This window comes from Mobula hypostoma, chromosome 14, assembly GCF_963921235.1.
Source record: "Mobula hypostoma chromosome 14, sMobHyp1.1, whole genome shotgun sequence".
Lineage (NCBI taxonomy): Eukaryota > Metazoa > Chordata > Chondrichthyes > Myliobatiformes > Myliobatidae > Mobula > Mobula hypostoma.
Window position 1 is genome coordinate 78909204 of NC_086110.1, and position 72089 is coordinate 78981292.

The following is a 72089-nucleotide window of genomic DNA, read 5'->3' on the forward strand; positions in this document are numbered from 1 at the left end:
CCCACCATTTTGTTAGGCCCTTGATGTCCATTCCCAATGGGATCTTCACATCAAGCTCACAGGAACACATCCAATTTGTTGCCATGGTTCCTAATTAGGGGTGCAGAATGAGGCCCTGGAGTGTTCTCCCAAAGATACGGCATAAAACCTTCCCAGAGCTATGGAGGATGTTCCCAGGGGAAGGGGTAGTTTACAGTTGGACTCTTTCCTGTCAGTCACAGCCTGCAACTATGAACAGGTCCTCCCCAGCTTATGAATGCCTGATTTATGAAGTGCCAGGGCAGAATGGAAAGGTCATGTACAGGCCGAATAGAGGTGGCGTGGCTGAGAGCATATCGAAGCAGCAGGGCCCAGGTTGAAAAGGTCAGGGTGTCAGGGCCAGAGGCACAGCATGGGCCCGTGTTCAGCTTGCTCATCTCTGCGCTGAACTGAGGTTGTGGCTTGCAACCAAAGGGGCTCTTGGATCAGCTGTGAACTCATTCAACATCCATCATCAGGGATCCCCACCACCCAGGACATGCTCTCTTCTCACTGCTGCCATTAGGAAGAAGGTACAGGAGCCTCAGAACTCAGTCCACCAGGTTCAGCAACAGTTACAATCCCTCAACCATAAGGCTCTTGAAGCAAGGGGATAACTTCACTTGCCCCATTATTGAAAGGTTCCCACAACCAATGGACTCACTTTCAAGTACTCTTTACCTCATGTCCTCAATACGTATTGCTTATGTATTTATTATTATTATTTCTTTTTGTATTTACAGTTTGTTGTCTTCTTCATTTTGGTTGAATGCCCAAGTTGTGCAGTCTTTCATTGATCCTTTTATGGTTATTATTCTATAGATTTATTGAGTAGGCCTGCAAGAAAATGAATCTCATGGTTGTATATGGTAACAAATATGTACTTTATAATAAATTTATTTTGAACTTTTCATTTTGAATGTTATTTGCTTACTTTTTATTGTTTGCACAATTTGTTCTTTTTGTTTTTGAACATCGGGTCTTTGATGGTCTTCATCTTTAATGGGTTATATTGGATTTGTTTTGTGGCTGCCTGTAAGGAGACGGATCTCAAGGTTGAATACAGGATACGTACTTTGATAATAAATGTTATGTACTGCTGTTATAAACAAGCAAGCATTTGGGAGACCAACGGTAAGGTTATGCTACCTCTTGCAGGCCTCTAGGCATCTTCTGCTGTGGAGAAACTTAATTTGTGGCCAGAATTCCAACTTGCAAACTGTTCAAATTATGAACTGTTCTTGGGAACAGAACCCTATCCTAAGCTGGGAGGTCCTGTACCGTGGTCCACTGTGGCCTGCATCTCTTCAGCAAATTCCTGAATTTCAGCTTCAGTGTCAGTCTTGCAACAATATCTATCATTTCTTGGGTCTGGAGTGTTGAGATGGACTCAACATGTGAATATGAAGACCAGACAGTCAGCCTCAGTCCTGCTCCACCAAGTTTCATGACCCTTTGAGAGAGGAAGCTCTTTCTCAGATCCATCTGGAATTGATAACCCTTTGCCCTGTTCTAGGTGATCTCATTTGGAGTAAACATCTTCTCAGTGCCCTATCCATTTATGCCATTCAGAACCTCTAGTGAGTGCGGATCCAACCTACTCAATCTCTCTTCATACATCAACCTTGATTCCCATAAATTTCTTATGCACTGCCTCCAAAGGTCCACAACTGGAGTACATCACAGAATCATTTTACAATCCAGCTCAAGTTCTCAGATCTTCTTTCATCAGTCTCTTAAATTTGAATTTAAACAACCACCCTCAGAAGAAAATTGATAGATCAGCATTTTTAAGTATGGTCCTAAACTACAGAGGCTAGAGCTCAATACCTAAAACTACACAGGATGCAGACTCAGTTGACACTTTTAAATGCCAGCTCAAAACTTATTTATTTAACCTTGCTTTTAATTAACATAATTTTATTATTTTATTTTTCTGTTTGCCTGACATCATTTGTTTGAAAAGTGCTCTACAAATAAAATGCAAGCAAGTCATCCCTTAAACATAGAACATGGAAAACAGAAGAACTGGCCCTTTGATGCACTATGTCACGCTGAACTAACTAAACTAATGTTATCACATCTCTACTGCCTGTATGTGGTCAATTTCTCTCCTATCTCTCTCTCTGTCTCTGTCCATCCCATAGGATGATGATGGTTCCTTTCAGTCAGTTAGTGGGGTGGTACCCCACTCCTCAGAAAGGAACAGCGTGTGTGTGAGTGGATTTTAGGTGAGTAGGGGGTTGCACAGTTCCAGACCCACCATCTCGACATCCCTTCCCGGATTCAGTGGCATGGTGGGGTCCAAGACGGCTGGGGGAAGTTCTGTTGCAGTGAATAGACAGACCAAGCTTCGATGCAAGGGATGCCCTTTCCACGCTTCATGGCACGTGTTTGCTAGATGGCCGTTGACCCTACGAGAGGGTTCATCCGCCCTTCGACAGGTCTTGTTTTTCATCCTGCAGGGTGTCTAGCCACCCTCCTCACCAGGTGGGGGAGCCGGTTTAGTCGCCGACCACCTGACCACGTGACAGGTAGTACTAGGTTACATGGCACCAGTCGCACTCAGACGAGTGATCTGACTCCTATCGTCACATGCTTGTCTAAAAGCCTCTTAAATGCCCTCACCACCACATCTGGCAACCCATTCTAGACACCACTGTGTGAAAAATCTCTCCCCCCCCCCCGCCCAAACGTTTCCTTCTGAACATTCTCCCTCTCATCTTAAATACATGGTCTCTAGTACTGTATTAGATGTTTTGAACCTGAGATAAAGGGATGGGCGGTCCACTCTATCTATGCCTTTTATAATCTATCAGATCTCCCCTATGCTTCCACTAACCCAGAGAAAGCAACCAATTCTTATACCACATGCCCTCTAATCCAGGTAGCATTCTGATAAACGTCCCCTGTACCCTCTGACCCAGGCAGCATCCCGGTGAATCTATTCTGCACCTTGAAAGGCCCCACACCGTTCCGAGAACGGAGCTGTCAGAATTGAATGCACCCTCCCCCAAGGCGGGGGACAGCAGGGTGGGGGGAGGGTTCGGGGGACGTCGGAGATGGGGGTGGGGGGGGCTTCCATCTGTCATCAGCAACATCGGCCAATAACTGTTTTTCTGCCCTGGCCTCTGGTGTGGGGCCAGGTTCTCTGAAGCCCGGTTCCTGACGCATTAACATGCAACAGGCCAGTGCAAACCTCCTTAACCGACATTTGAGAGGATAAGCCCTTAGTAACGGTACCGACGACCCGCTCCGACCAACTTGTGGGATGCGAAGACTCATACTACCCGCCCCGCTCGACCGTCCGTCCGCCCGCCACCCAAGCGACGAATGGTCCGAGGCAATCCGCCTCCCCTGGACCCCTCGGGCTCGTACTGCTGTTCCGCTCCTGCAGCACCCGGACTCTCTGTGACGGCTCACTTCCTGTCTAGCGGAGCTGAGGGCAAATTGGGTGAAGATTGAAGCCCGGCTGGTGGACAAATTCAAACCCCTCTGTTCTTCCCGTCTCGACAGCTCTGATTGTTTTACGTTTGTTCATAGTGTTTCATGTCGGACCTGCGTGAGACGCTTCGTTCACAGGCACAGCCAGTTTAGGAAGTACAGTACTCTATCGGCTTCCAGCTCTCTCGCCGCTGAGGGGCAGAGTGGACAGACAGATATAACTCCTCAACCGCTAGTATTCTAAGGATATCGTTTATCTAAATCTGCAAGGACGGCGATAAAGCTGTGGGTTGTACCATGCTTTCCAGTTTATTAAATATCACACCTGAATTGGTGTCTTATTACTATGTCCGGTGTTGGGGCCGATGTACATCAGCCATTGTGAGGAGTGTAAAGATCCATAAATGTCTGCAGAGGAATTTGGGTTCAGCAGCATCCTCGTTCGCAGGGACAGAACAGGTCTTCACCAGGGCTGCTGACTTTGCAGACAGACTAGCTATTGTGGATGATCGTGGACGTTATACATACAGGGATCTATATAGATGCAGTCAGGCCCTTTCAAGGAAGATTCAGAGTGCCTTGAGTTGTTCTGATGGTGATATTAGGGAGCAGAGAATTTCAATCCTGTGTCCAAACGATGCATCTTTTGTGATTGCGCAGTGGGCTTCCTGGATGGCTGGTGGTGTTGCAGTGCCACTCAGCCATAAGCACCCAGCTTCTCAGCTGGAGTATGTTGTTCATGACTCTCAAAGCACTTTAATCATTGTGGAGGAGGATTATGTCAAATCGGTTACACCAGTTGCTCACAAACTGCAGGTGAAATGCCTTCCATTGTACAAGTCCCACCGACTGGCCCTTGACACCATGCAACCAGACCAATGTGCTGGCACTCGAGTGGCAGATGCTCCCTACATTGTGACGGACTGGAGAGCCAGAGGAGCCATGATCTTGTACACCAGTGGAACAACAGGACAGCCCAAAGGCGTCCTCACCACATATGGCATCTTGAAGAGTCAGGTGATTTAACACTTTTTTCCTTAATCCATGTACTAAGTTTGCTGCTGCCTTTCAGCATGTTATTATAAGCGATATTCAAATGTACAGCTCATGAGAGGGTGGAGAGTGTGAGCATGCAGCCTCCAGTCCCTGGCCCAGACTCATAGACATCAGTTTAGTGGATACCCCAATGAATGTTTATACTATCTCTCATTAGAGATGGTCATGCCTGGCACTGCCTTGGCATGAATTTTACATCCCTTGTTAGTCCATGCCTGCATTGTCAACCTTTCATTGCATGCAGACACCTTTGTTTGCTGGGGAGCTGTGAAGAATCATTAATGATCCAGATTGTGTCATCATTAGCGAGATCCTCACATTTAATACCTAGCACAACAGGGATGGGGATGGAAGATCTTCATTGCTGCCCTAAGTGCCAGTGGTGTAATGGGAAGTAAGTAAATAAGTAAACTCAACAAGTCAAAAGGTAATTTGGATGATAATGTGGTTAACTGGATCAGCAAATTTGTAGATGACAGACTGGAGAACTCATCTAGTGAGGCGTTATGGGTGGAGCTGAGCAATAAGAAAGATATGACCATGTTAATGGGGCTATATTGCAGACCACCCAACAGTCCGAGGGAGTTGAAGCAACTAATATGGAGAGATGAATCGTAAACACAAAATACTCTGCAGATGCTGGGTTCAAAGCAACACTCACAACACGCTGGAGGAACTCAGCAGGTCGGGCAGCATCCGTGGAAATGATCGGTCAACATTTCGGGCCGGAACCCTTCGTCAGGACTGCAGAGGGAAGGGGCAGAGACCCTATAAAGAAGGTGGGGGGAGGGTGGGAAGGAGAAGGCTGGTAGGTTCCAGGTGAAAAACCAGTAAGGGGAAAGATAAAGGGGTGGGGGAGGGGAAGCAGGGAGGGGTTAGGCAGGAAAGGTGAAGAAGGAATAGGGGAAAGCACAATGGGTAGTAGAAGGAGGGGGAACCTTGAGGGAGGTGATAGGCAGCTGGGGGAGTGGGTAGAGTGAAATAGGGATAGGGGAAGGGAGGGGGAGGGAATTACCGGAAGTTGGAGAATTCTATGTTCATACCAAGGGGCTGGAGACTACCTAGACGGTATATGAGGTGTTGCTCCTCCAACCTGAGTTTAGCCTCATCATGGCAGTAGAGGAGGCCATGTATGGACATATCCAAATGGGAATGTGAAGCAGAGTTGAACTGGGTGGCAACCAGGAGATCCTGTCTGTTGTGGCAGATGGAGTGGAGGTGCTCGACGAAGCGGTCCCCCAATCTGCGTCGGGTTTCACCGATGTAGAGGAGGCCGCACCGGGAGCACCGGATGCAATAGATGACCCCAACAGACTCACAAGTGAAGTGTTGCCTCACCTGGAAGGACTGTTTGGGGCCCTGAATGGTGGCAAGAGAGGAGATGTAGGGGCAGGTGTAGCACTTACGCTTGCAGGGATAAGTGCCAGGTGGGAGATCCATGGGGAGGGACGTGTGGACCAGGGAGTCGTGGAGGGAACGATCCCTGCGGAAAGCGGAGAGGGGAAGATGTGCTTAGTGGTGGGGTCCTGTTGAAGGTGGCGGAAGTTGCAGAGGATAATGTGCTGGATCCGGAGGCTGGTGGAGTGGTAGGTGAGGACAAGGGGAACTCTGTCCCTGATGTGGTGGCGGGAGGATGGGGTGAGGACTGGAGTGTGGGAAATGGAGGAGATGGGGGTGAGGGCATCATTGATGACGGCAAAAGGGAAACCATGATCCCTAAAGAAAATGGTATTCCCTATTCCTAGTTCCTCCCTCTCTGCCGCATCTGCTCCCAGGATGAGGCTTTCCATTCCAGGACATCTCAAATGTCCTCTTTCTTTAGGGATCGTGGTTTCCCTTCTACCGTCATCAATGATTGAATAGGTTAGGACTTTATTCCTTAGAACAGCGGTCCCCAACCACCGGGCTACAAAGCATGCGCTATAGGGCCGTGAGGAAACGATATGAGTCAGCTGCACCTTTCCTCATTCCCTGTCACACACTGTTGAACTTGAACATAGGGTTGCCAACTGTCCCGTATTTGCTGGGACATCCCGTATATTGGGCTAAAATGGTTTGTCACATATGGGATTGCCCTTGTCCCGTATTTCCCCCGCTAAGGTAAAGCGTTCCTATGAAATCTTTCTTGCCAAAATGGCGTAAAGCGCAGAAGCAATTACCATTAATTTATATGGGAAAAATTTTTGAGCGTTCCCAGACCCGAAAAATAACCTAACAAATCATAACAAATAACACATAAAACCGAAAATAAGTAACACTAACATATAGTAAAAGCAGGAATGATACGATAAATACACAGCCTGTATAAAGTAGAAATAATGTATGTACAGTATAGTCGGGAAGATAAAGGCAAAACCGATTTGTGGGGGAAAAAATCAGCACGTACGCGCATGCGCACACAGGTGCCCGCGCGAGGCTTCATGGTCATGGTAGTCTTTCCTGGGGTAAAGTGTCCCGGGATTTGACTGCTACTTTTGTCCCTCATTTGGGAGTGAGGAAGTTGGCAACCCTAACTGTAAAAGACATGTTGAGGTGAGTTTAACCCTACTTGAACACCACCCCCCCCGCCCCCAGTCGGCCGGTCCTCAAGAATATTGTCAATATTAAACTGGTCCGCGGTGCAAAAAAGGTTGGGGACCCCTGCCTTAGAACATAGAAGATTGAGGGGAGATTTGACAGAGGTGTACAGAATTGTGAGGGGTATTGATAGGGTAAATGCAAGCAGGCTTTTTCCACTGAGGTTAAGTGGAACTACAACTAGGGGTCATGGGTTAAGAGTGAAAGGTGAAACGTTTAAGAGGGACATGAGGGATAACTTCTTCACTCAGAGGTTGTGAGAGTATGGAATGAGCTGCTAGCTCAAGGGGTGCACGCAAGCTCGATTTCAAAGATTGAGAGAAGTTTGGACAAGGATGGGAGGGGTACGAAGGGCTGTGGTCCTGGTACAGGTTGATGGGAGTCGCCACTTTCAATTGCCGGTGGTCCGAAGCGCCTGTTTCTGTGCTGTACTTTTCTATGACTATGAGTCTATAACCACTGGAGTGGTCCATTTCCCTCTGAGCAGTGTGTGCCTCCAACCATGGAGGAGATTTTAACATCCACTGGCTTTCATTGTCCCAGGACCTTTGGACACTTTCCTGGAGGTTTCCTCTGGAGGGGTGGAGGTTGAGAGGAGATCTGATAGAGATCGATAAGATTATGAGAGGCACAGATAGAACAGACAGACTGCTTTTCCGAGGGTTGAAGTGTCTGTCTAATACCCGAGGGCATACATTTAAGGTGAAAGCAGATGTGAGGGACAATTTTTTTGTGCACGGAGCATGAAGGGTGCCTGGAATGTGCTGCCTGGGGTGGTGGTGGAGGCAGAAACATGAGAGACTTTGAAGAGACGTTTAGATGACACATGAATGTGAGGAAAATGGAAGGATGTGGACATTGTGTAGGCAGAGGGGATTAGATTAGTTGGGCATTTGATTACTAATTTAGTTGGTTCGGTACAATATGGTGGGCGAAAGGCCTGTTCCTGTGCTGTGCTGTGTTTGATGCTGACTTTAATCACAAAAAGGAACTCTTGCCTTTCGAATTCAGCGCTTTGTCCATGTTTGAACTGAGGCTATGATAAAGCCCAAATCAGAGTGGTCTCGCACTCCAAATTGTCAGTGCAAGCCGATATTTCAGACAATACTGCAGCTGCAGACAAGATCTAGTGAAACAGGCACTGAATGTTCAAGTTGATCCTTCAGATATTGGGTGGGTGAGCTGAGCTGAGCTTGTGTATTTGGTACGCTGGCATACATTCTGTACAGGAGTATGTTGGATATTAGTGTATTAATATTTTGGAAGGATTAATATAGAGTCATGAAGTACTTTGACCCATCCAGTCTGGTCTTCTGTCCTGCTACATCCACCTGCATCTGGTCCATCGTCTGCCATATCCCTCTCATCCATAACCCTCTGCAAACATCCCTTAAATGTTACAATTGAAATCTCGTCTACTGCTGGTATGTTAATTATAGTAGGTATTAGAGTCATAGAGCAACACAGCTCAGACCAAACCCAGTGAATCAGTGCCAAAGTATAGGCACAGGGGATCTCATTGAAACCTATTGAGTGTTGAAAGGATGTAGAGAGGATGTTACCAATAGTGGGTGAGTCTAGAACACAGACTCAGAATAAAAGGACATCCATTTAGAAAAGAGATGAGGAATTTCTTAAGGCAGAGGGTGGTGAATCTGTTGAATTCATTGCTGCAGATGGCTGTGCAGGCCAAATTATTGGGTATATTTAAAGAGGAGGTTCTTGCTTAGTCAGGGTGTCAAAGGTTACAGGAGAAGTCAGGCGATGCGGTTGAGAGGGATAATAAATCAGACATAATGGAATGGTAGTGCAGACTTGGGCTGATTGGCATAATTCTGCTTCTATGTCTTTTAATCTTATTAAAGTCACTGTGTGCGTGTTAGCATTAAAGTCGTTTAGTTTGCGTGTTAATGCTACGGGGTGTGATATTGGTAACCGATAACATTCACCATTCTGCAGATAACCTCGCTGGTGAAGCAGTGGGAATGGAGCAAAGACGATGTTATCCTGCATGTATTACCTCTACACCATCTGCATGGAATCCTCAATAAGCTACTGTGTCCACTCTGGGTCGGTGCTGCCTGTGTGATGCTGCCAGAATTCAATGCTCAGCAGGTAAGCAGGGAGCACTCCTCGAAGCTTAGAAGGATACGGGGAGATGTGGAAGAAGAATGTTGCAGAATTCATTAATAACTGAGAAAGGATTGGTTTGATTCTGCAGTCCACTTCCAAGCAGCGTGTCAAATGCAAGAAATTTGATTAAGTATCAGAGAAGGGACATGGCACTGTACTTGTTCAGAGGGTTTGTGTGACAGTGTCTGTCAGGTAGCGGAATTTGGAAACAGCAGGACCACACAGCCTTGCATTCCTGGTGATAGCTGATCATATTGTTTGTCATTCTTCTGGTAAGATGGCAGTGTGCTTGGACGCAGCAGCTTCTCCAGGTCCATCCAAAGATGTTATTGTCTTTTTTATGATCACAAGACACTGCTGGACATTAGGAATTTCAAGTACTGCAGGTTTACCACTTCAGTGAGTTGCTCGTTAGCGGAAGAGCTGGACTTGGTGTGGACTGTGTTGCTGCCTGAAGTCAGTGCGCGAAGACTATGTGCAGTCTAGTAGTGAGTGAATGTCTTGGATGTTTTCCTTGTGATCGCAAGGCACTGTTGGACATTGGTAATGTAGAATACTGCAATCCTGGTTCACTTGCTTATTGCTGAGACCGATGGCAGGGGAGGTGCATGGCCTCAGTGGTAATGTGCATTGGGCCTCTGTTGGAGCCGCCCAGGAGAGATACCACAGCTGGTATGGTCCTGGATTCATTTTACACCGTAGCCATGTAGGAATGCTGTTTTATCCATGAATGACAATTAAACTTGAACACAACGAAATCTGCAGATGCTGGACTTTCAAACAACACACATCAAAGTTGCTGGTGAACTCAGCAGGCCAGGCAGCATCTCTAGGAAGAGGTACAGTCGACGTTTCGGGCCGAGACCTTTCGTCAGAACTAACTGAAGGAAGAGTTAATGAGAGATTTGAAAGTGAGAGGGAGAGGGGGAGATCCAAAATGATAGGAGAAGACAGGAGGGGGAGGGATGGAGCCAAGAGCTGGACAGGTGATTGGCAAAGGGGATATGAAAGGATCATGGGACAGGAGGCCCAGGGAGAAAGAAAAGGGGGAAGAGGGATGTCCCATCCCTCCCCCTCCTGTCTTCTCCTATCATTTCAGATCTCCCCCTCCCACTTTCAAATCTCTTACTAGCTCTTCCTTCAGTTAGTCCTGAAGAAGGGTCTCGGCCCGAAACGTCGACTGTACCTCTTCTTAGAAATGCTGCCCGGCCAATTAAACTTGAATGTGAATTTACAGTACTGAGCAAAGGTCTTAGGCACAAGGATATATAGCTAGGGTGCCTAAGACTTTTGCTCAGTACTGTGGTAATTTTATGTATTGCACGCTACTACAGCAAAATAAAAGTCATGACATATGTGAGTGATGATAGATGTGATTCCGATACGGGTCTCTATTGTGGACTGAGAATATGAAGGTGAATCATGATTGAGGAAAGGAGAAAGAGCGGGAAGCACCAAAGACACTCTGTAATGATTAATAAACCAATTGTTTGGGATCAAATCACCTTGCCTGGTGACTCCACCCGTGCCACCCCCACTCCTACCCCTGGCACTCCTTGTCTCACGTATTCCACACCCCTCCTACGGCCCTCCACCCTCACCATTTCCAACATCCTTTGCTTCCGCCAGATTTACAGACTCACTTTCCACTCCGTGTTGACAAATACAGTACTGTGCAAAGGTATTAGGCACCCTAGCTGTATATGTGTGCCGAAGATGTTTGCACGGTGCTGTATATTAATGATTGGGATAAAAATGTACTTAGCACAATGAGTACATTTGCAGAAGACACCAAAGCTGATGGTGAAGTGGACCGAAGGAGGTTGGCTAAAGTTACAAAAGGATACTAATCAACTGGCAAAGTGGCTAAAGAGTGGCAGATGGAATTGAACACACAAGTGCAAAGTGCTGGATTTTGGGAAGTTAAGACAGGGCAGGACATACACAGTGGACGTCAGGACTCTGGGGAGCATCACAAGACAGAGATCCTGAGGAATACAAGGATACACGTAGCTCCCTGAAAGTGGCAGCTCAAGTACACAGGGTGTTGAAGATGGTGTACACCTTCATCAGTCGTGTCATTGAGTAAAGAGGTGGGCAGCATGTAGCAGTTGTACAAATCTTTGGAGAGGATGCATTTGGAGCATTGTGCACAGTTCTTGTCACCACTCTACAGGTGATGAGCCTGCATTGTGTGCTTTCTGGTTGCCACTTCACAGGAAAGAAGTAATGGTGCTGGAAAGATTCAAAAGAATGTTGACAGAACTGTAGGGCTTGAGTTATAAGGAGAATCAACTAGCAGAACTCTAATCACTACAGTTGAGCAACATCATTTGCACCACATTGCACTAAAATAGATTTTGTCTTGTGTTCTAATTGCGTTCTCTTTTTTAAAAATGATATATAATTTCCGGGTTTTTTTGTGAGTGCTGATAATATGAAGCTATGTGTCTGTGATGCTGCTGCAAGCTTTTCATTGCACGTGTGTAGACTCGTAGTGTACGCGTGACCTTGACTTTGAACTTTGAGACTAGTTAGGCGGAGACTACTTGGAACAAAAGATGCTGAGAGATGACCTTATTGAGGTTGAAAACATGGTGAGGGGCATAGATTCACAGCTTTTATTAAGGGGAGGGGAGTTTAAAACTCGAGGGCATGGGTTTAAGGTGAGAGGGGAAACATTTACGGGGAATCTGAGAGGCAACTTTTTCACACAGAGGGTAGTAGATATATGCAATGTGTTGTTGCCAGAGGGAGTAGTAAAGGTGTGTCTAGTTACAACATTTAAAAGGCGTTGTCAGGTACACGGTTTGAAAATGTGGGACAGGTACAGATAAATAGGACTAATGTAAGCAGACAGCTTGGTCGATGTAGATGAGTTGGGTCAAAGAGCCTGTTTCAATTCTGCAGAACTCTGTGAATCTGGGAATTTACTTACATCAGCTCACTTGCTTTGGTTACATAACCATCGACTTTCTTGACCAGCAAAAATCAGATTTCGAAGGATTCAGGTTTAATAGTATTGGTTAAGCTAGCTGTTTATGAGGGGGATTTCAACACTTCTGTAACTCTGCATGAATAAGCACAGTTAACCCTGATGAATTGCCTGTGTGTGATTGTGTTAAATCCACATGATCTGGATCCCAGACTGGAACAATTTGGAAAGAGAGCATACATGTGTCTCAGTATCTGAATCAGGTATATTATCACTGGCATGTGTCATGAAACTTGGTAACTTAGCAGCTGCACTTCGAAGCAATACATAATATAGAAGAAGAAGGCAAAAATAAAATAATAATAATAAATAAATCAAATACAGTATACTTATATTGAATAGATTAAAAATTGTGCAAAAAATGAAATGATATATATTAAATAAGTGAGGTAGTGTTCACGGGTGCAATGTCCATTTAGGAATCGGATAGCAGAGGGGAAGAAGCTGTTCCTGAATCGCTGAGTGTGTGCTGATAAAGGTTCTAGCCCCACCTTCCCTTAAACTGTCGCCCTCAAGGTACTGTTTAATTTGACACTCTGCAATCATTTCCAAACCTCTAACCTCCCTGGCTGAAAATATTTCCCCTCTTCTCTTCCGCAATCCTTCAACTGAAATCTAGACATCTAAGCCCCTGGTTTCTGATCAGTCTGAACCAGATAAATGCAACTGTGGTAAATGTGGTGTGTTCTCTCTTCCATCTGTCCCAGGGAAGGTTTTCTACAAAGTCAGTGCCTTTCCCCCCCCCCCACCCCCCAGTTTATCCCCGGTTTTACTGTGTCAAACGCTGCACCCCTATGTTTATTATTCCAGTTTTTACCCTGTCAGAGGCTACCCTCGCCATATCCCATATCCCCGATTTTACCCAGTCAGAAGCTGTCCCGTTTCCCCCCCCCCCCCGGTTTATCCCTGATTTTAGACCATAAAATAAAAGAGCAGAATGAGGACATTTGGCCAATCGAGTCTGTTCTGCCATTTCATCATGTTTTCCCTTAAGCCGCAATCTCCTGCTTTTTTCCTGTATCCCTTCATGCCCTGACCAATCAGGAATCTAACAACCTCTGCCTTAAATGTACATAAAGGCTTGGCCTCCACAGCTGCCTGTGGCAAAGAATTCCACAGATTTACCACAGTCTGGCTAAAGAATTTCCTCCTCATCTCTGTTCTAAAAGAACGCCCATCTATTCTGGGTGTCCAGAATAGATAGAGACAGAGACTGGAAATATCCTCTTCACATCCATGCTATCAAAACCTTTCATCATTCGATGGGTTTCAATGAGTTCACCCCTCATTCTTCTGAATTCCAGTGAATACAGGCCCATAGCCATCAGGCGCTCTTCATGTGACAAGCCATTCAATCTAAGAATCATTTTCAAGAACCTCCTTTGAACCTTCTTCAGTTTCAGCACATCCTTTCTAAGATAAGGCAACCAAACCTGCTCACAATACTCCAAGTGAAGTCTCACTAGTGCTTTATAAAGCTTCAACATTAAATCCTTGCTTTTATATTCTAGTCCTCTTGAAATGAATACCAACATTGCTTTTGCCTTCCTCAACATAGACTCAACCTGCAAATTAACCTTTAGGGAATCCTGCACAAAGACTCCCGAGTCCATTTTTTGTAATTTCTCTCCATTTAGAAAATAGTCAACACTTTTATTTCTTCTCACAAAGTGCATGACCATACACTTCCCGACACTGTATTCCATCTGCTTCAGTCCTTCTGTAGCCTCTCTACTTCCTCAAAACTACCTGCCCCTTCATATATCTTCATCTGCAGACTTTGTAACAAAGCTATCAATTCCATCATCCAAATCATTGACATATAAAGTAAAAAGAATTGGTCCAAACACAGACCCCTGTTAAACACCACTAAACACCAGCAGCCAGTCAGAAAAGGTTCCCTTTATTCCCACTCTCACTCTTGTCAATCAGCCACTTCTTTATCCATGCTAGAATCTTTTCTGTAGTACCATGGGCTCGAAGCTTGTTAAACAGTCTCGTTTGTGGCACTTCTCAAAGGCCTTCTGAAAATCCAAGTATGCAACATCAACCGATTCCCCTTTGTCTATCCTGTTTGTTACTTCTTCAAAGAATTCCAACACAGTTGTCAGGCAAGATTTTCCATTGAGAAAACCATGCTGACTACAGCTTATTTTATCATGTGTCTCCAAGTACCTTGAGACCTTGAAGAGTGGAGTGACACTTGCAATTTTCTAGCCTTCCGGAACCATTCCAGAATCTACTGATTCTTGAAAAATCATTACTAATGCTTCCACAATCTCTTCAGCCACCTCTTTTGGAACTCCAGGGTGTATACTATCTGGTCCAGATGTCTTCAGACCTTTCAGTTTCCCAAGTATCTTCTCTCTAGTTATGGTAACTTCACACCCTTCATGCCCCCTGACACCTGGAACTTCCACAATATTGCTAGTGTTTTCAATACTGATGCAAAAAACTTATTCAGTTCATCTGCTCTTTCATTGTCCCCCATTTCTACCTCTCCAGCACTGTTTTCCAGAGGACTGATATCTTCTCTCACCTCTCTTTTACACTTCATGTATCTGAAGAAACTTTTAGCATCCTCTTTAATATTGTTCCATCCTTACTTTCGTATTCCATCCTTAATTTCTTATTGCAACACACATCAAAGTTGCTGGTGAACGCGGCAGGCCAAGCAGCATCTATAGGAAGAGGCGCAGTCGACGTTTCAGGCCGAGACCCTTCGTCAGGACGGACTTAATTTCTTATTGTCCTTTTTAGTTGCCTTCTGTTGGTTTTTAAAGGCTTCCCAATCCTCTAACTTCCCACTAATTTTTGCTCAATTATATGTCCTCTCTTTTGGTTTTTATGTTGGTTTTGGCTTCTCTTGTTAGCCATGGTCATGTTATCTTTCCTTTAGAATACTCCTTCCTCTTTGGGATAGATATATATATATCCTGTGCCTTTTGAATTGCTTCTGGAAATTCTAGCCATTGCTGCTCTGCCATGATCCCTGCCAGTGTTCTTTTCCAATCAACTCTGGCCAACCCCTTTCTCATGCCTCTGTAATTCCCTTTACTCCACTGTAAAGCTGACACATCTGACTTTAGCTTCTTCTCAAATTTCAGGGTGAATTCGATCACATAATGATCACTTGCCCCTAAGGGTTCTTTTACCTTAAGCTCTCTAATCAATTCTGGTTCATTGCCCAACACCGAGTCCTGAACAGCTGATCCTGCAGTGGGCTCGGCCGCAGGCTGCTGTAAAAAGCCATCTAGAAATCCACCCTCCAGTAATCCAGCTCCAACCTAATTTTCCCAATCTACCTGCATATTGAAGATCCCCATGACTATTGTAACACTGCCCTTATGGTATGCATTTTCTATCTCCAGTTGTACTTTGTAGGCCACATCCTTACTACTGATTGAGAGTCTGTATACAGCTCCAATCAGGGTCTGTTTACCCTTGCAGTTCATTGGCTCTATCCACAATGATTCAACACTTTACAATCCTATGGCACCTCATTCTAATGATTTCATTTCACCTTTTACCAACAGAGCAATGCTGCCCCTTTGCCTTCCAGCCTATACTTTCGATACAATTAAGCTCCTAGCTATAATCTTTCAGTCATGTTTCTGTGATGCCAACGACATCATACACGCCAATCGGCAAGCGTGCGGCAAGTTCATCTACATTATACCGTATACAGCGTGCATTCAGGTACAACACCTTCAGACCTGTATTCACCCTTTTTGATTTTGTTGCACCATGCTCAACCTTTTGATTCCTAACTTTTTCTGAGGCCTTACCAATATCTGCCTCTGCAACCTCTCCACTAACTGTTCTGGCACTCTGGTTCCCATTCCCCTGCAACTCCAGTTTAAACCGCACTCTGCAGCGTTAACAAACCTTCCCACTTGGGTATTAGTCTCCCTACCAGGTGCAAACCATCCCTTCTGTACAGGTTCCTCCTTTCCTAGAAGAGAGCCCAATGATCCAAAAATGTTATACCCTTCCTCCTACACCAACTCCTTATCCATGTATTAAACTATAACCTGCCTCGTTCTGGCCTCCCTAACATGTGATATGGATAGCAAACCTGAGATCACAACTCTGGAGGTCCTGCCCTTTAACCTAGCACCTAACTCCCTGAGCTCCCGGTGCAGAACCTTATTCCTCATCTGACCCATGTCATTGGTACCTACATGGATCACATCTTCTGGCTGTTCACCCTCCCTCTATAGAATGGTGAGGACTCAATCCGAGAAATCCTGGCACGCAAAAGGAAACATACCATCTGGGAATCTCATTCTCGCCCAGAGAACCTCCTGTTCATTCCCCAAACTAATGAATCCCCTGTCACCATTCTGTGCCTCTTCTCCACCCTTCTGGCCTGAGTCACAAAGGCAGATTCAGTGCCAGAGATCCGACCATTGTGACTTTCCTGCGTTAGGTTATCCAAAGTGATGTACCTGTTTCACTCAGTCAAAAGTTGCCCCCCTCATTTATCCCCAGTTTTACCCAGTCAGAGGCTGACCCCCCTCATTTATCCCCAGTTTTACCAGGTCAGAGGCTGACACCCCCCCCCCCCCAGTTTATCCATGGTTTTACCCAGTCAGAGGCTACCCCACCCTGTTCTGTTTATCCCGCCGGTTTTACCCAGCCATAGCCCCCCCCCCCCACAGTATACCCGGTCAGAGGCCCCATAAGACCACAAGACATAGGAGCAGACCACACTGTACTCTTTTCCGAAGATGCTACCTGGCCTGCTGAATTCCTCCAGCATTTGTCGTGTGCTGCTTGGATTTCCAGCATCTGCAGATTTTCTCTGGTTTCACATAGGAGCAGAATTAGGCCATTCATCTTATCGAGTCTTCTCCCGATTCCATCATGGCTGACCTGGATCCCATGCAACCCCTTACACCTGCCTTTTCGTCATATCCTTTGATACCCTGACTGATCAGGAAATGATCAACTTCCACCCTAAATATACCCCTGGACTTGGCCTCCATCGCAGTCTGTGGCAGAGCACTCCACAGATTCACTACTTTATCACTAAAAAAAAATTACTCCTTACCTTTCAGAAGTTTCACCAGATGTTCCTCCATGCTTCTCACGTCCATCTCCATCAAATCAGGATTGTGCACGGCATCCTAGCTAATACATAACAGATATTCATTCTGGAGTGGCCGCTGCGTGCTGCGTTGCGCCGCCATCTTGTCTTGACAAATGAGGAGTGTTTAGCAGCTTTGGGCCCGTACTCACTGGAATTTAGAAGAATGTGTGGGGGATGTCATTGAAACCTATCGAATTTGTAAGGACTAGGTAAGGTGGATAAGGAGAAGATGTTTCCTCTGCTGGGGAATTCCAGAACTAGAAGGCACAGTCTCAAAATGGAGGGATGATCTTTTAGAACAGAGGTAAGGAGGATTTTTTTAGCCAGAGAGTAGTGAATCTGTGGAATGCTTTGCCATAGACTGTGGTGGAGGCCAAGTCGGTGGGTATATTCAAAGCAGAAGTTGATAGATTCCTGATTGGTCAGGGCATCAAGGAATATGATGAGAGGACAGGTGTATGGGGTTGAATGGGATTCGGGATCACCCATGATGAAACGGTAGAGCAGGCTCGATGGGCTGAATAGCCTAATTCTGCTCCTATGTCTTATGGGTTCATTGTCTATTCAGGCTCCTGTGTTACTTCCTTGACGGTAGCAATGAAAAGAGGATGTGTCCTGGGTGATGAGGGTCCTTAACGATGGACGCCACCGTTTTGAGGCATCTTCTTTTGGAAAGGTCCTCAGCTGGGGAGGCTAGAGCCCATAATGGAGCTGGGTGAGTGTGCTGCTTTGCAACTGTGAAAAGGCGGGGCAGTGGCAGCAGATGGAAGGTTCTTGAAATGAGCAAGCATGGTATGTTTTGCTATGGTGCGAGGCCCTGTCATTATAAATTGCATTCATTGTTGGGTTTGGGGGGGGGGGTTGTGGTTGAGGCCCAGCAGGTTGGATCACAATGCTGCTGAGGAAAACACAGCAGTGGGCTTTAGTTGTGTCTTGCTGCCGATATGGGTGCACCATATCGAGCCCATATTGAACTTGTCTTGTGATCCTGAGTGAGGTGGGAAGAAATAAAGGGGAGACGGGTATTCACCTGCAGAATCAGGCTGTGTGGTGAAGGAGAGACAGGTATTCACCTGCAGAATCAGGCTGTGTGGTGAGGGAGACCATTATTCACCTGCAGAATCAGGCTGTGTGGTGAAGGAGAGACCATTATTCACCTGCAGAATCAGGCTGTGTGGTGGAGAGGAGACCATTATTCACCTGCAGAATCAGGCTGTGTGGTGAAGGAGAGACCATTATTCACCTGCAGAATCAGGCTGTGTGGTGGAGAGGAGACCATTATTCACCTGCAGAATCAGGCTGTGTGGTGAAGGAGAGACCATTATTCACCTGCAGAATCAGGCTGTGTGGTGGAGAGGAGACGGGTATTCACCTGCAGAATCAGGCTGTGTGGTGAGGGAGACCATTATTCACCTGCAGAATCAGGCTGTGTAGTGGAGAGGAGACGGGTATTCACCTGGAGAATCAGGCTGTGTAGTGAGGGAGACCATTATTCACCTGCAGAATCAGGCTGTGTGGTGAAGGAGAGATGGGTATTCACCTGCAGAATCAGGCTGTGTGGTGAAGAGGAGACCATTATTCACCTGCAGAATCAGGCTGTGTGGTGGAGAGGAGACGGGTATTCACCTGCAGAATCAGGCTGTGTGGTGGAGAGGAGACGGGTATTCACCTGCAGAATCAGGCTGTGTGGTGAAGGAGAGACCATTATTCACCTGCAGAATCAGGCTGTGTGGTGGAGAGGAGACGGGTATTCACCTGCAGAATCAGGCTGTCTGGTGGGGGAGACCATTATTCACCTGCAGAATCAGGCTGTGTGGTGAAGGAGAGATGGGTATTCACCTGCAGAATCAGACTGTGTGGTGAAGAGGAGACCATTATTCACCTGCAGAATCAGGCTGTGTGGTGAAGGAGAGACCATTATTCACCTGCAGAATCAGGCTGTGTGGTGGAGAGGAGACGGGTATTCACCTGCAGAATCAGGCTGTGTGGTGAGGGAGACCATTATTCACCTGCAGAATCAGGCTGTGTGGTGAAGGAGAGATGGGTATTCACCTGCAGAATCAGGCTGTGTGGTGAAGAGGAGACCATTATTCACCTGCAGAATCAGGCTGTGTGGTGAAGGAGAGATGGGTATTCACCTGCAGAATCAGGCTGTGTGGTGGAGAGGAGACGGGTATTCACCTGCAGAATCAGGCTGTGTGGTGAAGGAGAGACCATTATTCACCTGCAGAATCAGGCTGTGTGGTGGAGAGGAGACGGGTATTCACCTGCAGAATCAGGCTGTGTGGTGGAGAGGAGACGGGTATTCACCTGCAGAATCAGGCTGTGTGGTGAAGGAGAGATGGGTATTCACCTGCAGAATCAGGCTGTGTGGTGAAGGAGAGATGGGTATTCACCTGCAGAATCAGGCTGTGTGGTGAGGGAGAGCCTGTCATTCTCCTGCAGTGAATTTGTGCTTTCTACCTGCTGTACTGGTTGCCGTGATCCTGACATCCTGTCACTGGCCATCCGGAAAATGGGTGAAGGGTAGTCAAGGTGTTAAGAATCAGGTTTATAATCGTGAAAGTTATTGTTTTGTGGCAGCACAACAGTGCAATACATAAAAATGTTGATAAATTACAATGAAATATATAATAAATAAACAGATAGCAAAATAATGCATTTGTGTTTATGGGTTCAAGGTGCTTCACAAGGGCACGTGAAAAGTAAAGCAACACAATCCTCAAATATTTCTAATAGGGAACAGAAAAGAGTGCAACATAAATAATACTCAAGGAAAACATATTGTCCATCTCTGGTGAGTCATGAGTTCGAGAGAGAAGTTCCCAAGAATAGGTCTTCATTTGCAAAGAAATGAGAAGTGGAAAACATGATCAGTTTCAAATTCCTGGATGTCAACATCTCAAAAGATCTATCCTGGGCCAAACATACCGATGCAATTATGAAAAAAGCATGCCAGAGGCTATATTCCAAGTATCTTGGCATTCAGGAGCAGTAGGGTCACAGCAGTGGGGAATAAGTCAACTGTACCTGTCACTCTTTTCAAAGTTCAAAGTGACCGCAAAGTTCTTCCTGTGACTACATGGCTTTCCTCTGTGTGCTCTAGTTGATGAGGCCTAATTTGGAGCTTGGGTCCAGTTTTCATCACCTACCTACCTACCAGAAATATGTTAATGGTTGAAAGAGTGCAGAGAAAATTTACAAAGATTTTGCTGGGTCTGGAGAATCTGAGTTATATAGAAAGGTTGATAGGTTAGGACTTTATAGGACTTTATTACAAGACAAGTTGAGAGGAGAGGGAGAGGGCGAGGATCTCATGGACTGACTGTGGCCTTACTGTTAAGAAGTCCAGTATCCAATGGCGGAGGGAGGTGTTGAGATCGAGTGAGGACAGTTTTTCTACCGGTTTCCAGGGTATGACAATGTTGAGTGCAAAACTGAACTCTACAAACAGCAGTCTGATACAGGAGACCCCATTTTCTAGGTCGGACAGGACGGAGTGGAGGGCAGAGGCTATCGTATCATCAGTGGATCAATTTGTGATAAGTGAACTGGAAAGGATCCTGTTGTAACCGGGAGAAAGACTTTATTCCTTGGAACATAGAAGATTGAGGGGAGATTTGCTAGTATAAAAAATTATTAGGGGTATACATAGGGTAAATGCAAGCAGGCTGATTCCACTGAGGTTGGGTGAGACTAGAACTAGAGGTCATGGGTTAAGGATCAAAGGTGAAATATTTAAGGAGAACATGAGGAAAAACTTCTTCCAAGTATGAGGGTCATGAGAATGTGGCATGAGCTGTCAGCACAAGTAATGCATGCAAGCTCGATTACAACATTAAAGAAACATTTCAGTAGGTACATGGATGGTTGGCGTATGGAAGGCAACGGTCGAGGTGCAATTTGATGGCACTAGGCAGGTTAATGGGTTGGCATGGACTAGATGGGCCGAAGGATCTGTGTCTGTGCTGTAACATTCTATGACTCTCAATCCTCAGATAAATGGAAATGGCAGAAGTGCTGGTCACAAATTATATTTCTAATCTTGTTCTTCAGGTTTGGGAGTACCTGCTGAAAACCAGTGGTACAGGAGCTCCACGCATCAACGTGTTCATGGCAGTACCCACCATCTATGCCAAACTCATTGAATACCACACCAAGAATTTCACTCAGAGCCATGTGAGGGATTTCATTCGCAGCATATGCCAGAGCAACATTAGGTGAGAAAATAATCCAATAAACCAAGTAACAGCAGAAGGATTTCCGTACGGTGTGAGCAGAGGGGTCTCCCTACGGTGGGAACGGAGGGAGTTCCCTATGGTGTGAGCATGAAGGCTGGTGGGGTTGACATGACTGCCAGGGGAGCTCTATGTTTGTTTTGTCCAGGGGAAAGGTGAGAGAAGATACGTGAATGCCAGGGAACTTCTATCATTCTTTACCCAGTTGGAGGGTGCGAGCAGATATGTGAGTACTTGGAGAGTTCTGCCTCTTGCCTCTTTCCCATATCCCTTCATGCCCTGACCATCGAGAATCTATCAATCTCTACCTTAAATATTTCACCTCCATGGCTGCCTGTGGCAATGAATTCCACAGATTCACAACTCACTGGCCAAAGAAATAACTCTTCATCTCCGTTCGAAAAGGACGCCCCTCTATGCCAAGGCTGTGTTCTCTGGTATTAGATTCTTCCACCATAGGAAAAATCCTCTCAACATCCACTCTATCAGGGCTTTTCACTGCTCGACAAGTTTTAATTAGGTCACCCTTATTCTTCTGAATTTTAGTGAATACAGGCATACAGCTATCAAATGCTCTTTATGTGATAAGCCATGTTTAGATTATGAAGACACGTAGTCCTCTTTTACTGTCATTTAGTAATGCATGCATTAAGAAATGATATATTCAATCCTGGAATCATTTTCATGAGTCTCCTTTGAACCCTCTCCAGTTTCGGTACATCTCTTCGAAGAAAGTGGGTCCAAAACTGCTCAGAATACTTCGTGAGGCCTCACAAGTGTTTTATAAAGTCTCAACATTACATCCTTGCTTTTATATTCTAATCCTGTTGAAATGAATGCTAACATTGTATTTGCCTTCCCCACCACAGACTCAACCTGCAAATTAACCATTAGGGAATCCTGCACAAGGACTTCCAAGTCCCTTTGCACCTCAGTTTTTTGTATTTTCTCTCCATTTAGAAAATAGTCAATCCTTTCATTTCTTCTACCAAAGTGCATGACCAGACACTTCTGAACACTGTATTCCATCTGCCACTTCTTTGCCCATTCTCCTAATCTCTCTAAGTCCTTCTGTAGCCTCTCTACTTCCTCAAAACTACCTGCCCATCTATCTATTTTCATGTCATCTGCAAACTTTGCAACAAAGCCATCAATTCCTTCATCCAAATCATTGATATATAATGTAAAAAGAAGCAGTTCCTACACAGACGCCTATGGAACACCACTAGTCACTGGTAGCCAACTAGAAAAGGCTCCCTTTGTTCTTCTACTTTGCCTCCTACCAATCAGCCACTGCTTTATCCATGCTAGAATCTTTCCAGTAATACCATGGGCTTGTTAATAGTCTCATGAGTGGCACCTTGTCAAATACCTTCTGAAAATCCAAGTTTAGTTCATCAACCGATTCTCCTGTCTATCCTGTTTGTGTTTTTCTTCAAAGAATTCCAAGACATTTGTCAGACAAGATTTTCCATTGAGAAAACTATGCTGAGTGTGGCCTATTTTATCATGTGCCTCCAAGTGCCCTGAGACCTCATCTTTAGTAATTGACTCCCGCACCTCCTCAACAACCGAGGTCAGATTATCTGACCTCAACTGAGGTCAGATTAACTGGCCTTTCTCCTGCCTCTATCTCTTCTTGAAGAGTGAAGTGACATTTACAATTTTTCAGTCTTCCCAAACCATTCCAGAATCTAGTGATTCTTAAGAGGTCATTATTAATGTAGACAATAGATAATAGGTGCAGGAGTAGTCATAGTCATACTTTATTGATCCTGGGGGAAATTGGTTTTTGTTACAGTTGCACCATAAATAATAAATAGTAATAAAACCATAAATAGTTTAATAGTAATATGTAAATTATGCCAGGAAATAAGTCCAGGACCAGCCTATTGGCTCAGTGTGTCTGACCCTCCTCCAAGGAGTTGTAAAGTTTGATGGCCACTGGCAGGAATGACCTCCGATGACGCTCTGTGTTGCATCTCGGTGGAATGAGTCTCTGGCTGAATGTACTCCTGTGCTCACCCAGTACATTATGTAGTGGATGGGAGACATTGTCCAAGATGGCATGCAACTTGGACAGCATCCTCTTTTCAGACACCGCCGTCAGAGAGTCCAGTTCCATCCCCACAACATCACTGGCCTTAAGAATGAGATTGTTGATTCTGTTGGTATTGCTACCCTCAGCCTGCTGCCCCAGCACACAACAGCAAACACGATGGCACTGGCCACCACAGCACTGGCCTCCAACCATCACAACCATCCTGCTTTGTGTCAGGTATGATTCCAACCAGCAGAGGGTTTTCCCCCGAATTCCCATTGACTCCATTTTAGCTGAGGCACTTTGATGCCATACTCAGTCAAATGCTGCCTTGATGTTGAGGGCTCTCACTCTCACCTCAGCTCTGGTATTTAGCTCTTTGGTCCATGTTTGGACCAAGGAAGTGATGAGGTTGGGAGCTGAGTGGCGTTGATGGAACCCAAACTGGGCATCCATAAGTAGGTTACTGCCGAGTAGGTGCTGCGTGATAGCACTGGTGATGACCCCTCCATTACTTTGCTGATGATTCAGAGTTGGCTGATAGGGCAGTAATTGGCTGGGTTGGACTTGTCCTGTTTCTTGTGTAAAGCACATACCTGGTCAATTTCCTACATTGCTGGGTAGATGCTGGTGTTATAGCTTGGCTAGTGGCATGGCAAGTTCTAGGGCACAAGTCTTCAGGACTATTGCCGGGATTTTGTGTGGGCCCATCACCTTCGCAGTATCCAGTGCTTTCAGCCGTTTCTTGGTATCAAGTGGAGTGAATGGGATTGGCTGCATAGGGGATGCTGGGGACTTCTGGAGGAGGCTGAGCTGGATCATCTACTTGGCACTTCTGTCTGAAGATTATTGCAAGTGCCTCAGCCTTATCTTTTGCACGGGTGTGCTGGGCCCCTCTATCGTTGAGGATGGGGATATTTGTGGAGCCTCCTCCAGTGAGTTGTTTGATTGCTCACCAGCACTCACAGCTGAATGTGGCAGGACTACAGAGCCTAGATCTGATCCGTTGGTTGTGGGACCCCTTAGCCCTGTCTATTACTTTCTGCTTATGGTGCTTGGCATGCAAGTAGTCCTGTACTGTGGCTTCACCAGGGTGACTCCTCATTGAGATATGCCTGGTGGTGTTCTCGGCATGCCCTCTTGCACTCTTCATTGAGCCAGGGCTGATCCCCTGGCCTAGTGGTAATGTTAGAGTGGGGGATGTGTCGGACCATGAGGTTACAGATTGTAATTGAGTACAATTCTGCCACTGCTGATGGCCCACAGTGCCTCATAGATGCCCAGTCTTGGGCTGCTAGATCTGTTCCAAGTCTGTCCCATTTACTCACTAGCATTAAGAAGAATGAGGGGTGACCTAATTGAAACCTATCGAATGGTGAAAAGCCTTGATAGAGTGGACGTAAAGAGGATGCTTCCTCTGGTGGGAGATTCTGTGACCCGAGGACACAGCCTCACAATAGAGGGACATCCCTTTAGAAAGGAGATGGGGAGTGATTTTTTTAGGCAGAGAGTGGCGAGTCTGTGGAATTCATTGCACAGACAGCTGTGGAGGTGAAGTCTTTATGTATATTTAAGGCAGAAGTTGATAGATTCCTGATTGGTCAGGGCATAAAGGGATATAAGACCATAAGACAAAGGAACAGAAGTCGGCCATTTGGGCCATCGAGTCTGCTCCGCCATTTTATCATGAGCTGATCCATTCTCCCATTTAGTCCCACTCCCCCGCCTTCTCACCATAACCTTTGATGCCCTGGCTACTCAGATACCTATTAATCTCTGCCTTAAATACACCCAATGATTTGGCCTCCACTGCTGCCCGTGGCAACAAATTCCATAGATTCACCACCCTCTGACTAAAAAAATTTCTTCGCATCTCTGTTCTGAATGGGCACGCTTCAATCCTTAAGTCACGCCCTCTCGTACTAGACTCCCCCATCATGGGAAACAACTTTGCCACATCCACTCTGTCCATGCCTTTCAACATTCGACATATGGGGGAAGGCAGGCCATTGGGGCTGAGAGGAAAAATGGGTCAGCCCTGGTGAAATGGCAGAGCAGACTCAAATGGCCTAATTCTGCTCCTGTATCTTATGGTCTTATTATACGGCAATCTTGCCCTCAGGTCCTCAGTTTTATTCTCCAATGACTCCATATTTGCTCTCAGGAGGCTGGGTGGAGGGGTCTCATTCCTCTGTTTCAGCCCAGCTTGGAGCTCCCCCTCCTTCCTCACTTCCATCCATGGTGACGAATCTTTGTCTGCTGAGAGGTGCCATACCCGTTTGCTTGAGAGTTCAGTCTACCTAGTTCTTTAGAAGATCATGAAATCTGTAGTTCATTAAGTCAGTTTAAAAGTTCACTGCTTAAAGGGAAATTGCATGCTACAGGTTGCAGTGACAGTAATTCAAAAGAAGTATATTTAGAAGTATTGTATGTAACCCACAGAATTTCACCGTTATTCAACAGTAACATCTTGATATATGTGAGTACCAGGGAAGTTCTATCTTTGTTTTGTCAGGAGAGGTGAGAGAGCAGATAATATGTGAGCGATGGGGGAGTTCTATCTTTGTACTGTCTGGGGAGGGGTGAGAACAGATATACAAGTGCTGGGGGAGTTCTATCTTTGTACTGTCTGGGGAGGGGTGAGAACAGATATACAAGTGCTGGGGGAATTCTATCTTTGTACTGTCTGGGGAGGGGTGAGGACAGAAATGTGAATGCTGGGGGAATTCTATCTTTGTATTGTCCAGGGGAGGGCTGAGAGCAGATATACCAATGCTGGGGGAGTTCTATCTCTGTACTGTCCGAGGGAGGTGAGAACAGATATACAAATGCAGGGGGAGTTCTATCTTGTATTGTCCAGGAGAGGGGTAAGAACAGATATACAAATGCTGGAGGAGTTCTATCTTCAGAATCAGAATCAGAATCTGTACAGCGAGAGCTCAGGGAAACCGGCATCAAATTTCCTGTATGTGTCCACATACTTGGCGATAATAAAGGATTCTGATTCTGAAAGTGGGGGAGTTCTATCTTTGTACTGTCTGGGGAGGGGTGAGAGCAGATATACAAATGCTGGGGGAGTTCTATCTTTGTATTGTCCAGGGAGGGGTGAGAGCAGATCTGCAGGAAATAGGGGAGATGTGGCTGAGATCTCCATCCACCATGGCAGACAGGAAGACACATCTCAGGAAGAAGGAGGATATTTCAGAGGCAATGGGTCAGAAGATGAAGTCCTATCTGTAAAATCTAACAGTGAAGCTTTTGGCTAACCATTGTACCTCACATTCTGGTGTGAAAAGCAATTTCTTATCCATACTTCTAGCTGTCTAGCCACATTGACTCACTGAGTTATGCTGTGTACTCATTGTTAACTGTGATTTTATTTTTTTTAGATTAATGGTGTCAGGATCTGCTGCTCTTCCGCAGCCAATCTTGGAGAAGTGGAAAGAAATCACTGGCCACACGTTGCTGGAGCGCTATGGGATGACAGAGATAGGAATGGCTCTGTCAAACCCTTTGCATGGGGCCCGTGTACCAGGTAAGATTTATTAAAAATCTGGAGTTCCTGGAAGCCTGTGTTGTGAGAGTTTTGAGAGCGTTTCCCAGTGATTGTCCTCACCAGAATCCGACCCAGGATCATGCCAGCTAATGGGAAAAGACAGACTAGTCAGTACATTGTGGGAAGGACTCGCATTACAATGAGTCTAATAACAATTCACTGGAGGGGATTCTGAGGGACGCAACCTATCAGTATCTAAGCAATAAGACTATCAGACATATGAGCAAAATTAGGCCACCATTCCATCATGGCTGATTTATTATCCCTCTCAACCCCATTTTTCAGCCTTCTCCCAGTAACCTTTAACACCCTTATTAATCAAGAACCTGTTAACCTCCAGTTTAAATATATCAAATGGCTTGGCCTTCACAGCCATCTGTGGCAATGAATTCCACAGATTCACCACCCCCTGGCTAAAGAAATTCCTCCTCAACTTTGTCCTAAATGGACATCTCTTGATTCTGTGCCATTCCTCAGAAAAGTAAGGACTGATTAGAGACAGTCAGCATGGCTTTGTGTGTGGGAAATCATGTCTCATAAATTTGTCTGAATTTTGTGAAGAGTTATTGAAGAAGGTTATTGATGACCAGATAATCAATGTTATCTGCATGGACCAGCAAGGCCTCATGTGGTAGGTTACATGAGTTACAGTCTACAAGGTTACATGATAGAGGATCCAGGTTGAGCTGGCCAATTCAGGGCTTGGTGGAAGGAGACACAGGATGATAGTGGAAGGTTGGATTGGGGATTCAGATTGGAGTGGTGTACCACAGGGATCGGTGCTGGGTCCACTGTTGTTTGTCACCGATTTGCATGAGAATGTAGCGAACATGGTGATAAGTTTGTAGATGACGCCAAGGTTGTTGGCAGAGAAGACAGTGAAGAAGGTTACAGACATAGATAATACAGCACAGTATGGAACCTTTGGTCTGTGATGTTATACTGACCTATATAAACCTACTCCATGATCAAACTAACCCTTCCCTTCCTTCCTCTGGCCTGTATTCACTAGAATTCAGAAGAATGAGCGTGACCTCATTGAAACCTATTGAATGGAGAAAGGCCTTGATAGAGTGGATGTGGACAGAATGTTTCTTGTGGTGGGAGAGTCTGGAACAAGAGGACACAGCCTTGGAATAGAGGGGCATCCTTTTAAAACAGAGATGAGGAGGAATTTCTTTATCCAGAGAGTGGTGAATCTGTGGAATTTGTTGCCACAGGCAACTGCAGAAGCCAAGTCTTTATGTATATTTATGGCAGAGGTTGATAGATTCTTGATTGGTTAGGACATGAAGGGATATGGGGATAAGATTGGGGACTGGGGCTGAGAGGAAAATTGGATTGGCTATGATGAAATGGCAGAGCAGACTCAATTGGTGAAATGGCCTAATTCTGCTCCTACATCTCATGGTTTTCCACACAGCTCTTAACATTCCATTTTTCTTCTATCCATGTGTCTATGTAAGAGTCTCATAAACATCCCTATTGTCTACCCCTCTCCCCCCGCCCCAGCATGTTCCAGGCATCTACCACTCTCTCTCTGAACTACCTCTGACATCTCCCCTAAACTTCCACACATCTTAAACTTGTGTCCTCTAGTACTGGCTGGTGGAAAAACAGACTGGCTGTCCACTCTTTCTATGCTTCTCATAGTCTTACACATCTTTGTGAAGTTGTCTCTCATCCTTGTCGCTTGAAAGAGAAAATCTTTGAAATGGGATCCAGATGAACTGGGAAAGTGGGCCAAGCAATGGCGTCTACTGTTGTGTATTTAATATCTCAGTAATATTGTAAATATATTGATTGATTAATTGTAACCCTCTAACGGTAGGCTGAAAATGAGTTAACTATTACTGTGATAGAAACTAACAGCAACATAACTCTACAATACATGGGAATAATGATGAAAAGACCATTTCCAATAAATAGACAGGTCTAGGATGGATATAATTTGGGTAAACACAAAAACATAAAGGTTTGAATGTTCCTTTAAGGGAAAATAAGACTATTGCTTGTATAAAAACTGACCAACCCATGCAAATTTACCATTCGCCAGAAAAAAATTATTTAGCTCAAACCAGTATAAACAGATTAAAATTGTACCGGCAAAATATTTCAAATAACAAACAAAATAGAGAAAAGGTCAGTCAGTCTAAATCGTGCACATAAACATTGGAGCTCATTTTTGCATAATCAATCCACTTTGCTTCACTTTATTTACTCATGGTACCGAAACAGTTCTGCGCTGAAAAACCAGTCCAAGCAATTCGTAAATAAATATCCACACAACGTCCAAGGAAAAAAGGCATCAACCTTTCTCCAATGTCATGTGCTAGCTGACTATAAGTTATCTGCACATTCTCCGTGAGACCGGAGTCTGCATGAGGATTTCCTAACATCAGTATCTGTCCTTCCAAGTGGGTTTTGTGAGTGTGTCACTATGTTCTTCTGCTATGTTTGTTCTCCATTTCCATTTTCCTTCTTTCTTCTCCTTCCATCCGGCTCACTCGAGAAACATGGCTACTCTGTCCTTTTCTTGTGCTCTCTTGAAAAAATGTTAACAAGACAAATCCTATTGGCTAATTCAACAACCCTAACATCTCTGTATTTAGCACGTCATTCTCCATAACTTCTGCCATGCACAATGGGATCTTGCGACTAAGCACATCTTTCCTTCGCCCCACTCTCCACATTCTGCAGGGTTTACTCTCTACGTGACTCCCTTGTCACTTGTCCCTGCCCAGTGATCCTGGCACTTTTCCCTGCATGAAAGACGAGTGCTACGCTTGCTCTTTCACCTTGTCCCTCACCACTATTCATGGGCCCAAACAATCATTCAGTTGAGGTGACACTTCATGTGCAAGTCTGTTGGGGCCCTCCCCCTTCGGTTACCATTCCCCAAAGTGGCTTCCCTCTTACCCCTTCTCACCCACCTATCACCTCCCCCTAGATGCCCCCTGCTCTTTCCCTTTCTCCTATAGTCTGCTCTCCTCTCCTATAACATTCCTTCTTCGCCAGCCCTTAATTTCTTATTTATATCTAATGTCTCATCTATCACCACCCAGCTTCTCACTTCATCACCCTCTCCTTATCTTCACCTGCCAAATTATTCTCCTTCCTCTCCCTCCATCTTCTTATTTTGGTTTCATCCCCCTTACATTTCAGTCCTTATGAAGGGGCTTGACTGAAATGTCGACTATATTCATTTCTGTACATGCTGCCTGACCTGCTGAGTTCCTGCAGCATTTTCTGTGTGTTGCTCCAGATTTCCAGCATCTGCAGAACCTCTTGTGTTTCTGATTTGCTGTCTCCTGGTAATTTCCCTTCCAGAGGTGGAGTTTGGCTTCAAAACTAGCCAAAGGTGCGCTGCTTGCTTCAGTAGCTGGCTTCCCCTTAATGGAAGAGTTCCTCTCCTGAAGAAGAAATGACAGGTTAATTGCTTACAGTCTTTGTAGTTCCTAACTGGTTCATCATTTTGTTCCTATTTGTTCATTCCTCATCTGTTGGGGCATAGCAGTGTAGTGAGGATGGCTCCAGCAGCAGAGTTTGTACTTTGTGTGGGCTGTGGGAAGTCTGGGAGACCTCCGGTCTCCTGGATAAACACATCTGCACCAGATGCACAGAACTGACATACAGTTGGAAGGTGTTGGATCGTTGTGCGTGGAGCTAGGGAACTGAGAACGTTAAAAGACCCTGATGGGAGTTGTATACTGACCCCAAACAGTAATAAGTATGTAGAAAATGCATACCAAAAGGGAAGTGTTACAATAGTTATGGGGCTTTTCAATATGCAGGTAGATTGGGAAAATCAGGTTGGTGCTGGATTCCAAAAGGGGGAATTTCTAGAATGCCTATGAGATGGCTTTTTAGAGTAGCTCGTGGTTGAGCCTCCTGGGGGATCAGCTATTCTGGATTAGGTGTTGTGCAATGAACCAGAATTGATTCGAGAGCTGAAGGTAAAAGAACCCTGAGGGGCAAGGGATCACAATATGATCGAATTCACCCTGAAAATTGAGAACGATAAGCTAAAGTCAGATGTATCAGTATTACAGAGGTGTAAAGGGAATTACAGAGGCATGAGAAAGGAGCTGGCCAGAATTGATTGGAAAAGAACACTGGCAGGGAGGAAGTCAAAGCTTAAACGGCTGGAATTTCTGGAAGCACTTTGTAAGGCACAGGATATATACATCCCAAAGAGGAAGAAGTATTCTAAAGGCAAAATGATACAACCGTGCCTAACAAGAGAAGTCAAAGCCCACACAAAGGCCAAAGTGAGGGCCTATAATAAAGCAAAAATTACTGGGAAGTTAGAGGATTGGGAAACTTTTAAGAACCAACAGAAGAGAACAAAAAAGTCATTAAGAAGGAAAAGATGGAATACAAAAGTAAGCTAGCCAATAATATAAAGACGATACCAAAAATTTCTTCAATACATAAAGTGTAAAAGAAAGGCAAGAGTGTATTTTGGACTACTGGAAAATTATGCTGAGAGGTAGTAATGGAGGGGCAAGGAAATGGCGGATGAACTGAATAAGTAGTTTGTGTCAGCCTTCACTGTGGAAGACACTAGGAGTATGGTGGAAATTCCAGGACTCAGGGGTCATGATGTGTGTGAAATTATCATTACTAAAGAGAAGGGTCTTGGGAACCTTAAAGGTCTGAGGGTAGATAAGTCGCCTGGAGCAGATGGGGTACACCCCAGGGTTCTAAAAGAAGTAGCTGAAGACTTTGTTGAGGCATTAGTAATGATCTTTCAAGCATCACTAGATTCTGGAATGGTTCAGGGAAACTGGAAAATGTCACTCTACTCTTCAAAAAGGGAGAGTGGCAGAAGAAAGGAAACTATAGACCATTAGTCTGACCTCAGTGGTTGGGAAGATGTTGGAGTCGATTATTAGTGATGAGGTCTCAGGGTACTTGGAGGCACATGATAAAGTAGACCGTAGTCAGCTTGGTTTCCTCAAGGGAAAACTGTGCCTGACAAATAGCGAAGGAGAATTGGTGAAGGGAGTCTTTTCTGGTTGGCTTCGGGTGACTAGTGTTCCATAGGAGTCTGTGTTGGGACCACTTCTTTTTTATGTCAAATGTCAATGACTTGGATGACAGAGTTGATGGCTTTGTTGCAAAGTTTGTGGACAATACATGGATAGGTAGAGGGCCAGGTAGTTTTGAGGAAATCGAGAAGCTACAAAAGGACTTAGACAGTTAAGGAGAATGGGCGAAGAAGTCGTAGATGAAATACATGTCAGGAAGTGTATGGCCATGCACTTTCGTAGAAGAAATGAAAGGATTGACTGTCTTCTAAATGGAGAGAAAATACAAAAACTGAGGCGCAAAGGGACTTGAGAGTCCTTGTGCAGGATTTCCTAACCTGTTATTCTGCAGGTTGAGTCAGTGGTGAGGAAGGCAAATGTGATTCATTTAGAGAGAACTAGAATATAAAAGCAAGGATGTAATGTTGTAGCTTTATAAGATACTGGTGAGGCCTCACTTGGAGTGTTGTGAGCAGCTTTGGGCCCCTTACCTTAGAAAGATATGCTGACACTGGTGACGGGTTCAAAGGAGGTTGACGAAAATGATTGCAGGATGGAATGGCTTGTCATATGAATGGCGTTTGATGTCTCTGGGCCTGTATTCACTGGAATTCAGAAGAATGAGGTGTGACCTCACTGAAACCTATCGAATATTGAAACACCCTGATGGAGTAGATGTGGAGTGGATGTTTCCTGTCTTGGGAGAGTAAAGGACTGGAGGACACAGCTTCAGAATGGAAGGATGTCCTTTTAAAGCAGAGATGAGGAGTAATTTCTTTAGCTAGAGGTAAGTGACTCTGTGGAATTCATTGCCAAGGCAGCTGTGGAGGCCAAGTCAATGAGTATGCTGTGCCCTTCAATTATGGCTGATCCTTTTTTCCCCTCCTCAGCCTTCTTTTCATAACTTTTGTGGCTAGGCCAATGAAGAACCTATCAAGCTCTGCCTTAAGTACACCCAACAACCTGACTGCCACAGCTGCCTGTGGCAACAAATTCCACAAATTCACTACCCTCTGGCTAAAGAAATTTCTCTGCATCTCTGTCTTAAATGGACAGAGCCTATCCTGAGGCTGTGCCTTTTTGTTTTAGTCTCCCCCACCATGGGAAACATCCTTTCCACATCTATTCTGTGTAGGCCTTTAAACATTCAAAATATTTCAATGAGATTCCCCCCTGCCATCCTTCTAAATTCCAGAGAGTACAGGCCCAGATCTATCAAACATTCCTCATATGATAACCCTTTCATCCCTGCAATCATCCTTATAAACCTCCTCTGAAGCCTCTCCAATGCCAGCACATCTTTTGTTAGATATGGAAAAGAAGTGGTCCCAACACTGACTCCTGTGGAACACAACCAGAAAAGGATCCTTTTATTCCCACTCGCTGCCTCCTACAAATCAGCCAATGCTCTAATCATACTAGTAACTTTCCTGTAATACCATGAGTTCTTAACTTGGTAAGCAGCCTCATGTGTGGCACCTTGTCAAAGGCCTTCTGAAAATCCGAATATACAGCATCCACTGCATCCCCCTTATCTCTCCTGCTTGTAATCTCCTCATGTTTAAGGTAGAGGTTGTTAGATCCTTGATTGGTCAGGGCATGAAGGGATATGAGAAGGCAGCAGATTGGGGCTAGGAGGGAAAGTGCATTTAAACTGGAGAGGTCATCGTGAATCACCCATATAGGTGGGTTTGGTCACACGCACAATGGACCACGTGAGGACAGCATATTTCCTTCCCAGAAAGACATCAGAAGATTCTTTACAACACAGTAGCCTGATGATTAGTTTTATTATAACTGGCTTTGGCAGACTTTCTAGTTTAATGTAAATTCCCTGGCTGGCAGTTTTGGAGGAAAGGTTTGAGTTTGCGTCTCTTTTGATGGGTGGTTCAGATGTCTGGTGTCCAGGTGAGCCACTGGACAACCGTTACCTTGCCGGTGAACAAAACGTGCACAGGGAGCTTTCTGTTGACCATATTTCCAGAGGGCTGTTTGACGATGATTGTAACTTATCTCATCTCAAGGCAGGGCTCTCTGTATCACAGAATGTTTGTTTAATTTTACCCAGGGGCTGTTGGGAACCCACTGCCAGGAGTGGAGGTGCGAATTGCAATAGAAAACTCCACAAGGAACCACTCCTCTTACACTGTCATTGCTGAGGGTGACAATACAGGCACTAAGGTAAGGAAGGTAGCGGTATGGTCGTATGGAGAGAGAACAGGTATGTGAATAATGGGGCTGCGTACCGGCACTGCGGAAAAGGGCACTGCTAGGTAAAGAGCCAGTGTGCATGGTTTATAAGGAGTCGTCTGCATGAAGGAAGGGACAGTGTACAGGGTGTGTGTTCTGCAAAGAAGTCTGCTCCCAAAGGATAGGTTGAGTGAGCTAGGGATTTTCTCTTTGGAGGTTAAGGAGGATAAGAGGTGAGTTGATAGAGGTGTACAAGATAATAAGAGGCATGGATTGAGTGGACAGGAAGAGACTTCTCCTCAGGACAAAAATGGCCAATACAAGGGGGCATAATTTTAAGGTGATTGGGGATGGGGGGTTGTCAGAGAGAGGTGGTTTTACACACAGAGTGGTGGGTGCGTGGAATATACTAGCGGGGGGTGGTGATAGAGGCAAATACATTTGGGCCATTTCAGAGACTTTTAGATATTTCACATGGGTGATAAAACAATGCATGTCTATGTATGAGGGGAGGGTTAGATTGATCTAGGAGTAGGTTAAAAGAGCAACACAACATCGTGGGCCGAAGGGCCTGTACTATACTGGTCTATCTTCAGGTTTTGAGTTTGTAAGAAGAGGCAAGTTATTGTACAGGATCAGAAACATAGAAAATCTACAGCACAATACAGGCCCTTCAGCACACAAAGCTGTGCCGAACATGTCCTTACCTTAGAACTCCCTAGGCTTACCCATAGCCCTCTATCTTTCTAAGCTCCATGTACCTATCCAGGAGACTCTTAAAAGATCCTGTTATTTCCACTACCGCCGGCAGCCATTCCACACACTCACCACTCTCTGTGTAAAAAACTTACCCCTGACATCTACTCTGTACCTACTGCCAAGCACCTTAAAACTATGCCCTCTCGATCTAGCCATTTCAGCCCTGGGGAAAAGTCTCTGACTATCCACACAATCAATGCTTCTCATTATCTTGTACACCTCTATCAGCTCACCTCTCAATGTCCATCACTCCAAGGAGAAAAGGCCAAGTTCATTCAACCTATGCTCATAAGGCATGCTCCCCAATCCAGGCAACATCCTTGTGAATCACCTCCACACCTTTTCTATTCCACGTCCTTCCTATAGTGAGGCGACCAGAATTGAGCACAGTGCTCCAAGTGGGGTCTGACCAGGGTCCTATATAGATGCAATATTACCCCTCGGCTCTTAAACTCAATCCCACGATTGATGAAGGCTAATGCATCGTATGCCTTCTTAACCACAGAGTCAACCTGAGTAGCAGCTTTGAGTGTCCTATGGACTCAGACCCATAGATCCCTCTGATCCTCCACACTGCCAAGAGTCTTACCATTAATACTATATTCTGTCATCATATTTGACCTACCAAAATGAACCACTTCACACTTATCTGGGTTGAACTCCATCTACCACTTCTCAGCCCAGTTTTGCATCCTATCGATGTCCCGCTGTAACCTCTGACAGCCCTCCACACTATACACAACACCTCCAACCTTTGTGTCATCAGCAAATTTACTAACCCATCCCTCATCCAGGTCGTTTATAAAAATCAGAAAGAGTAGGGGTCCCTGAACAGATCCCTGAGGCACTCCACTGGTCACTGACCTCTATGCAGAATATGACCTGTCTACAACCACTCTTTGCCTTCTGTGGGCAAGCCAGTTCTGGATCCACAGAGCAATGTTCCCTTGGATCCCATGCCTCCTTACTTTCTCAATAAGCCTTGCATGGGGTACCTTTTCAAATGCCTTGCTGAAATCCATATACACTACATCTTCTCGGCCTGAAACCTCGACTGTACCTCTTCCTAGAGATGCTGCCTGGCCTGCTGCGTTCACCAGCAACTTTGATGTGTATTGCTTGAATTTCCAGCATCTGCAGAATTCCTGTTGTCTACACTACATCTACTGCTCTTCCTTCATCAATGTGTTTGGTCACATCCACAGAAAATTCAATCAGGCTCATAAGGCACGACCTGCCCTTGACAAAGCCATGCTGACTATTCCGAATCATATAATACCTCGCTAAATGTTCATAAATCCTGCCTCTGAGGATCTTCATCAAGTTACCAACCACTGAGATAAGACTCACTGGTCTTTAATTTCCTGGGCTCTCTCTACTCCCTTTCTTGAATAAAGGAACAACATCCGCAACCCTCCAATACTCCGGAACCTCTCCCGTCCTCATTGATGATGCAACGATCATTGCCAGAGGCTCAGCAATCTCCTCCCTCGCCTCCCACAGTAGCCTGAGGTACATCTCATCTGGTCCCAGCGACTTATCCAACTTGATGCTTTCCAAAATCTCCAGCACATCCTCTTTCTTAATATCTACATGCTCAAGCATGTAACAGAGATGCAGAGAAATTACTTTAGTCAGAGGGTGATAAATCTGTAGAATTTGTTACCATGAGCGGCTGTGGAGGCCAAGTTTTTGGGAGTATTTAAGGCTGAGATAGATAGGTTCTTGATTAGCCAGGATATCAAAGGCTATGGGGAGAAGACAGAGGAGTGGGATGACTAGAAGAATTGGATCAGCCCATGTTTGAATGGTGGAGCAGACTTGATGGGCCGAATGGCCTACTTCTGCTCCTCTATCTTATGGTCTTATTTCAATGTGTTCATGTCTCATTTTATTGGGAATTTTGTGCATTTCAATGTGATCATGTCTCATTCTGTTGGGAATTTTGTGCCTTTCAGTGTGATCATCTCTCATTCTGTTTAACTACAGATAGTACAGACCTAGTCTGTTTAATCTCTTGCCATATGATAAAGCCATTATCCTGGGAATCAGTCCATCACCCTGGTGAACAAGGACCTCTGTTGCACAGTCTGGGATTCTGTTCTGGAGTGGGTTTAAGTCACGTGGTGTAGACAAGATTGATTGAACTGTATACCTTCACCTTCTTGCACTCCCAAACTCAGCATTCAACTCTGGCAGTTTTGAGTTGACACAGTTTTGTTTTCACAGGTGGAACCTGGATTCGAAGGCAGGGATGGAGAGCTGCAGGTTAAGGGAACATCACTATTCCGAGAATATTGGAACAAGACAAAAGAAACCGCAGAATCATTTACATCAGACGGCTGGTTCAAGACAGGTTTTGTAGAGACTTATCTTTACAACTCAGTCATTCCATTGAATAATCCCCTGAGGATTCAGAACGTGTAACTAAACAGAACACTGGATAGATTGCACTCAGAGTATGTGTGTAGTTCTGGTCGCCAGGAAGGATGTGGTTGTGCTGTGGAGAATGCTGAGCAGGCTCATCACAACATCACTGGGTTGGAGGAATTTGAATCAGAATCAGGTTTAATATCACTGCATTGTGCCATGAGCGTTGTTTTGCAGCAGGATTACATTCTTTTACATGCAATATGTATGTAAAGAATCAATTAAATATGTAGTGTAAGAAGTGAGCAAAACGAACAGTGAGGTAGTGCTCATGGGTTCATTGTCCATTCAGAAATCTGATGGTGGAGGGGAAGTAGCTGTTGCTGAATCACTCAGTGTGTGTCTTCAGGCTCCTGTATCTGCTCCCTAAATCAGAACGTGGACCATAGAGCAGTACAGCGTTGAACAGGCTATTTGGCTCATGATGTTGTGCCAGTCTCGATGCCAATTTAAACTAAATGTCCTCCTGTGTATCACCTGTATCCCCCATTCTCTTCATATTTATGTGTCTGTCTAAAGCCTCAAATTTAGATTCCAGTTCTGTGGAAACAGATACTTGCAGACACTTACAGGAGTTAGCACAGAAAAACAACCACCACCAAGACGACGCCAGTGAACCATGGCAACCTTCTGTGGAATACATACAGTGCTTTTAAATATACTGTACCTCTTTTGAATTACTCTCACTGCAATACACTGCAATTACTCTCACTACATGTAATTTCCCATACTTTTATATCAACTTAATGATCTACAGATTTCACGATCGTCTTAAGAACTTGTCCGACTTAACTCTCAACCAGGCAGGTACGGCACCTTTAAGCAGACAAAGGTTCATTACTGTGGCCAAAGTGAGGCAGGATCGAAAGAAGATTCAGAAAGTTGTAAAATTAGTCATGGTGCTAGCCTCCATAAGTATCCAAGACATCTTCAAGAAGTGGTGCCTGAGAAAGGCACCATCCATTATTAAGGAGCCCCATCACCCAGGACATGCCCTCTTATTGTTACCGTCAGGAAGGAGATACAGAAGCCTTAAGGTGCACACTCAGCGATTCAGGAACAGCTTCCTCCCCTCTGTCATTCAATTTCTAAATGGGCATTGAACTCATGAACACCATATCACTTTTTTATTATTATTTCTGCTTTTGCAGTATTATTTTTAATTTAACTATTTAATAATCATATATACTTACTGTAATTCATTTTTTCTATATTTATCATGTATTACATTGTACTGCTGCTGCGAAGTTAACAAATTTCAAGATGCATGCAGGTGATATTAAATCTGGTTCTGATTCTGAAAAGGTGGGGGCTCCAAGCCAGGCTGAAATGCAGATGGATGAGATCCCCTCTACCCAGCATCTAATTAACAAATGTGCAGTCACTGGAGAAAAAATGTGCAGCCATGGCAAGATTGCTATATCGAAGGGAAATGAGAAATTGTTATGTTCTGAGTTTTACTGAGATGTGGCTTATTTAGAGTATGCCAGATCTGGCAATCAGACCTGAAGGCTTCTCAATACACAGGGTGGATAGAACTGCTGATTCAGAAAAGGCAAAAGGTGGAAATGTGTGTTTCATGATAAAGTCTTTCTGGTGCTCCAATGTAGAATTGCAGTAGAGGGAATTTGGTGAATATCTACGAGATGGCTTTTTAGAGCAGATTGTGCTTGAGCCTATGACGGGAAAGGCTAGCAAAGCACACAATGCTGGAGGAACATCTATGGAAAAGAGTACTGTTTGCGTTTTGGGCCGAGACCCTATCTTAGATTGGATGTTGCGTAATAACACAGATCTTATTAGGGAGCTTAACATAAAAGAACCCTGAGGAGGCAGTGATCATAATATGATTGAATTTGTACTGCAATTTGAGAGGGAGAAGCATAAGTCACTTGTAACAGTATCACAATGGAATAAAGGGAATTACAGAGACATGAGAGAGAAGCTGTCCAGGTAGATTGGAGGAGCATATTGGCAGGGATGACAGCAGAGCAGAGGTGGCTGAAGTTTCTGGGAACAATTTACAAGGCTCAGGATAGATATGTCCCACAGAAGAAGTTGTTCTCAAATGGCAAGGGTAGGCAACTGTGACTGACAAGGGAAGTTAAGGACTGCATAAAAGGTAGCAAAAGTGAGTGGAAAGTTGGATGATTGGGAAGCTTTTAAAATTCAACAAAAGGCAACTAGAAAAGCTATAAGAAGGGAAAAGATGAAATATGTGGGCAAACTAGCCAATAATATAAAGCAGAATACCAAAAGTTTTTCAGATATATAAAGAGTAAAAGTGAAATAAGAGTTGAGATTGGACCACTGAAAAATGATGCTGGTGAGGTAGTAATGCGGGACAAAGGAATGGTGGATGAATTTAATGAGTACTTGGCATCAGTCTTCACTGTGGAAAACACTAGCAGTGTGCCAAAGGTCAGTGAATGTCATGGAGTAGGACAGAGTACCACTGCTATTACAAAGGATAAAGTGCCAGGCAAACTGAAAGGTGGATGTCACCTGGACCAGATGGACTACATCCCAGAGTCCTGAGAGAGGTTGCTGAAGAGATAATGGATGAATTGGTTATGGTCTTCAAGAATCCCTTGACTCTGGCATGGTCCCAGAGGACTGGAAAAGTTACTCCACTCTTTAAGAAGGGAGGAAGGCATAAGAGATAAAATTATAGGCCAGTTAGCATAACCTCAGTGGTTGAGGAAGTGTTGGAGTCGATTATTATTAACAATGAGGTTTCAGGGTACTTGGAGACTAATGATAAAATAAGTCAAAGTCAGCATGGCTTCTATGAAGGGAAATTGCACCTGACAAAACTGTTAGAGTTCTTTGAGGAAGTAATAAGCAGGGTGGACAAAGGGGAGGCAATGGATGTCATTTACTTGGATTTTCAAAAGGCATTTGATAAGGTGCCACGCATGAGGCTGCTTAACAAGGTAAAATCCTATGGTGTTACAGGAAGGATACTGGCATGGATAGCGGAATGGCTGACAGGCAGGAGGCAGTGAGTAGGAATAAAGGGGACTTTTTCTGGTTTGCTGCCAGTGACTAACGGTCCTCATGGGTCAGTATTGGGACTGCTACTTTTCACATTGTTTGTTAATAATTTAGATAATGGAATTGATGGCTTTGTGGCAAAGTTTGTGGATGTTTGTAAGCAAAGACATGAGGAGCTTTTCTAAGACACAAGCCAGGCTGCACTTTGATCATTGTCATCAGTTTAGGTCCCTATATCTCAGAAAGGATGAGTTGTCATTGGAGAGTCCAGAAGATGCTCACGAGGATGATTCCAGGAATGAAGGGGTTAATATACGAGAACCGTTTGGCAGCCTTGGGCCTGTACTCACTGGAATTTAGAAAAAATGCAGGGGGATCTCATTGAAACCTACCGAATGTTGACAGGTTTAGATAGGGTGGATGTGGAGAGGATGTTTCCTATGGTGGGGGTGTCCAGAACTAGAGGGCACAGACTCAAGATTGAGGGACAACTTTTTAGAACAGAGGTAAAGAGGAATTTTTTTTAGCCAGAGAATAGTGAACCTGTGGAATGTTCTGCCACAGACTGTGATGGAGGTCAGGTCCATTGGTATATTCAAAGTGGAAGTTGATCATTTCCTGATTTGTTAGGGCATTAAAGAGTATGGTGAGAAGGCAGGTGTTTGGTAATCGAGTGGGATCTGGGATCAGTCATGACAGAATGGCAGAGCACCTTCGACCGGCAGAATGGCCTAGTTCTGCTCCTATAGTTTTATGGTCTTGTGGCTGTTTTGTCGTACTTGTGTTCCCCCAACTTTGAACAACTCGCGATCAAATGTCATCTATTCTATTTACCAAGAGGGTTTGCCAATGTGATCTTGACCGCAGTTTACTTTTCATCATTGGGCGACTGTAATCAGGCGTTTGTGGTTCTGCATGACGCTGTCTCCAAAGAAGAAACAGTACATCACAAAGCATTTCAAATCATAGTTAGGGACTTCAATCCAGGCTTTTTTGAAGAAATCCCTGCTCAATTACCATCAACATATAACCTGTAGCATCAGATGTCCCAACATACTAGACCACAGCTATTCCAAGATGAGGAATGCTGACTGTTCCAGGCCCAGACAGCACTTTGGCTGTCCTTCTTCTACCTGCAGACAAGCAAAAAGCAAAGCTCCAGAGATTAGGACAACAAAGAGGTGGTTGCAGAAGGCAGAGGAGTGACTACAGGATGGCTTCAAGTTGGTAGACAGAGCCGTCTGTAGATTTGAATGAATATACCACAGTTGTCACAGACTTTGTAAAAAGTTGTAGACACATGTGCCCTCACTAAATCATTCAGAAGTATTCCCCAGCCAGAATCCCTGGATGAACCATGAGATCTGCAACATGCTGAGAGCCAGATCAAAGGCATTCAAATCTGGTGACCAAGAAAGCTACAAAAGGTCCAGGCGCGATCTCTGGAAAGCCATTACACAGGCAAAGTGGCAATTCCGGACTAAACTTGAATCAATGAAGGGTACATCTGTGGCAGGAGTTGAATGCTATCACTTCTTGTATAGTGAAATTAAGTGATATACGTGACAACAGGGCTTTGCTTCCTGATGAGCTCAATGTCTTCTATGCTCACTTTGACCATCAAAACATGGAGGAACCATCACAAACTCCCACAGCCACTGCTGATGCTGTAATTTCAGTCCCTGAGGCCAACATGAGAGCATCCTTCGGGAGGGTGAACCCACAGAAAGCATCATGCACAGACAGGGTAGCTGGCCAAGAACTAAAGACCCGTGCTGATCACCTGGTTGCAGTGTTCAGTAAGATCTTGAACCTCTTGCTTCATCAGTCTGAGGTCCCACCTGTTTCAAGCAGGCTTCAATTATTGTGCCTAGGAATATGGGAGCCTGCCTCAATGACTATTGTTCAATAGCACTTAGATTCAAAGGTTTATTTATTATCAAAGTATACAACTCTAAAATTATCCTTCTCCAGATAGTCATGAAACCAAGAAAGAAAAGAACGGCAGCATGGTCATCAACCCACAAATCCTTCCTCCCCACACGAAAACTGAACAGGCACATTGACCACAAACCCCCCTCTCCCATACACAAAAACACAAGAAAGATGGGGCAAAAACAAAGGAATATAAAAAATATAAGACTGAACTGAAGGCTTTAGTCCAGGTTCATATCCAAAATACAGAAAACCTGGGTAATGTTCTCCGGACACAGCGGCAGCCTTTTCCCTCTCCGGCAGCAGCGTGATCTCAACAGTGATAAAAATAGGCAGGCAGCCGATGCCTGCGTAAGACCATAAATCATAGGAGCAGAATTAGGCTATTCAGCCTATTGAGTCTGCTCCGCCATTCCATCATGGTTAATCCTGGATCCCACTCAACCTCATACACCTGCCTTCTCCCCATATCCTTTGATGCCCTGACCGATAAGGAACTATCAACCTCCACCTTAAGTATACCCATGGACTTGGCCGCCACTGCAGCCTCTGTTCTAAAGGGTCGCCCCTCAATCTTCAGGCGGTGCCCTCTAGTTCTGGATACCCTCACCATAGGAAACATCCTCTCCACATCCACCCTATGAGAGCATCACATCCTTTCACCATTCAGTAGGTTTCAATGAGATCCCCCCACATTCTTCTAAATTCCAGTGAATTCAGCTCCAAAGCTGCCAGACACTTTCATATGTTAACCTCTTCATTTTCAGAGTCATCCTCGTGAACCTCCTCTGGACTCTCTCCAATGCCAACACATCCTTTCTGAGATATGGAGTCCAAAACTGCTGACAATACTCCAAGTGTGGCCTGATTAGTGTCTTATAAAGCCTCAGCTTTATCTCCTTGTTTTTATATTCCATTCCCCTTGAAATAAATACCAACATTGAATTTGCCTTCTTTACCACAGATTCAAGCTGTAAATAAGCCTTCTGGGAGTCTTGCACAAGGACTCCCAAGTCTCTCTCTTCAATGCATTGATAGCAATGAAGTGTTTTGAGAGGTTGGTGATGAAATATATCAACTCCTGCCTGAGAGGTAACTTGGATCCACATCAAATTTTCCCACCAGAGCAACAGGCTCACAACAGATGCCATTTGATTGCCTCTTCACTCAACTGTGGAACATGTGGATAGCAAAGATGCATACATCAGGATGCTCTTTATCCACCACAGCTCGCCATTCAATACCATCATCCCCTCAAAACTAATCAATAAGGTTCAAGACTTGGCCTCTATACCTCCTTGTGCAATTTAGAAACATAGAAAACCTACAACACAGTACAGGTCCTTTGGCCCACAAAGCTGTGCCGAACAGGTTCTTACCTTAGAAATTACCTAGGGTTACCTATAGCCCTCTATTTTTCTGAGCTCCATGTACCTGTCCAGGAGTCTCTTACCCCTGACATCTCCTTTGTACCTACTACCAAGCACCTTAAAACTGTGCCATCTTGTGCTAGTCATTCCAACCCTGGGAAAAACCTCTGACTATCCACACGATCAATCCAAATCACACAGTCCAACCTGGGCTGGACTGGAACCAATGTCCCTGGGGGAGCATTTGCTACTGTTGTTCAGGAGGATTTAAACTAATGTGGCAGGGGGATGGGAACAAGTGCAGAGAGACAGAGGGGTGTAAAATGAGGATAGAAGCAAAAAGTAGTAAGGTGAAAAGTAAAAGTGGCAGGCTGGCAAATCCAGGGCAAAAATCAAAAAGGGCCACTTTTCAACATAATTGTATAAGGGCTAAGAGTGTTGTAAAAGCAAGCCTGAAGGCTTTGTGTGTCAATGCAAGGAGCATTCGTAACAGGGTGGATGAATTGAATGTATAGATAGTTATTAATGATTATGATATAATTGGGATCACAGAGACATGGCTCCAGGGTGACCAAGGATGGGAGCTCAACATTCAGGGATATTCAATATTCAGGAGGGATAGACATGAAAGAAAAGGAGGTGGGGTAGCATTGCTGGTTAGAGAGGAGATTAACACAATAGAAAGGAAGGACATTAGCTGGGAGGATGTGGAATTGATATGGGTAGAGCTGCATAACACTAAGGGGCAGAAAACGCTGGTGGGAGTTGTGTACAGGCCACCTAACAGTAGTAGTGAGGTCGGAGATGGCATTAAACAGGAAATTAGAAATGTGTGAAATAAAGGAACAGCAGTTATAATGGGTGACTTCAATCTACATATAGATTGGGTGAACCAAATTGGTAAGGGTGCTGAGGAAGAGGATTTCTTGGAATGTATGCGGGATGGTTTTCTGAACCAACGTGTCGAGGAACCAACTAGAGAGCAGGCCATTCTAAACTACATTTTGAGCAATGAGGAAGGGTTAGTTAGCAATCTTGTTGTGCGAGGCCCCTTGGGTAAGAGTGACCATAATATGGTGGAATTCTTCATTAAGCTGGAGAGTAACATAGTTAATTCAGAAACAAAGGTTCTGAACTTAAAGAAGGGTAACTTTGAAGGTATGAGACGTGAATTAGCTAAGATAGACTGGCAAATGATACTTAAAGGGTTGACGGTGGATATGCAATGGCAAGCATTTAAAGATCGCATGGATGAACTATAACAATTGTTCATCCCAGTTTGGCAAAAGAATAAACCAGGGAAGGTAGTACACCCGTGGCTGACAAGGGAAATTAGGGATAGTATATTAATGACTTAGACGACAGAATTAAATACAGCATCTCCAAGTTTGCAGATGACAGGAAGCTGGGCGGCAGTGTTAGCTGTGAGGAGGATGCTAAGAGGATGCAGGGTGACTTGAATAGGTTAGGTGAGTGGGCAAATTCATGGTAGATGCAATTTAATGTGGATAAATGTGAGGTTATCCACTTTGGTGGCAAGAACAGGAAAACAGATTATTATCTGAATGGTGGCCGATTAGGAAAAGGGGAGGTGCAATGAGACCTGGGTGTCATTATACACCAGTCATTGAAAGTTGGCATGCAGATACAGCAGGCGGTGAAAAAGGCGAATGGTATGCTGGCATTTATAGCGAGAGGATTTGAGTACAGGAGCAGGGAGGTACTACTGCAGTTGTACAAGGCCTTGGTGAGACCACACCTGGAGTATTGTGTGCAGTTTTGGTCCCCTAATCTGAGGAAGGACATCCTTGCCATAGAAGGAGTACAAAGAAGGTTCACCAGATTGATTCCTGGGATGGCAGGACTTTCATATGATGAAAGACTGGATGAACTAGGCTTATACTCGCTGGAATTTAGAAGATTGAGGGGGGATCTCATTGAAACGTATAAAATCCTAAAGGGATTGGACAGGCTAGATGCAGGAAGATTGTTCCCGATGTTGGGGAAGTCCAGAACGAGGGGTCACAGTTTGAGGATAGAGGGGAAGCCTTTTAGGACCGAGATTAGGAAAAACTTCTTCACACAGAGAGTGGTGAATCTGTGGAATTCTCTGCCACAGGAAACAGTTGAGGCCAGTTCATTGGCTATATTTAAGAGGGAGTTAGATATGGCCCTTGTGGCTACGGGGATCAGGGGGTATGGAGAGAAGGCAGGTATAAGGTTCTGAGTTGGATGATCAGCCTCTCTTTTGTTTTCACATTGGCTTTGACTTCCCTTGTCAACCACAGTTGTCCTTTTTTACCATTTAGTATCTCTTTGTTTTTGGAATACATCTGTCCTGCACCTTTCTCATTTTGCCCAGAAACTCACGCCATTGCTGCTTTGCTGTCATCCCTGCCAGCATCTCCTTCCAATTTACTTTGGCCAACTCCTCTCTCATACCACTGTAATTTCCTTTACTCCACTGAAATACTGCTAAGTCAGACTTTACTTTCTCCCATCAAATTTCGTTAACTCAGTCATATTGTGATCATCAGCTCCTAAGGGGTCTTCTTCCTTAAGCTCCATAATCGTCTCTGGTTCATTACATAAGACCCAATCCAGTACAGCTGATCCCTAAGCAGGCTCACTGCTCTAAAAAGCCATCTCGCAGGCATTCAACAAACTCACTCTCTTGAGATGGATTACCAACCTGATTTTCCCAATCGACATGCATGTTAATATCACTCATGACTATCATAACATTGCCCTTTTGACACACCTTTTCTATTTCCTGTTGTAATCTGTGGTCCACATCCCAGTTACTGTTGGGAGGCCTGTCTCACCAGGTCCTGTACAACTGCAGAAGGACCTCTTTGCTCCTATACTCAACTCCCCTTGTTATGAAGGCCAACATGCCATTAGCTTTCTTCACTGCCTGCTGTACCTGCATGCTTACTTTCAGTGACTGATGAACAAGGACACCTAGATCTCATTGTACTTCCCCTTTTCCTAACTTGACACCATTCAGATAGTAATCTGCCTTCCTGTTCTTGCCACCAAAGTGGATAACCTCACATTTATCCACATTAAACTGCATCTGCCATGCATCTGTCCACTCAACCAACCTGTCCAAGTCACCCTGCATTCTCATAACATCCTCCTCACACTTCACACTGCCACCCAGCTTTGTGTCATCTGCAAATGGGCTAATGTTACTTTTAATCCCTTCATAGAACATAGAATAGTACAGCACAGTACAGGCCCTTTGGCCCACAATGTTGTGCCGACCCTCAAACCCTGCCTCCCATATAAGCCCCCACCTTAAATTCCTCCATATACCTGTCTAGTAGTCTCTTAAACTTCACTCGTGAATCTGCCTCCACCACTGACTCAGGCAGTGCATTCCACACACTAACCACTCTCTGAGTAAAAAAACTTTCCTCTAATATCCCCCTTGTACTTCCCACCCCTTACCTTAAAGCCGTGTCCTCTTGTATTGAGCAGTGGTGCCCTGGGGAAGAGGCGCTGGCTATCCACTCTATCTATTCCTCTTATTATCTTGTACACCTCATGTCATGTCTCCTCTCATCATCCTCCTCTCCAAAGAGTAAAGCCCTAGCTTCATCTAAATCATTAATGTATATTGTAAATAGCTGCGGTCCCAGCACCGAGCCTTGCGGTACCCCAATAGTCACTGCCTGCCATTCTGAAAAGGACCCATTAATCCCTACTCTTTGTTTCCCGTCTGCCAACCAATTTTCTATCCATGTCAGTACCCTACCCCAATACCATTTGCTCTAATTTTGCACACTAACCTCCTATGTGGGACCTTATCAAAGGCTTTCTGAAAGTCCAGGTACACTACATCCACTGGCTTTCCCATGTCCATTTTCATAGTTACATCCTCAAAAAAATTCCAGAAGATTAGTCAAGCATGATTTCCCCTTCGTAAATCCATGCTGACTCGGACCTATCCTGCCACTGCTATCCAAATATGCCGCTATTTCATCTTTTATAATTGACTCCAGCATCTTCCCCATCACTGATGTCAGACCAACTGGTCTATAATTGCCTGTTTTCTCTCTCCCTCCTTTCTTAAAAAGTGGGATAACATCAGGCCCTGGGGATTTATTCCCCACAGGGTTGGAGGGAGCACGTTGTCAGGCCTTGGGGATGTTGTCACGTACCCCGTGACGGGGATAAAGAACCAGCAGAAATAGGAACCACTTTGGAGTCTCGTATTGCTATAAACTAATATTTATTAGTAACTACGCAATACAGTAATATCAAAGTAAATAAATCACACAGGTTAGCAATGACTATATATAAAAGGGAGTGTGGAATATATATATATGTATGAAACCAGGCTTCTTTAAGTCTAGGGGTAAAAAGATACAGTCTTACGATGTTGAGTAAAGTTCAGTTCAGTTCAGTTCGTGGTATTTAGTTGAGTAGTGATGGAGAGGGAGGGAGAGAGAGAGTGAGTTGAGTCTTCAAGTGAGCTGCTGCCGTCGATCTTCTCGTCGTCCTCCGAAATCCTTTACAAGTCACCGACTGTGACTTTAACCGGGGGACCGGTTTTCCTGTGGTGGAGCTATCACCCCGGCGAGGGTGGACACATAGACAACTCCCCACCAGTCAACCCCTTCTTCAATGGTGGAATTCCAATTTGGATTGATCCACCTGATCAATCCTCCAAAAACCCACTTGCTCTGCGGGCACAACAATACTCATTCAGTGTCCAGATCATGTGTCTTGAGGTTTGTATCATCTGACCTCCCATTGATTTCACCAGGCTGAGCATCACCTGTCACTCAAAGAGTCCCTCCCTCCTTTGTCTGTAAAGGAGTACAGAAGTAGGCAACAAGTCCTTGAAAGTAACCTCAACAATCTGCCTTTGGTCACCATAGCAACCTTTGAGCTGCTCGGTGCTGTCTCCAACTCCAATCTCAGTAAAAATCCAAAGTTATTTCCAATGCCTTAAAATGACAGTCCAACCGTTGATCTTTGTCTCTCTCTCTCTTTTCAAAAGCAACGTATCGGTGGTAAATAACTCTGTCTCTCTCTCCTTTCCAAACAAACCATCAATGATAAATGTCTCTCTCCAAACAGTTAATACGGGTACTCCTGGATCCCCTCACAATGTATTCACTCTTATTTGTCTCAATGTGTTTTGTCCCTGTGATTGTTCAACAAGTTGCTGTAATAACCTCGAGCAATGTGGTGCACATAGGATCACTGAGCTCCCATGGGATTAACAGCAACTCAGATATTGCTGATCAGGTCCAGGTCACTTTCTTACTCTCTTCCGTATTTGATTAATCTTTTCCGTATTTGTTTGTGATGTTATAACTCAGACTTGTCTGCAGCTGAACAGGGTTCATTTACAATAACTCACCCAGAGTGTGTTAAAAGTTAGCAGCCAGCTGTGCCTGGGGAAATATCATTTGTGTGCCTGTAGCTGCTCTCTGCTGACATCTGTTTCAGTGGACAGTATGAGTCAGCCTCCCTCTGGCTGTCTCTGAGGGACTGATCAAAGGTTCAGTGTTCCACAGGCAGCCTGGGCTGCTGAATTCATTCTTTTCCCCAACCTGTGACATTTAAGGGTGGCTCTGATTTTTGGAGATTTGTCATGACCTGTTTGTGTTTGTTTTGTGCAGGGGACACTGTGTGTTACAGAGATGGTGTTTACTGGGTTCTGGGTCGAAGCTCAGTGGACATCATAAAGAGTGGAGGATACAAGATCAGTGCACTGGATGTTGAGCGCCACCTCCTGGGCCATCCCCATATTGCAGGTTGGAACAAACTTAAACCTTACTGGTTGTGAATAAGAGAAACTTTCATTAATTTATTCCCTAAAACAACCCTGAATAATAATAGTCACAAGTCCTAATCCTAAAAGCTAACTACTAGCCCTAAACTGAAAAGCTAACAGTTAGCATCTTGAACAAGAGTGGTCCTCAACTCCAACTAATGGTATTGCCGTCACAATGAAATAGCCCTCTAGTACAATGAGATGGACTGTTCACATCACAATCTACCTCGTTGACAACCTGCACTGTACTTTCTCTTTTATTTGATATGAATGTGCCATTGTCTGATTGGACGGCTTTTCACGCTACCTGGTTCATGTGACATTAATAAATTAGTTCATGAGGCCAGGTGCTGGGCATCCTGATGGGAAAGACGCCACACACTCCTTCCACCATTCAATCAACAAATTTTTGATACACTCAAAAACCTCTACAGATGTACTGTGGAGAGCATTCTGACAGGCTGAATCACTGTCTGGTATGGAGGGGATTACTACACAGGACTGAAAGAAGCTGCAGAAGGTTGTAAATCTTGTCAGCTCCATCTTGGGTACTAGCCTATAAAGTACCCAGGACATCTTCCATGAGCAGAATCTCAGAAAGGCAGCGTCCATTATTAAGGACCTCCAGCACCCAGGGTACGCCCTTTTCTCACTGTTACCATCAGGTAGGAGGTACAGAAGCCTGAAGGCACACACTCAGCGATTCAGGAACAGCTTCTTCCCTTCTGCCATCCGATTCCTAAATGGTCATTGAATCTTTGGACACGACCTTACTTTTTTAAAAATATACGGTATTTCTGTTTTTGCATTTTTTAAAAATCTGTTCAATATATGTAATTGATTTACTTGTTTATTTTTTTTAATTCTATGTATTTTTTTCTCTTCTATATTATGTATTGCATTGAACTGCTACTGCTAAGTTAACAAATTTCACGTCACGTGCCGGTGATAATTCTAATTCTGGTGACAGAGACTGGGGCTGTGGTGGACAGTGAAGAAGGCTCTCATGGCTTGCAGTGGGATCTGTGGACTAGCTGGAAAAAATGACTGAAAAATGGCAGATAGAATTTGATGCAGCCAAGTGCTCTTTGGTCGGACCAACCAGGGTAGAAACACAGAAAAACCTTCAGCCCTCAATGCTGTACCGAACATGTACTTACCTTAGAAATTACTAGGGTTACCCAGAGCCCTCTATTTTTCTAAGCTCCATGTACCTAGTCAGGACTCTCTTAAAAGACCCTATGGTACCCGCCTCCACCAACGTCGCCGGCAGCCCATTCCACACACTCATCACTCTGCGTAAAAAAACTTACCTCTGACATCGCCTCTGTACCTACTGCCAAGCACCTTAAACCTTTGCCCTCTTGTGGCAGCCATTTCAGCCCTGGGAAAAAGCCTCTAACTATCCACATAATCAATGCTTCTCATTATCTTGTACACCTCTATCAGGTCACCTCTCATCCTCAGTTCACTCAACCTATGCTCATAAGGCATGCTCCCCAATCCAGGCAACAACCTTGTAAATCTTCTCTGCACCCTTTCCATGGTTTCCACGTCCTTCCTGCAGTGAGGCGACCAGAACTGAGCACAGTACTCCAAGTGGGGCCTGACCAGGGTCCTATAGCTGCCACATTACCTCTCGGCTCTTAAACTCCGTATGCCTTCTTAACCACAGTCAACCTGCACAGCTGCTTTGAGTGTCCTATGGACTCGGACCCCAAGATCCCTCTGATCCTCCACACTGCCAAGAGTCTTACCATTAATACTATATTTTGCCATCATATTTGACGTACTAAATGTCTTACACAGTGAATGATAGGGCAGTGAGGAGTGCAGTGGAACAGTGGGATCTGGGAATACAGGTCCATAATGCATTGAAAGTAGTGTTACAGGTAGATAGAGTCGTGAAGAGCGCTTTTGGCACATCGAAGTATTGAGCACAGGAGATGGGATGTGTTGTTGAAGTTGTGCAAGATGTTGGTAAAACTGAAGTTGGAGTATTGTCTGCAGTTCTGGTCACCTACCATCAGAGAGTTAACATTAAGATTGAAAAGATGCAGAGAAATTTTTGGAATAGATCCTCCTGACCCTTTGAGCCACGCATCCTAGCAACCCCCAACAACCCCGATTTAACCCTAATCACGGAATAATTTGCAATGACCAGTTATCCTATCAGGTACATCTTTGGACTGTAGGAGGAAACCAGAACACCCGGAGGAAATCAACACGTTGTACGGGAAGGACACTGAGATTGAACTCCAAACTCTGATGCCCCGAGCTGTAATAGTGTTGCTCTAACCGCTACGTTGCCATGGCACCCACAAGGATGTGTCTGCGACTGGAGGACCTGAGTTACGGGGAAAGTTTGAATAGGTTCGGACTTTATTCCCTGGAGCCTGGGAAAATGAGGAGAGGTGTGTTAGAGGTATACAAGATGATGAGGGGTATAGACAGGGTAAATGCTAGCAGACTTTTTCCACTGAGGTTGGGTGAGACTACAACTAGAGGTCATGGGTTAAGGGTGAAAAGTGAACTGTTTAAGGGGAAAATGAGGGAAAATTCCTTCACTCAGAGTGATGAGATTGTGGAACGAGCTGCCAGTGGAAGCGGTGGAAGCCAGTTCGATTTCAATATTTAGAAGTTTTGTTCAGTACGTGGATGGAAGGGATAGGGAGAGCTATATTCTCGGTGCAGAGGATTCCATCATACTGACCGAGCACAGCAGCAGCTCCTGTGGCCCATCTAGTTCATGCCAACCTGCTCTGCACATTAAAAGCCCCAAAATCCTAACCATACGTACAAGCCAAACGTGGAATGAGCAGTGGTTCCCAGCAACCAATACCATTCAGCAAGGTGTCTGTGGGCCCCATGTTGGGAACCCCTGCACTAGAGTGAATCCAAACCCTGACACCTAACCTCACCATTGCAGGAATCGCTAAGATCCTCCTTAGAATGCTGACCGGTCTTTCAGCAACGGACACCTTTTTATGCAGCTGAATACTTGCCTTAACCTTTTGAACGTAGCTGAGGTCTGGGGCTGTAATCGCAGTGCTGCTGGTAGATCCGAATGGCTGGCATGGACAGGATAGGCCGAAGGCCTGTTCCTGTGCGGTTTCATTCTCTGCTCAGACAGGAGTGATGCCACTGTAAAGAGAAGCTCACTTCCACTGTTCTCCCTTGCAGACGTGGCAGTCATTGGTGCCTCAGACCTGACATGGGGGCAGAAGGTGGTGTCTGTTGTCCAGCTACACCAGGGTTGTGTCCTCTCCCTGAAGGAGTTGCGAGAATGGGCCCGGTAAGGCCAAAGGGTCAGGGGTTACGGGGTTCTCTGATGACTGGGGGTGGGCTTCCAGTGGACACCAGGCCCCTGTCCATGATGGACAATTTCCCCAGTGACCGGAATATGTGTGGGAGGGGGTGGGGGGGATGTGTGAGTGGGGCTGTCGGCTGTGGTGTATTGCCTGAGTAGTGTTTGGACATATTGTATGGAGAGCTCATGTCATGATGGGCTTGTGTTACTCGGGGTTAGTGTTACACTGGACCAGGATGGTGTCGTGATGAGCCTGTGTTACACAGGGTTAGTTTTACACAGGACCAAGATGGTGTCGTAATGAACCTGTGTTACAGGGGTCGGCGTTACATGGGGTTAGTGTTACACAGGAGCAGGATGGTGTCGTAATGAGCCTGTGTTGCACGGGGGTTGGTGTTCCTCAGAGTTGGTGTTACACATGGTCGGTGTTGCACAGGGGTTGGTGTGACAGGGGCTTGGTGTTACACATGGTCGGTGTTGCACGGGGGTTGGTGTGACAGGGGCTTGGTGTTACACATGGTCGGTGTTACTCTGGGTTGGTGTGACAGGGGCTTGGTGTTACACATGGTCGGTGTTGCACGGGGGTTGGTGTGACAGGGGCTTGGTGTTACACATGGTCAGTGTTGCACGGGGGTTGGTGTGACGGGCTTGGTGTTACGCATGGTCGGTGTTGCACGGGGTTGGTGTGACGGGCTCGGTGTTACACATGGTCGGTGTTGCACGGGGGTTGGTGTGACGGGCTTGGTGTTACGCATGGTCGGTGTTGCACGGGGGTTGGTGTGACGGGCTCGGTGTTACACATGGTCGGTGTTGCACGGGGGTTGGTGTGACAGGGGCTCGGTGTTACGCATGGTCGGTGTTACACGGGGTTGGTGTGACAGGGGCTTGGTGTTACACATGGTCGGTGTTACACGGGGGTTGGTGTGACAGGGGCTCGGTGTTACACATGGTCGGTGTTGCACGGGGTTGGTGTGACGGGCTTGGTGTTACGCATGGTCGGTGTTGCACGGGGGTTGGTGTGACGGGCTCGGTGTTACACATGGTCGGTGTTGCACGGGGGTTGGTGTGACAGGGGCTCGGTGTTACGCATGGTCGGTGTTACACGGGGGTTGGTGTGACAGGGGCTCGGTGTTACACATGGTCGGTGTTGCACGGGGGTTGGTGTGACAGGGGCTTGGTGTTACACATGGTCGGTGTTGCACGGGGGTTGGTGTGACAGGGGCTTGGTGTTACACATGTTCGGTGTTACACGGGGGTTGGTGTGACGGGGGCTCGGTGTTACACATGGTCGGTGTTGCACGGGGGTTGGTGTGACGGGGGCTTGGTGTTACACATGGTCGGTGTTGAACGGGGGTTGGTGTGACGGGGGCTCGGTGTTACACGGGGTCGGTTTTACTCGGGGTCGGTGTTGCACGGGGTTAGTGTAGCATAGGATCACGATGGCGTCGTGACGAGTCTGTGTTCCTCAGGGTCGGTGTTACGTGGATTCGGGTTGGGGAGTGATGACCTGGTTTTACGCGGGGTTGGTGTTACACAGGATTCAGTGTAGCTCTGGTGTTGGTCTCTGTGGTGTGGGGTTGGGCCTGGCTGCTGACTGTTGTGTTGTTGCAGGGAGCACATGGCCTCGTACAGCATTCCTTCGGAGCTGATCCTGGTGGAGCAGATTCCTCGTAACTACATGGGCAAAGTGAACAAGAGGGAGCTGCTGACGCAGTTCTTCCCCCCAGCTGGGCGTCACTAGCATCACCTGACACAGCATGGACCCCCTCACCTGTCCCACAGCATGTGGCCAGCGCTGAACCGACCAGTCTCAGGGCTCAAGGTTATTTCCTGGGCGTGGACAAGTGATCGGACTGCCTGTACCTGACTGTGTGTGTGCATCCACGTCTGATTCTGTCCACCTGTGTCAACCCGCATCTGCCCTTCTCTGCCTGTGGGTGCCTGCGTCCACGGTGTGTGCTATAGGAGGGAGTGTTAGCTACTCTGTGGCGCAGGGAGTGGCATTGGACTCCATGTCCCAGGGCTGATTACTTTCCGAGGATGGGGATGAGACATTTGGCAGTAAAGGAGGTGTCCGAAATTTCAGTTGCCCACTGTGATCCCTCACCGTTATTTTCCCAACCACACTCTCTCTGTTGCTTTTTAGTCATGGAACCACAGAGAGTTTACAATAGAGAAGGAGATCATTTGGCCCATTGTGTCTGTGTTCGTCAAACCCAATGCACCTGCCACCATGGTTCAGTGACCTGTTGGTCAGGCATCAGGGGCACCACCAGTCCTGGTCCATGGGGCCCACTAACCTCAGTCATTGACCACGGGTCTTGTTCGTCCGCAGCGTTTACTAGGCCATGTCCATACACAGTGTTACGTACCCCGTACTGGGCTGCCAAACCAGCAGAAATGGATCACTCAGTTGGAGTCTGGATTACTAGAACTAAGAAAGTTTTATTAAAGAAACAAGCAACACAGTACTCTAATCAAAAGGATAATAAATGCAACAGTTCGGCAATGATAAACACACATGTACACAGAATTAGGATAACAGGATCAATCAAGCTCTATCGTCGTCTAGGGGTAAATGACCAGTTTCAAAGTGACGCAAAGTTCAGTTCAATTGAATTCAGTTCAGTTCGCAGTAATCACTGCCGTGGGAGATGGACAGTGAGGGGGAAGGAGAGAGAGAGCAAAACGAATGAATATTCAAACGGCTTCCACACAGACCTTCGATATTCTTCGTAGTCAGCTTTTGGGTGAGCCCTTTGTGATGTCTTCTGAGGTCACCGACCGTGACCCCTCCGTTTCCAGATATGATTGTTTCTCTGCGGTGAACCTGGCACCCAGGCAAGGGCGGACACACACCAGGTTCCCGCTGATCGTGCCTTTCCACCCTGTGCGTCTATGGCTTGGTCCCGCGACCAGCCTTCCAAAATTTCCCAGCGACTTATGGGAGGCACACCGCTTCCAGGGTCTCGTTACCTCGGGGTGTCGTGTGTCTTGCCTTAGCGAACCTGTCCCTTTTTATCCCCCTGCTGGGGTATCGCCTGTCCATCACTTCAAACAGTTCAGGGTTCAAAGGGGGAGCCGATCTTAACAGCTCTCCTTCCGTTAAACTCTCCCGTCCCTTCATTAACATCTCCAAATGCTGCTCCATTGTTTTCCTTATCTCTCGCTTTCTCCTGAAGACAGGTGGCAGACCAACTGCTGATCCCACTGGTGCCAGCACAGACCAGCTAACATCTTAATCTATGTGTATTCTCGTCACACCTCCCACCTTTAAGGGTTTTTACTGGAGTAAAAATTACAAACATGAATACATTATTTGATACACACAAATATACATCTTTATCAGCTATTTGGCTAATACAGCGAATTTGAAGTTGTCAACACCTGACAGACAGTCAGCCATCACATTTTCTGTTCCTTTTATACGTGTTATTAATAATCCCTTAGACCAGGCTCCAATTTAGCAAACTTCATAGTGGTCAAAAACACTGATGAATTGCGATCAATGTCACCTCTCATTTGGTTTTGTCCCGGACCACAATAACAAGGGTCGTCCCATTCCGACTTAGTTTTCTCTCGCAAGGGCTTAGTAGGAGGGGGAGGGGTAGTAACCGCAGAGTTATTGCAAAACTTCCTACAGTACCCCACCATCTCCAAGAGCCTTCTGAGGGCCCTCTTGTCTGTTGGGGTCGGGATGTCAGAGATAGCCTGCACTTTAGCTTGCATCGCTGCCAGCTGCCCCTGTGTCACCACAATTCCCAGATAAATGACCTTTGTGTGGCCGAACTCATTTTTTTCAAGGTTCACTATTAAGCTGGCTTCAGACAGCAGTATTACATCGCCAATACACACCTCTGTGTTCGTCAGCCCTTTCGTCACTGAATTACTCATTCTATAGGGTGTTGCTCACTAGGCTGGCCTAGCGTAACAAACACCACCCAGGGTCCCAGTTCTTTGCATCGCCTCGGGACAATCAAACACACGTGTGCGAGTCGTTTAATTACTTCTCCTAAAGAGTCACTTTGTTCGGGGATTAAGGGAGAGACCTTATCAGCAGAGCTGGCCAAAACAATAGCCTTCTCCCATCTGGTCGGTACCATACTCACCTTTTCAAAATGGTTTTTCTCTCTTATCAGGAGGACCCTAGCTTCATTGATTTCTGCGCTAACACCGACTAGGTTTGTTAGCATATCAAAAGCCTGTGACCATCTCAGTTCGCGTCTGCCATGATCAATAACATCCTTCCTCCTGGGCAGCCAGTAAACCTCTTTCATGATTCCACCAACTGTTTCCTCCAGCACCGCAAAATGTCCACCGGGGGGTACCTTGTGGGCCAGGTTAAAAATCTCATCCCCATAACTCCTTTGCACCACCCCCCATTCCTCATCTGCGGGTACGGTACTTGGTCTCCCTTTCTTCCTTAGCACTTCCTCCTCCACACAATAGCCTACTGGTTCCCTTGTTAATTCTGCGTCAGAGAGAGCTGTCTCCGCCAAAACCATCAGCCCCTCGTCTCGCTCCCGCGCCTGCACAAATTCTTTCCTGGCTAATGCTAACTCTGTCTCAGCTCCCTCACTACCTCTTGTTTCACTACACTCCTTCCTTTCACTTTCTACCCCCTTCTCGTACAAGGCTGGCAGAAACGTCTCAGCTAAATTTACTTCGGCAGTCCCGTGATGAACCTGTGAGTCCATGGGCGGGGCCTCAATGCTGGCAGGCTGACCTGTCAATCTCACTGCTGGGAACACGATTCTCCCGGCGAGGTCATTACCGAGCAAGACTTCCACGCCTTTCATCGGTAATTCGGGCCTCACCCCGATCGTGACTAGTCCAGAGACCAGGTTGCTTTGTAAGTGTATCTGGTGCAAAGGGACTGCCTCTGTCCCTTCCCCAATACCTTTGACCTTGACCTCCCCAGTCTGGGTCTCTGAGCTAAACTCTAATACACTCTTCAATATCAATGACTGACACGCTCCCGTGTCTCTCCAGATCCGCACTGGAACTGGTTTTAACCCCTCCTTCACTGACACCAATCCGGCCGAGATAAACCTCTCACGCCCTTCCTGAACTTTGGCAGACCTGTCCTCTCCTAGCGGTTCGTTTACCAGCTCAATAGTCAAAATCGCCATTTTTCCTTTTCCCGTCTCCTTCTTTGGGGCAAAGCACCTGGACGCAAAGTGTCCGACTTTTCCACAATTATAACAGACGACCCCAGGAGACTTCCTACCAGACTGCTCCCGGTCTACCTTATCCTTCTCACTAGTCCCCGGCTTACTTTCTGACTTTTCTGGCGGACTCTCCCCACTGTCCTGACTACCCTTCTGGTAGCCTTTACTCGGGGCAAACTTCATTTTATGCGTCAACGCATACTCATCCGCTAACTTAGCAGTTGCGGCTAACGTGGCTGCCTCTTTCTCATCGAGGTAGGGTCTCATACCCTCAGGGACACAACCTTTAAACTGCTCAATCAGGATCAGCTGTAGCAGTCTGTCATAATCCCCCTCTACCCCCTTCGAGGCGCACCAACGCTCACAATATGTCTGCATCTCATGGGCAAACTCTAAATACGTGCGGTCCCACTGCTTCCTCGCATTCCGGAACCTCTGCCGGTATGCCTCCGGGACCAACTCATAAATCCTGAGGATGGCCTCTTTCACCACCTCATACCTCTGGGCATCTTCCGCGGACAAAGCTGAGTAAGCTTGTTGGGCTTTCCCTTTCAGTACACCCTGAAGCAAAACAGCCCACTTATCCCTCGGCCAGTCCTGACTGGTAGCAACTTTTTCGAAATGGAGAAAGTACCGATCCATGTCGGTATCGTCAAAAGGGGGAACCAGCCTAACCTCCTGGGTCGCCCGGAACCCTCCACCTTGGTTCGGCACAGGCCCCTGCTCTGCCCCTATCTTTAACTTCTCCAGCTCAAATTCCCTTTCCCTCTGCCTCTCTCTCTCTTCTCGCTCCCATTGCCTCTCTTTCTCTTCTCGCTCCAACTGCCGTACCCGGAACTCGTGCTCGAGTCTCAGTTTTTCAAGCTGCATCTGTACCGCGTCTCCAGCAGGTTTTTCAATAGACACCACCTCCAGCTCCCCTTGGGGAAACACACCTTTAGATACATAGTGCTCTACGATAGCTCTGTGTATCTCCTCTCTCCTCATTGTCGACTTCCCCTTAGCAAGATTCAACCGTTTGGCCACAGCTACCAATTCCGCTTTCCTGGCATCCTCTAATGCCTCCAAGGTCGGCGCCTTTACAAATTCCTCAACCTCCATTTCTGCTGTTTGTCTTTTCTTTCTTTCGGGAATTTTAACCCAATCAATTTACTCCGTCCCAAATTTAGCGTTCAAAATCACGGACGAGAACCCCACTTATGTTACGTACCCCGTAACTGGGTTGCCAAACCAGCAGAAATGGATCACTCAGTTGGAGTCTGGATTACTAGAACTAAGAAAGTTTTATTAAAGAAACAAGCAACACAGTACTCTAATCAAAAGGATAATGAATGCAACAGTTCAGCGATGATAAACACGCATGTACACAGAATTAGGATAACAGGATAACAAGATCAATCAAGCTCTATCGTTGTCTAGGGGTAAATGTGACGCAAAGTTCAGTTCAATTGAATTCAGTTCAGTTCGCAGTAATCACTGCCGTGGGAGATGGACAGTGTGGGGGAAGGAGGGAGAGAGCAAAACGAATGAATATTCAAACGGCTTCCACACAGACCTTCGATATTCTTCGCAGTCAGCTTTCGGGCGAGCCCTTTGTGATGTCTTCTGAGGTCACCGACCGTGACCCCTCCGTTTCCAGATATGATCGTTTCTCTGCGGTGAACCTGGCACCCAGGTAAGGGCGGACACACACCCTATGCGTCTATGGCTTGGTCCCACGACCAGCCTTCCAAAACTCCCACCGACTTATGGGAGGCGCACTGCTTCCAGGGTCTCGTTACCTCGTGGTGTCGTGTGTGTCTTGCCTTAGCGAACCTGTCCCTTTTTATCCCTCTGCTGGGGTATCGCCTGTCAATCACTTCAACAGTTCAGGGTTCAAAGGGGGAGCCGATCTTGACAGCTCTCCTTCCGTTAAACTCTCCCGTCCCTTCATTAACATCTCTAAATGTTGCTCCATTGTTTTCCTTATCTCGCTTTCTCCTGAAGACAGGTGGCAGACCAATTGCTGATCCCACTGGTGCCAGCCCAGGCCAGCTACATCTTAATCTATGTGTATTCTTGTCACAACAGCCACTGCTGGCATTCCACTGTGGTGTGTTCTCATCTGGTATCTGATCACCAGCTCTTGTCTCTGATCTCTAACTCCCCCTCATCCCTGTCCTTGATCTCTCAGTTGACCCCTACCTCACCTGCACTTTCCCTGAAACCATCTGTACAAACCCACTGAGCACGTTATGATGGAGGCAGGGAGAGTTCAGAGGGGTGATTGAGGGCACTCCTTTCTCCTGGATGGTGTCATGCTCCTTGAGAGTCTTTAGACCATAAGACATAGGAGTAGAATTCGACCGTTTGGCGCGTCAAGTCTGCTCTACCATTTTGTCGTGGCTGATTTACAATTAGTGGCCACTTTGTAAGGTCTACCTGTTCATTAACACAAATATGTAATCAGCCAATCAGATGGCAGCAACTCAGCACACAAATACATGCTGATGTAGTTAACAGGTTCGCTTGTTTAGACCAAACATCGGATTGGGGAAGAAATGTGAATTAAGTGACTGATTGTTGGAGCCAGATGAGGTGGTTTGAGTATCTCAGAAACTGCTGATCTGCTTGGATTTTCACACACAAGGTCTAGGGTTTACAGAAAATGGTGTGTAAAACTAAAAATATACAATTCTGTGGGCAAAAACACCATGTTTAGGAGGATGACCAGATTGCTTCAGCTGAAAGGAAGGCGACAGTAACTCAGGTAACTACACATTACTACAGTGGTGTGCAGAAGAGCATCTCTGAATGCACAGAAGGTCAAACCTCAAAGTGTGTTGGCACGTGGCCAAGTGGTTAAGGTGTTGGACTAGTGATCCGAAGGTCGCGAGTTCGAGCCTCAGCTGAGGCAGCATGTTGTGTCCTTGAGCAAGGCACTTAAACACACATTGCTCCTGCACGTTTATAGCCCAGCGGCGGCGGTTGGTGCAGTATGGACAAGACAAGACAACAGCAGAAGACCATACTGGGTTCTACTCCAGTACTGTGTGTATTTTCCCCGTCAACCCCATTCTCCTGCCTTCCTCCAGTAATCTTTGGCACCCTTACTAATCCACAACCTATGGACCTCCACCTTAAATACATTCAACGACTTGTCCTCCACAGCCATCTGTGGCAATGAAGTCAACAGATTTACCACCCTCTGGCTAAAGAAGTTCCCCCTCTTCTCTGTTCTAAATGGACATACCTCTATTCTGAGGCTGTGCCCTCTGGTCCAAGACTCCTCCACTATAGGAAATATTCTCTCCATATCCACTCTCTCTCGGCTTTTCAATATTTGATAGGTTTCAATTCAATCTCCATCCATTCTTCTAAAGTCCAGCAAGTACAGGGCCAGAGTCATCAAATGTTTCTTTTACATTAACCCTTTCATTCCTGGGATCATTATGGTGAACCTCCTCTGGATCCTCTCCAATTCCAGCACATCTTTTCTTAGATAAAGGGCCCAAAGCTGCTCACAATACTTCGTGCAATCTGACCAATGCCTTATAAAGTCTTAACGTTACATCGGTGCTTTGAGACTCCAGTCCTCTCGAAATGAAGGCTAACTTTGCATTTGTCTTCCTCACCACCGACTCAATTTGCACTTTTCCAATCCTCTGGAACTATTTCAGAATCTAGTGATTCTTGAAAGATCATTACTAATGCCTCCACAGTCTCTTCAGCCTCTTCTTTCAGAACCCCAGGGTGTAGTCCATCTGGTCCAGGTGACTTACCCACCTTCAGACCTTTCATCTTCCTAAGCATCTTTTCCTTAGTAATAGCAGCTACACTCATTTCTGACCCCTGACACACTCGCATTTCTGGCATTCTGCCAGTGTCTTCCACAGTGAAGACTAATGCAAAATACTTACTAAGTTTATCCGCCAGTTCTTTGTCCTCCATAAGTACTTCTCCAGGTCATTTTCCAGCGGTCTGATATCCACTGTCGCCCCTCTTTTTATATATCTGAGAAAACGTCTCCAGAAGATCCCCTCTCAGTCTCCTACACACTGAGGAATGAAGTCCAACCTTCCTCTGTAACTCAGTCCTTCATGTCTTGGTGACATCCTTGTAAATCTTTAATGCATTTTTTCTAGTTGTGTAACATATTTCCTTCAGCAGGGTGACCAAAACTGAAAACAATACTCCAAGTGCAGCCTCCACAGTGTCTGTAGGATTACAGCATGACTCCCAACTTCCATAGTCATTGCCCTAAGCAATTGAAAACCATTGTGCCAAAAGCCATCCTTACCACCTTACTGTCTGTGACACCACTTTCGGGGAACGATACATTTGTACTCCAAGGTACCTGCGTTCTCCAACATTCCCCAGGGCCCCATTATTCTCTGTGAAAGTCCTGCCTGGGTTTGACTTTCCAAATTCCAACACCTCATGCTTACTTGAATTAACCTCCATTTGCCATTCATGTGCCCACTTCAGTGAGGTGGATGGTGAGCACCCACAAAGTCTGCTGTAACTCCCTGCTTGTCACTCTGGCAATGTGGTGAAGTGCACATCCACTGTAGCTCCAGGCAGATGGAACCCACACTGCAATTTGAGGGGCGCTCTTGGGCTAGTGGGAGGGATTGCAGTGAGAACAAATAGTGAGGAGACCCCTCTGTAGTTACCACAGTCAGACGTGTCCAGCCCTGTCCTGTGGATAGCCGCATTTATGGCATCTCCAGGTACAGGAGCTAATGGGCCACGTACAAGCAGTCCAGCCTGACAGGACAGAGACAGGAGGAAGGAAGGGTCCTCACCCACTACTTTTGCTGCACTGTAGTGGGATAGAAGTTGAAGAGTGTAACTAATACTGACTGGTGATAGGCTGGGAAATCCTTCCCTCCACCAGATCCTGTCAGAAGCTCCTGTGCAGGTTTCCTGAAAAGTTAACTTGCAGGTTGATAACGGAGGCAGATCGGTCTTGATTAGACAGGGTGTCACAGGTTATGGGGAGAAGACAGGAGAATGGGGTTGAGAGGGATAATAAATCAGCCATGACTGAATGATGGAGCAGACTCGATGGGCTGAATGGCCTAATTCTGCTCCTTTGATCTTATGCTGTATGGAAGCATAAGGGGCCCAGACAGGATGAATGCACACTGGAGTGGGCGGCATGGTAGTGCAGCGCTTACTGTGATGTTATTACAAAGACCAGAGACCTGGGTTCACTTCAATTCTGCTGTCTGTAGGGAGTTAGTACATTCTCTCCGTGACCGCATGGGTTTCCCCCAACTACCGTCTCCTCCCACGGTCCAAAGACCTACAGGTTAATAGGTTAATTGGTCACATGGGTGTATCTGGGCAGTGTGGGCTCATTGGGCTGGAAGGGCCTGTTCTAGATTGATAGGTCTAACTTGGAGGGGGCATCTTGGTCAGCATGAGGGTCCTGTCTGCATGCCGTGTGACTCCATCAATTCTTCGATAACATCACTTGGGAGACTCTGTGCAACACCAGCCTCAACTTTGGCTGCCCACAGAAAGTTACCTCTGTTATATGTTCACAAATTTATACAGTGCGATTAAAAGTATTCACCCCCTTGAAAATCTTCATGTTTTACTGTTTTACAACATTGAATCACGGTGGATTTAATTTGGGTTTTTTTGACGCTGCTCAAAAGAAAAATACTCTTTCATGTCAAAGTGAAAACAGATCTCTACAAAATGACATAAATTAATTACAAATATAAAACACAACATAATTCATTGTATAAGTATTCACCCCCTTCATGTCAGTATTTAGTAGATGCACCTTTGGCAGCAATTACAGCCTTGAGTCTCTGTGGATAGGTCTCTATCAGCTTTGCGCATCTAGACACTGCAATTTTCTCCCATTCTTCTTTACAAAACTGCTCAAGCTCTATCAGATTGCATGAGGATCAGCCTTTTTCAAGTCCAGCCACAAATTCTCAGTTGGATTGAGGTCTGGACTCTGACTTGGCCATTACAGGACATTAACTTTGCTTTTAAGTCATTCCTGTGTAGTTTTAGCTTTATGCTTGGGGTCATGTCTTGCTGGAAAACAAATCTCTCAAGTCACAATTCTCTTGCAGATTGCATTTTCCTCCAGGATTTCCCTGTATTTTGCTGCATTCATTTTACCCTCTACCTTCACAAGCCTTCCAGGGTCTGCTGCAGTGAAGCATCCCCACAGCATGATGCAGCCACCACCATGCTTCACGGTAGGGATGGTGTGTTTTTGATGTGCAGTGCTTGGCTTATGCCAAACATAACGTTCAGTCTGATGGCCAAAAAGTTCAGTTTTGGTTTCAACAGACCGAAAACCTTCCAGCTGACTTCAGAGTCTCCCACATGCCTTCTGGCAAACTCTAGCTGAGATTTCATGTGATTTTTTCAATAGTGGTTTTCTCTTTGCCACTCTCCAATAAAGCTGCGACTGGCGAAGCAGTTGTATGCGCAGTCTCTCCCGTTTCAGCAGAATTAAGCCATTCAGTCCATCGAATCTGCTCCACCATTCCATCATAGCTGATCCCGGATCCCACTCAAACTCATACACCTGCCTTCTCGTCATATCCTTTGATCCCTTGACCAATCAGCAAACGATCAACTTCTGTTTTAAATATAGCCATGGACTTGGTCTCCATGACAGTCTGTGGCAGAGCATTCCACAGTTAAACTACTTTCTGTTACATTCTAAAAAGTTGCACTTCAACTTTCAGGCTGTGCCCTCTAGATCTGGATACCCCCAAAGGAAGCATCGTCTCTGCATCCACCCTATCTAGTCCTTTCAACATTTGCTAGGTTTCAATGAGATCCCCCACATTCTTCTAAATTCCAGTGAGTACAGGCCCAAAACTGCCAAACGCTCCTCATATGTTAGCCCCTTCAGAAGACCATAAGTGCTAAGGAGCAGAATTAGGCCATTCAGCCCATCGAGTCTGCTTCACCATTCCATCATGGCTGATCCCGGATTCCAGTCAACCCCATACACCTGCCTTCTCATTATATACTTTGATGCCCCGACCTATCAGGAAACAATCAAACTTCCACCTTAAATATACCCATGGACTTGGCCACCCCACGGTATGTGGCAGAGCATTCCACAGATTCACTACACTCTGGCTAAAAAAAAATCCTTTTTTATCTCCATTATAAAAGGTCTCCCCCTCTAGTTTTGGATACCCCCACCATAGGAATCATCCTATCCACATCCACCCTATCTAGGCCTTTCAACATTCAGTAGGTTTCAATGAGATCCCACCTCATTCTTCTACATTCTAGTGAGTACAGGCCCAAAGCTGCCAAACGCTCCTTGTATGTTAACCCTTTCATTCCTGGAATCATCCTTATGAACCTCCTTGGGACTCCCTCCAATGACAACACATCCTTTCTGAGATACGGGGCCCAAAACTGTTGACAGTGCACCAAGTGCGGCCTGGCTACTGTCTTATAAAGGCTCAGCATTATCTCCTTGCTTTAATATTCTATTCCCCTTGAAATAAATGCCAAGATTGCATTTACCTTCTTTATTACAGACTCAACCTGTAAATTAATCTGCTGGGAGTCCCTCTGCACCCCTGATGCTTGAACCCTCTTCCCGTTTAGATAATAGTCTGCACTTTTATTCCTTTCACCAAAATGCATTGTAATACATTTCCCAACACTGTGTTCCAGCTGCCACTTTTTGCCCAGTCTTTCAACTTGTCTAAGTCCTGCTGCAATCGCATTGCTTCCTCAGCAGTATCTACCCCTCCACCTATCTTCGTATCATCTGCAAACTTTGTCACAAAGCCATCAGTTCCACTATCTAAATCATTGACAGACAATGTAAAAGTAGCGGTCCCAATATTGACCCCTGAGGAACATCAGTAGTCATCGGCAACCAACCAGAAAAGGCTCCCTTTATTCCCACTTGTTGCCTCCTGCTTGTCAGCAATTCCTCTATCCATGCCAGTATCTTTCCTGTAATGCCATAGGATTTTATCTTGTTTTGCAGGCTCATGTATGGCACCTTATCAAATGCCTTCTGAAAATCCAAGTAAATGACATCCACTGCCTCTCCTTTGTCCACCCTGCTTGTTCCTCAAAGAACTCTGATTTTATCCGGGAAGTTTTCCTTTACAGAAATTATGCTGACTTTGACTTATCTTGTCATTAGTCTCCAAGTACCCCGAAACCTCATCCTAAATAATTGACTCCAACACTTTCCCAACCACTGAGGCCAGGCTAACTGGCCTATAATTTCCTTCCTTTTGCCTTCCTCTCTTCTTAAAGAGTAAAGTGACATTTGCAATCTTCCAGTCCTCCAGGACCATGCCAGAATAAAATGATTCTTGAAGATCATGACCAATGCATCTACTATCTCTTCAGCAACCTCTCTCAGGACTCCAGGATGTAGTCTATCTGGACTGGGTGACATCCAACTTAAGACCTTTGACTTTGCTGGAATCATCCTTGTGAACCTCCTCTGGACTCTCTCCAATGACAACACATCCTTTTCTGATATGGGGTCCAAAACTGTTGACAATACTTCTTGCACGGGCATTCAGTTTCTGAGGATGGCCTGATCTAGGCAGATTTACAGCTGTGTGGTATTCTTTCCATTTCTTGATGATTGACTTAACTGTACTCCAAGGGACCCACAAAAAGTGCTGGAGGAACTTAGCAGGCCAAGCAGCATCTCTGGAGAAAGTACAGTTGACATTTCTGGCGGAAACTGTTCAGCAGACCTGCTCCTGCTGCTTATTGGGCCGCCGGAACGCTAGCAGGATTTTGGCCAGGATACTGACTCACCAGCAGTTTGACCTTTTAGATACAGGTGAATTTTTCTACAATCAATTGAAACACCTTGACTGCACACAGGTCTCCAAAAACAGATCTCCATTTAACTAATTATGTGACTTCACTGATGATTTGGTGTGGCATATTAAAGGGGGGGGGGTGAATACTTCTGCAATCAATTATTTTGTGTTTTATATTTGTAGTGAATTTAGATCACTTTGTCGAGATCTGTTTTCACTTTGACACAAAAGTGTCTTTTCCTGTTGATCAGTGTGAAAAGAGCCAAATTAAATCCACTGTGATTCAATTTTGTAAAACAACGAGGGCACCCTTTGAGAGAAGGGTAGTGCAATCTGATGTGACCAGAATGAACATTAAATTTTCCTGAATGCTATTGGTATCACTTTGCTTTGGAAACTGAAGTAGAAAACCTCAGTTTATTAAAGAAGAACGACGCGTAGCAAAGCAAATATAGCTCCTCCTCGTTTAACGAAGGACACTTTTGATGGCAACGTTTCTGGCTTATCTGCCATCCAGGACATCTCAAATGTCCTCTTTCTTTAAGGATCGTGGTTTCCCTTCTACGGTGATCAATGATGCCCTCACCCGCATCTCCTCCATTTCCCGCACTTCGGCTCCCACCCCATCCTCCCGTCACCACAACAGGGACAGAGTTCCCCTTGTCCTCACCTACCACCCCACCAGCCTCCGGATCCAGCACATTATCCTCCGCAACTTCCACCACCTTCAACAGGACCCCACCACTAAGCACATCCTTCCCTCCCCACCCCTCTCCACTTTCCACGGGGATCAGTCCCTCTGCGACTCCCTGATCCACACGTCCCTCCCCACCTGGCACTTATCCCTGTAAGCGCAAGTGCTACACCTGTCCCTACACCTCCTCTCTTGCCACCATTCAGGGCCCCAAACAGTCCTTCCAGGTGAGACAACACTTCACTTGTGAGTCTGTTGAGGTCACCTATTGCATCCGGTGCTCCCGGTGCGGCCTCCTCTACATCGGTGAAACCCAACGCAGATTGGGGGACCGCTTTGTCGAGCACCTCCGCTCCGTCCGCCAAAACAGACAGGACCTCCCAGTAGCCACCCACTTCAGCTCTGCTTCCCACTCCCATTCAGATATGTCCATACATGGCCTCCTCTACTGCCATGATGAGGCTAAACTCAGGTTGGAGGGCAACACCTCATATACTCTCTAGGTAGTCTCCAGCCCCTTGTATGAACATTGACATTGAATTCTCCAACTTCTAGAAATTCCCTCCCCCTCCCTTCCTCCATCCCTGTTTCACTCTGCCCCTCCCCCAGCTGCCTATCACCTCCCTCTTGGTTCCGCCTCCTTCTACTACCCATTGTGTTTTCCCCTATTCCTTCTTCACCTTTCCTGCCTGTCTCCTCCCTGCCTCCCCTCCCCCACCCCTTTATCTTTCCCCTCACTGGTTTTTCACCTGGAACCTACCAGCCTTCTCCTTCCCACCCTCCCCCCATCTCCTTTATAGGGCCTCTGCCCTTCCCTCTACAGTCCTGATGAAGGGTTCTGGCCGGAAACGTTGACTGATCATTTCCACGGATGCTGCCCGACCTGCTGAGTTCCGCCAGCGTGTTGTGAGTGTTGCTCTGCCACCCTTGTGCCTCTCGTTGTCATTCTGGAGACGTGCAGCCCTTTCATCCCCGTCTCTTCATTTCTTCTGCTGTTTGTTGTTTGTCTCTGATCCTGGAGATGTGCATGCCTCTCCTCCTCTGTCTCTTCTTCTCTCATCTTTTTTTGTCCTGACTCTTTGATCTTGGAGTCGTGCGGCCCCGGCCTCATCTGATTCTTGTTCTCTCCCTCTCCTTGCGGCTTCCTGACGATGTTTGGCATTATCTCTTGACCATAATGTCCCCCTTCCCTTTCCACGCGGCATAATTAGGCTGAGCATTTTTTTTTACCCTAATGCTGGGTAGGAGATACGAAGCAGTAACACCAAAGGATGCTGATTATTCTTGATGTGGTTGGCACTCCCCTAAATGGGCGTGATATAGTCACTGCTGTCCTTTAACTGCAGTAAAGGGTTTTATGGGTGTCTCAAAGTATGTCATTACAATAAGATTTAATTATCTCTTATCGATGGGTGGCAGTTAGATCTGTCCCAATCCTGCACATGCTGATGGTGATTAGCAGAATGTGACCCCTTGCTCTTTTGCTCCAGTAGGTGTTGCTGCTCAGGCTGACCGTGCGCCTGCGTCGGGCTGTCACGTCCCAATTTCCGTGATGGCCAATCGGGTCTCGGGTGAAAGCCAGTCTGTTGATTTTTGGTGAATGAACAATGTTATAGGAATATATAACCCTGAACCTTGCCTGCATTCTGTAAGTTAGTGCATTTTAATTCGATTTAGCCAGAAAAAAGTGCCGCTATAATGCACCGTTTACGCTAATTGGAGGTCACAAACAGAGCATGAGAGTTTAAGTAGTATATAGATAAGAAATGAAAACTTTCTCAGGGGGAATACTTCTTGTAGGAAATATACCTACACAAAAGTCACAATGCCACCCAACATCTAGAGACCTAATATCAAAGGTGGGAAAGCTGCTGGAGAGAATTCTGAGGAATAGGATTTTTGGAAAGAGAAGGACTCATTAGGGAACTCATCAAGGTGTTGTACATGGGAGAACAGACCTTATGAATCTTAGTTTTTTAGAAGTGACCCAAGATGATTGATGGAGGAAGGTGATGTCTACATGGACTTAATCATGGTTATCTGGTCAGAAAGTGAGATCACACAGGATCCACAGGAAGCTAAGCAATTGGATGCAAAACTGTCTTGGTGGAAGGAGCCAGACTGAGGTAGTAGAGGTTTGTTTTTCAGATTGGAGGCCTGTGACCAGTAGTGTCCCACAGGGATCAGTGCTGAGTCCACTGTTGTTTGTCATCTATATTAATAACTTAGGTGATAATGTAGGTAGCTTGATTAGTAAGTTTGTAAATGAGACCAAAACTGGTGGAATGTGAACTGATCCAAAGAAGGGCAGATGGAATTTAACTCAGACAAGTGAAAGGTGTTACAATGCGGTCAGTTAAATCAGGGCAGGACTTGCACTGTGAATGGCAGGGTTCCAGAGAGTGTTCTAGAAAAGAGAGACCAAAGGGTATAGGTATATACTGTAGTTCCCTGAAACTTGTGATACAGCAAAGTGAAAAAGGAGTTTGGTAAGCTTGCCTTCCTCAGCCGGGACACTGATTACAGGAGTTGGGATGTCACGTTACAGTTCTCCAAGACATTGGAGACACCACACTTGGGATATTGTGTGCAGTTCTGGTTGCCGTGTGATAAGAAGGATGCGATTAAACTGGAAAGGATGCCTAGACTGGAGGGCCTGAGTTATAAGAAGATGCTGGATAGGCTGGGAGTGTTGTCCCTGGAGCGAAAGAGACTGAGGGGTGACCTTATAAAGGTTTGAACAATCATGATGGATATATTATTTTCCCCAGGGAGAGGAGTCTAAAACTAGAGAACATAAGATGAGAATAGTAAGATTTGAAAGGAATCTGAGGGGGCAAAAAACTATCAAATGGTTCAAGTATCTTGGCGCCATCATCAACCAAGAAGGGTCAAAGGCTGAAGTCCTTGCAAGGACAGCGCAAACAACAGCAGCGCTGACTAAACTAAAACCAATCTAGAGAGACAATAACATCGCTCTCAGATCCAAGTTGAAACTCCTGCATGCACTTGTGCTCTCCATCTTCCTGTATGCATGCAAGTCATGGACTTTGACAGCAGAACTGGGTTAGAAGATCTAGGCAGTAGAAATGAGATGCTTCAGACGGCTCCTCAGCATCTCCTATACAGACCGTGTATCAAACAACGAAGTACAAAGAACCATCACCCAGTACATGAGACACCACACATATCTACTGTCCACAGTAAAGAAGAACCTGAGATGGTAAGGCCACATAACAAGATCAATTGGACTCTGAAAGACCAATTTTCAGGGAATGGGGCAGGGGAAAAGACAGAGAAAGAAATGAGCAACACGTTGCAGAGTGGACTGGAGAGAGCTTTGCTGCAACCCAGGCACTCACTCACAGCCGTGAGAGATGGAGGCAACTGGTGCAGTGCTCATCTGTACAGCGCCCCTACAACTCAGGTAGGTTGCGGGATCAATAACCGAGGGGCAATCTTCTCACAGAGAGAATGGTGCACAGGCATGGAATGGGCAGACAGAGGAAGCTGTAGGGCCAGGTAGAGTAGCAACATTTAAACTTCATGGATAGGAGGGGTTTCGAGTGATATAGGCAAAATGCAAGCAAATGGGTCTGTCTCAGAGAGACAGCTTGGATGAGTTGGGCTAAAGGATTGTGTTCTTGCTATAGCTAACTCTAAGTTGCTAAATGATGAGTCTATAAGATGGTAACTAGCAAGTCTACAGCAGAAAGACCAGTGTGAAATGGCTGCATCATCTTCAAAAGGTGACACTTCAAAAAGGAGGCATCCATCATTAAGGGCCCTATCTCCAGGACATGCTCATTTCTCATTGTTACCATCAGGGAGGAGGTACAGGAGCCTGAAGACACACACTAATGTTTCTGGAACAGCTTCTTCCCCTCGGCCATCAGTCTCTTCTCATTGCTACCATCAGGGAGGAGGTACAGGAGCCTGAAGACACACACTCAACATTTCAGGAACAGATTCTTCCCTTCCTCCATCAAATTTCTGAATGGACAATGAACCCATGTACACTATCTCACATTTTGTTTCTCTTTTGTTCTTTTTTTACACTGCTTATTTAACTTATGCCAGTAATATTAAACTTGATTCTGATTCAGTGCTGTACAGTATTTCTGCAGTCACACCTCATCACAAGTTTCCTGTGCAAATAATGTCAACCTGCAGAACTAGAAACTGTTGAACCTAGGTGAGTACATTGCAGAGCCAGGTCCCTACATATGAAATGTAGATTTAGACCATAAGAAATACATGCAAAATTGGGCCATTCAGCCCATCGAGTCTGCTGTGCCATGTCATCATGGCTGATTTATTATCCCTCTCAATCCCATCCTCCTGCTTCCTTCCTGTAACCTTTGACTCTCTTACTGATCAGGAACCTATCAACTACCACTTTAAATTCACTCAATTACTTGGTGTCTGTGGCCATCTATGGCAATGAATTCCACCAATTCA

At 45.7% G+C, this 72089-nt stretch overlaps 1 protein-coding gene across 1 annotated transcript; it reads left to right on the forward strand.

Annotated features, from left to right (window-relative positions):
* The first annotated feature begins 3458 nt into the window (after nucleotides 1–3458).
* On the forward strand, nucleotides 3459–56365 carry acsf3 (acyl-CoA synthetase family member 3). The gene is made up of 9 exons (XM_063067532.1): nucleotides 3459–4479; nucleotides 9055–9210; nucleotides 21375–21538; nucleotides 26987–27132; nucleotides 34255–34367; nucleotides 37365–37491; nucleotides 49510–49644; nucleotides 52848–52959; nucleotides 54586–56365. The coding sequence occupies exons 1-9, from the start codon at nucleotides 3760–3762 to the stop codon at nucleotides 54713–54715; spliced, it is 1803 nt and encodes a 600-aa protein (XP_062923602.1). The 5' UTR covers nucleotides 3459–3759; the 3' UTR covers nucleotides 54716–56365.
* Nucleotides 56366–72089: the final 15724 nt, after the last annotated feature.

What these genes read in the sequence shown, in the direction of transcription:
- acsf3 (XM_063067532.1), top strand. Translation starts at nt 3,760, where the DNA reads ATGCTTTCCAGTTTATTAAATATCACACCTGAATTGGTGTCTTATTAC. An exon ending in AGACGGCTGGTTCAAGACAG is followed by an intron (nt 37,492 to 49,509) that starts GTTTTGTAGAGA and finishes TGTTTTGTGCAG; the next exon opens with GGGACACTGTGTGTTACAGA. An exon ending in GAGTTGCGAGAATGGGCCCG is followed by an intron (nt 52,960 to 54,585) that starts GTAAGGCCAAAG and finishes GTGTTGTTGCAG; the next exon opens with GGAGCACATGGCCTCGTACA.